We start from the raw sequence: 60,948 nt of genomic DNA on the forward strand, positions 1-60,948 counted from the left end.
CTGAAACCCTCTCTGGATCCTGCAGTGTGCACTGGGCTCTGGAATAACATTCAGGAGTCAGTGCTGCTGTGGGTTTGGGTTCAGAACCACAGAGAAGAGAGAGACAGGAGGCAGATCACTCACCTTTTCTCTGTGCTCTTGCAGTTCTGTGAAATTACAATGGAAGACATCATATATTCAAAACTTGCTCAACGGTTCTATTAAATTCATTTTAATGTGTTAATAAGTCAAATTTGCCCATTTTAAGCAGCAGCAAGTTTCTTTTTCATCATGGAAGACAGCTCAATTGATTTCAATACACAGCTCGATATAATCCCAACACATAACATCAAAAAGAAACCCTCAATAGAAGACTAACACATAACATCAAAAAGAAACCCTCAATAGAAGACTAATACATGATCCTCAATATCACTCTGACCCATCCCTTCTTTTTTCCGCATTTTCTTACGAACAGGATTCCGACATTTCACAAAAACAAAGGAATGTGACTGTAAATGCCCATCTGCTCTTTAACATAATATTTACTGGCACTTCTTTATTGCCATCTTTTCCCTCAAACATGCAGTATGTCTGCTCATGTGTTCTCATTTATGTATCTTAACAGCCAGAGATTTGATCAGACCTTGAGATGCATGATGGACAGTGGATGGTTCCTACCTGCAGGAATGTGATGTCATCAGCTCTCAGCTCCTTTTCTAATGCTGTGATTGTGTCTGAAAGTGCTGAGATGTCCACCATCTGACTCTTCTGCTCCACTTCCTCCCTCAGTGCTGTTATCCTGGCTGCCTCCTCATCTCGTAGAAACTGATGAAGCTTCTCAAACTCCTCCTGAATCAGCCTCTCAGTGTTTAAGGCCTGTGTCTAAAGAAACACATATTATTACCATTTTATTATGTGACATAAAGTATGTCATTTTAGTATTTCCTCAATGTGAGTATTATCTTTACCTTAATGTGTTGTGCTGCTACATCAAAGGTGCGTTTAATTTCTTCATGTGTTTTCATGTTTTCTTTCAGCTTGCCCAGCTGTATCCTAAGTTCCTCCTGAAATATATAAGGATTATAATGACTTATATTCAAACAACACTATTATTATCATGTCTGAAGTACAGCATCTTGCTATTTGGAGTAATTCAGATATTCTTATTTTATATTTCAATTGAATTCTGGTTATGTCCTGCAGTTAGCCAGAGTTACCAGTTGGAGTCAGCTATGGCAACTCTGGTTGGGAAAATATGAATTCTGGTTATGTCCTGCAGTTAGCCAGAGTTACCAGTTTGAGTCAGCTATGGCAACTCTGGTTGGGGAGATATGAATTCTGTTTAACTCCTGCAGCAGTGGCGCCGCCAGGTGTAATCCTGTACGCACTGTGCGTATAATTTTTCAACCCTTTATTCATGAAAATCATTCAATATTACAACAATAAAAATAACTTGTGTACTGTCTTAATTGAAACATGCTTCACACACAAATGATAGCCTATGTTTCTGGCAAAGAGAATGGACATCTCAACATAAGGATACTTTAGAAGATGATGATTGGTGTAAACTTTGTCACGACATGATGAGCAGTCCTATGGCGTACTATGGAATACAACCCTAGCGGCGCCCTGTCCTGCAGTTAGAGTTACCAGTTGGAGTGAGCTATGTTCACTCTGGTGTGATGAAGTGTGACATACTGTGCTGTGGGCACAGAAAGAGGAAGAACAGCTGGGGCCTTATTTATAAAAATGTGTCTCTGTCTCTTTTATTATTATTTTCACTGTTCAAATAATGGCCATGATAATCTATGATATGACCTAATATGCTGAGGAAATAAATTCCTCAGGAAGAAGTTTTTTTTTTTTTTCACATACAAGGCATTTCAGGCCACCGATACTGTATAACCTAGGGGACACAATGAAAATAAATTAACACTCCCCTCAATGTCAACACTATTTCTTTGCATTGATGTGCGACTTTAGAGTGACAAACTCCGGTAATATGCAAATTCCTTGCTGCAGACATTGCAGAGGACTTTATTTTAATCAATACTTTATTGTTATCAACACTATCAGGCCATTTTTTAAAAAGTAAATGTTCCAATCAATGATCTAGGCAGCACAATTTCTTATCTCTCCTTCATTTTACAGTCTAATAGTTACTGACTAGAATTGATTAATCTGCACTATTTTTTTCTCAAATTAATTCATATTTTGACAGCCCTAGTAAAAACCATCCTTCATTTGATCTTAGATCATTTCTCAAATGACTGACATCTAAATCAGAGAAAACAAACATATTCTATGCTTCCTGAGATCATTACTCACAGCGGAAATATGAATTGTTTTTCCATACATCCATATGACGGAAAGTTCTTTGTACAGCATAATCCTGTATATTATGAGACAATAGGTTTCCAAAATGACACAGGGTGATAATTATGATGTACAAAATAGCTGACTCAATGTTAAGCATAATATTTCATGTAATGTTCCTTTTAGGATATGTTTATTGAAGTCTAGTCTAGCGGCTAGCCTCTAGTCTATAGTCTGTTTTTACACACTGTATGGTCCATCATGGAGTGCTTGTACCTAAATGGATAGAGGATGTGCAAGAGGAATAGAATTGAAAGACAGAAAATTTATTTTGTCTCTCAATAGAATTGTAAATTGCATGTGTAACGATCCTGTGTTCCCTGTCCCTCCTTTGTTTACCTCCTGTGCCATGTGCTCCTGTGTTTACTTCCTGTCCCTGTGTTTTAGTTCCTGTCAGCCATGTGCTCCTTTGTTTGTTCCCCATGTGCCTTGTGTTTACCTACCTGTCACCAGTCTTTGTCTCCGCCCCATCTCCTTATTTGGTCTGTGCTTCCTGTCTTGTTAGTTTTCCCTCCGTTTCCACACCTGTTCCCCGTTATTGTCTTCTTGGTCTCGTCCAGTCCTCTGTCTTTCTGTTAATTAGTCTGTTAGTTTAATATTGGTTTCCACCTGTCTCTTGTTTTACCTTGATCATTGTCCACCTGTTCCCTGTTACCCATTGTGTATGTAAACCCTCTGTCTCCTCTCCGTCCTTGTCGGTTATTAGTCTATGTGGGTTGTGTTCCAGAATAAAGATTCTTGTATTTCAAAGATTCCCTTGCCTTGCCATACTTTGCCCGTGCAGCCGTGACCGCATGCAAGAGGACATAGCAGTGATTCCACCTAACACATTCTCAAGATCCTGGTTGTCCATGGTGCTGATGCTGTATCCATCCTTCTTGAAGGCAAAGAGATGTTACAAGGATACAGCAGCACTGCTTAAGCTTGCACAATGCTTATGGGACTGATTTATGCCCTCAACCTTGCATATTCCCAAACACTGTGTACACTTTTGAGGTGTTTCAGAAACTATTCCTAGAAATGGATGGGTTTAAGCTGTCCCCAAAAGACACTCCGGACCCTCAGCTCATCTACTTAATGTATCTCTATATGGACTGAAGAACCTTCCAAATGCAAACTTGCAGCAACATTCAGTTTTGACTCTCCAAAAGAATGCTGAATGTTATTAAATATCAGGACCTGTTGAATTTGAAAACTGTATTTCATGTGTAAGATGATTGTGGCTTAGAGTACTTGTTCCCAGACTTTGAGGTGATTACTGTTTAAGGTTGACAATAAACAGTTTAATTGCATTATATTTTAATTGTGTGATATGTGGTAGAAGTATATAAAATGTAAATGGTAACATTTATCAAAAGAAACACTTACATAATTATGAGTAAAACAACTTAATATAACTATGTAATTGACATTTTAAAACAAAAAATAGAGTAAAATCTAATTATTCACTTCATAACAGTTAATAATAAAGACATGTAAGATTTTGATGACCGTGGTCCTGCATGGAAATAATTAAGTAACATTTACTTAATATTTTCACAAATGTTAATAAGTACATTTAACTTGATACTGGCGAGTGAGTTGTACTTGATATTACAGCAGTAAAATTTACTTTTGAGTGCAAATATTTTTTTTTATTAAGTAAATTCTACAGGTTATTTTTTTCAGTGTAGTCATTCCCAGTCATCAAGCAAACAGGTGTTTGCTCTGCAACTCCATGTGTGACTGCTGCAACTCTAAATATGAAGATGTACAGTAAGGGCTGCAACTCTAAATATGAAGATGTAAGGGCCGCAACTCTAAATATGAAGATGCAAGGGCCTGCTTTCGGAGGATAAACTCTGTCTCTTGATGGTGTGTAATGCAAATGTTATTTTCCTCGGTAACACTTTATTTTAATGTGTCGCTGTTACAGTGTACCTACCTAATTAGGTACAGTGGTACAACCTGTGTAACAACATGTACTATCAGGTACTATCATTGTACTTGCATTATGTATTTGTGGGTACCTACATATAGTTGTTACACTGTAATACTGAGTGCTTTTACAAAACTTTGCCAATTTGCCTACATTTTCATCAGAGGCAAAGAGCTGACCTGAGACCTGCTGGATGGGGTAAATCTGGTCATGATAGATTTGATATACAAAGCATTCTTGGCTCCAGTCAAGGCCTCATTGTTCAGTACATGTAACAGCTGTGCTGCTACAACCTTGTTACTCTTTGATACAGTGGAATAAACCTATTACGTGTACCAGTTAATTACTTACATGTACATATGACATGTATGTTATGTCTTCGATGTCTTGGAACAGGTCTACTAATTCACTACGTAGTACATATATTAACTGTGTTGGTACACACTTATTGCTCTTTGATACAGTGGCATAAACCCATTAAAATGAAGTGTACCAGTTAAGTACTTACAATTACATATTACATGTATGTTGTGTCATTGGTGTCTTGGAACATGTCTGCCATTACCCTACATACTGTAGTACATGTATCAACTGTGTTGGTACACATTTATTACTCTTTGATACAGTGGAATAAACCCATTAAAATAAAGTGTACCAGTTAAGTACTTACATCTACATATATACATCCTGTAATTGATGTGTTAAAATGTGTCTGCTGTTACACCACACAGTACATGTGAATTAGTAGACCTGTTCCAAGACAAGACCTGTTCCAGTTTATTCCACTGTATCAAAGAGTAACAAGTTTGTAGCAGCACAGCTGTTACATGTACACTGAAGACAATGAGGCCTTGACTGAGCTAAGCATGCTTTGTATATCAAATCTATCATGACCGATTTACCCCATCCAGCAGGTCTCAGGTCAGCTCTTTGCCTCTGATGAAAATTTAGGCAAATTGGCAAAGTTTTGTAAAAGCACTCAGTATTACAATGTAACAACTATATGTAGGTACTCACAAATACATTATGCAAGTACAATGATAGTACCTGATAGTACATGTTGTTACACAGGTTGTACCACTGTACCTAATTAGGTAAGTACACTGTAACAGCGACACATTAAAATAAAGTGTTACCTTTTCCTCTTCTAGAAAGGCACAATTGGACAATTTGTTTTGTAATTATGGGAACACAACATAATCACTTGATTACCAGTAAGGAATTGTTCAATTCACTCAGTGATAGGCCTCAGTGTTTTTAAGATATCATAGAAATAGGAAAACTATAAGCCTATGTGTTTTTTAACTTCATAGGCTCCCATTGCCAGTTTCATGGCAGACCGTAAAATGTTAAACTGTGTGTAGTCTTAAACTGTAAAGAAAGACTTGAGATTGTGGGTCTTTGATTCCTGAAAGTTCAACGCTCTTGTGTCTTTTAACTGTTTAATTGAATCAACTTAGAATTACTCAACAACTTACATTGTTTCACAATCACATGGGCTATAGCCTATAAGGCTGTACACAGAGCCAAACACACGCGATAAGAGCAGCCAGCGGCACCGAGCTCGTGTGAGTGGTTAGTGGGTGGAGCTGCAGGCAGCGCTTCCATGTTTCGCGCCTCTAATCATGAACTCAAAATACAATTTTATTTCTCTTATTTTACACATTTTAGGGAAAACCATGGCCAAAATATAATTTATTTGGCAATCATATCAATATTTTAGAGCGCCCCAGCAATTTCACATACCATTCATTGGTGGTTGGGGTCCGTGGATTATTTACTATCAAGTTCATTGAAGTTTGCGTAGCCCATTGATGATCCATCGGGGTGTTTCATGTAAATATTGTAAACATATTATGTATTATGTTTCATGTAAGCAAACATAGACCTATGGCTCCACCTGTGTGCAACGGATTTTCTCTTTATAATAGGCATATGTCTATGCTGTTGCTATTAATGACAGGATCAGCATTTAAACTTTTCCCCCCTCCAAAAAAAATAACAAATCGACCGTACCCGCCCCGCCTCCCGGCTCCCCCGTGGTATAACTCGCACACTGGGCACAGGGAGCAATTTGGAGATGTTCATCATTATCATCATCATCCTCATCATCATCACCTTTATTGAGAGGTCTCACTGATTCACGCCTTAAGGTTTCATAAATGATACTCAATGTCATGAGGTGAAATAACATAGTGAAATAAAAACACAGATGTGCTTTAAATTTTACCTTGAATTGCTTTGATACCTCAGCAACAGGTCTGAAGTTGTGATTCAGATGTTCCAATGAGTCTCGACACACCAGACACACAGGCTGTTTATCCTCCAGACAGAAGAGCTTGAGTTTCTCACTGTGCAGACTGCAGAGCTCCTCAGACCCTGCTGAAGCTCTCTGACTTCTCTCCTGTAAGTAGGTCTCACACAAGTTCCTTAAGGCCAAGTTAGGGGGTAGTTGAGTTTGTGTGAATCTTTTCCTGCAAATTGGACATTCTCTTGACCCTTTGGCTTCCCAGAACTTCTGCAGACAGACTTTACACACACTATGACTACAGGTCATTATGACAGGATCCTTGAAGATGTCACAGCACACAGGACAGGTGAAATCCACTTCAATGAGGGAAAGCTTGGAAGCCATTTTCTTAACTCACAGTAAAGACTAGTAAAATCAGAGAGAAGAGATGCCTCCTAACTATGACTTCCTGAAGGACAGCAGTCCTGAGTATTTCAGTTCTTCCGTCAGTCTTTCAGATCTTCAGTCTCAGGGATGGATTGGTCGTCTCTGGTGGCACAAATACAAGCAATTAAGCCTAAGTGTTCACCTGTGCTCTAATTCCAGCTTTACGAAAAGAAGTCAAACTAGAACAGCTTAACTCTCATTTTCAGTGAAACGAGATCAGCTAACTTTCATTTCCTGCTTCAGCAAGAGGCCGGACTACAGACACACAAAAGCCAGAGGGAGAAGCCGTGAAGTGGCATAACGATTGTGATTGGTTAGTGTAGTCGCACGCATGGGTGTGTGTAAAGCAAAGTTACTCTGAGAACTATACACCCAGACCAATGAATTCTGAGTACGCTTACTTTCAGGACAGTTATATTTGGCCTAGAAATGAGGAGTCACACCACAGATTCTCCACCTGAACTGTTTGCATTCAGAATAGAATACAGTAGGTTAGTCTCACACAAGGCTGTGGGTTCATTTGACCGATTTCATGCGAGCTGAACTCACCCCCACACACACACACCCTCCAGGTATGCAGAGAGATGAGACATCTCAGGTGAATGTCCCAGTTGTGGGTGTGAACTGTACATGTCAGTACCTGGAATACACACTGACTCTCTCCATGCTGTGCTTCTGACGTTCAGGTTTAAAATAGACACAAATAACTTGCACGTGTTATGGAACAAATAAGCTACAATGGAGTAGCCTATGAGTAACATTAGCATATTATTATGATGATATTGCAAGTGTGCAGTATGATAAAGACCATTTTGAGGTTTGTTTTACTTTCCTGTAATGGCCTTTCCTGTTGAGCTACTATGAGTCAGAATACAGGAGTTCCATGATTTATTCAAATGTGTTTGACATCATTAACCCTCCTCTCACTCACACCCACCAACACTCAAATCAGATGAATTCCTCCCACACAGAATTGGCACACACACACACACACACACACACACACACACACACACACACACACACACACACACACACACACACACACACACAATAAAATGATAGATATAATTGAATACTTTGGATTACAGGAAACATTTTGAGTAATGGAAAACGGGTTATTTTTTATTCATACATTTGATATGTAAATATGTGGATACAGACAATAAAATAACACAGAGGTATTTTATTGGGAAATTACTTTTGTCACTTCAGCTATCAGCATATGTGTCTGTAGGTTTGTGTTTCCCGATGTCATTCCTGCAGGCACTACTCCATACTTGTCAGCAGGGGGCACTGTTGACTTTCTGTGGTAAATATGATGTGTTGCATGACATTGCAGATTGAGACAGCTGTGCTATTGTATATGAACATGTCAACATACTACTTTTGTCTGCTCCATGTTGGGTGACTTACTGTTTCAGTTGTGTTTGCTCCATGTTTTCAGTGGTCCTGTTGGGAGTGTGTCTTGCTGGGATGATCTTTGAGGTCCAAAACAGTGATATAATACCCTGGAAGTCCAGAGTCCTCGCGAAAGCACAATTTGAATTGTCTCTGCAAGAGACTCTGGCAATGAGCAATGATACACGTTACTTTTACCGTTTGCATCGCGGGGAACCAAGGCAGGATACACTTGTCTGTTTAGTTTTCTTTTTTCTCTCTGCAGGTCAGTCATGCTTCATACAGACACGATCAGCTCTAAGTGCTCTTACAGAAGCCTTCACTGAGAGATTCACAGAGGAGAGAGATTACAGCCCAGAGTATGGGAACTGTCTCTCAGCGAACATGTCTCTGAGAGGGTGTAGATAGACACAGGGTTTAAATCAGGGTCAGAGAATGACAGGTGAGATGAACAGGTAAAGTAGAATGAGACAGTTGTAAGACTACTGCACCCAAACCCATACATGCTATTCTGAGTACTATTCAAAGTACCATCAAGCAATTTGCGGTGAGGGGTTCCATCCCCTATTCTAGGCGTATCAGGTGCTGCATCAGGCAGAAGGTATAGGGTGCTGTCCTTTTAAACCAACCAGGCTCGCAAATCATTCGTTCCTACCAGTATTAGCTGTTGAATAAGTTATAGGGAAAATAATTAGATCCTTTCTGTGTGATAATGCTGCACTTTGGTATAATATTACAATGTCACTGGTGATATTGCACTTTACTATTGATACTGGTACTATACTGTAGATACTGCACTTTGCTATTTTATACAATACAGATGCGTGGTGTGTGTATTGTTGTTGTGTGGGGTTGTTGGAGGATTTAGTTGTCCTGTTGTTGTCTGTAGCCTGTGGTCTGCTTTTATGTTGATATTAGTATTGATCTGCCCCCCTGGTGGTGTCACAAAGTTCAACACTCAATGGTTACTTGCATTATGTGTCTGTGGTGGCGCTGCTGGAGAATTTGGGCCGTATGACCGACAGTAATTGTGGGCCCCCCAATAGTATAGTATTATTGGGGAGGGGGCTCTCCCGGGGCCCCTGTCATTGCTGGGCCCTTAGAATTGTACTAAACCAGCAGGATGGATTTGATCTTCGCCTAATAAAGTGAAGGTTCTTGGACCTTATATTATAAAAAGGAAGTTTATACTCTCATTATCACTGCACAACTAAGCTGTGCACAAGTTGTGTTCCTGCCACCAGCACAAGTAATTCTATAAGCCCTATGCACAGGATTAAGTTGGTGTGGATGATCATCTACTTGATGGTTTGTGGCACCAATAAACAATTAGCCTACATGACAATATGACAACAGTAGAACAGTATAGCCTTTAGTGTCACTTAGTTGTGTTTTATTTCAAGATTACATTTCAGTAAGGCTTTATATATATCTTTAAGAATATGTTGACTGGAGCTATGGCATTCTGGGAACAACATCTATATCTCAAACTCATAAAACTCATAAAACTAAGTTGGTAGAACTCAGAAATTAAAGGTGAAACTGAAAAACCTGTGTTGGTAGAACTCAAAATTTCTATGTAACACTCCAAAAACTTGAGTGGGCAGAACTCAATTTTTTTTGTAAACTCAACCAGGAGCTGGTAGGGGGACAGTTGGTAAGTCTTCTGTAATAAACTCCGGGTGCGCTAACTACGTTGTTGGAGATTTGTTTTATGTAGAGACCCTGAGCAAGCTACTGACAAGTTTTGGTGCTTTTGTGAACTATATCACTGGTTAACAATGCTATTTAGGAAGCGTTTCGCTCATGGCCCTATCCACTGTTTGCGATTTGGGGCTATAGCGTATACCGGAGCAAGCTCTGTAGTGGTTGATCAACGAAAAATATTGTCTCCACGGCTTATTTGATGTGCTTTAATGCAGTAAAAGTCCCTGGGGTCAATTTTCGTTGGAGTTACACTTTAAGTAAGGAAAAGTCAAAAAACCAAATGCAACACGTTGCTTAGAAAATCGGAGTTCTGTCAACCTCTATTTTTTTAAAGTGTTGGTTAGATTTACATGCATAGTTATCAACTGGCTCAAATCATATCTACAAGAAAGGAGCTTCTTTGTTGCCATCGGAAACTGTACCTCAACACCAACGTCCTTGACCTGTGGTGTTCCCCAGTGGTCGATCTTGGGGCCACTATTATTCAACCTATGCTCCCACTTGGACAAATCATCCAAAATAATTTGATTTCATATCATAGCAGATGACACACAAACTTACTTAGCTCTGTCGCCAAACGACTATGGTCCCCTTGAATCTCTGTCAGTGTACAGAACAAATCAACACCTGGATGTCTCAAAATGTTCTTCAGCTGAACAAAGAAAAAACTGAAGTAATTATATTTGATAAAAAAGGAGGAAAGACTTAGGATTGCCACTCTCCTTGACACAAAAGTGTTGCCTTAGAGGACTACTGCAATGGGCTTTTCACAGGTCTTCCTAAAGACTTGTAGTAGACGTGTGACCGAGCACATCCCTTTTCACCATTTCGGATGGGTGCTGGATCAGAGGAAAGACTCCAAAAGTAAAAGAGAGTGATCTGCACACCTTAAAGCTCCCATGAAAGGTTTTTTATTATGCGTGCAACGTTTCGAGCCCCTGGCTCTTCCTCAGGCAACTAACAAGTGTTTCACAATGTACCATCAATATATCTCCATTTGTCCTTAAAAGACTATCAAACAGCTCCAGAAGATACAAAATGCATCGTCTAGGGTTCTCAGGAAAACTAAAAGAATTGACCACATTACTCCAATATTTAAGTCCCTGCATTGGCTTCCAGTAAGTCACAGAATTGACTTTAAAGCGCTTCTGCTTGTTTATAAATCACTAAATGGAATGGGACCAAATTACCTAGCAGACATGCTTCAGCAGTACACACCTTCCAGACCTCTCAGGTCTCAGGAGAAATACTTGTTAGTAAAACCTACTGTTTGAACTAAACATGGTGAAGCAGCGTTTAGTTGTTATGCAGTTCAGCTCTGGAACCAACTTACAGATGAGATCAAAGTTGCCCCAACTGGAGCCAGACCAAACTTTTCTCAGATGCTTTCAGCTAACTGATCAAATGTCCATTGCCCAATTCACAGCACTCTTCGGGTGAGTACTATTGTTCCTTGTAGATCTATTGCTGTCCTTAGTTGGGCAAGAGGGAATATGTGAAGTAGTTGCCCTGTCATTCTAACAGATTGGGCATAGTCAAACTACCAACTATCGAGCCTTGTGGTCGGGCATTTTGGGCATCTATGTATTATGTTATTCTGAGTAATACATAGTCCGTCTTTTATATTGCATCTTTATTTATGTGTGTGTACACTTGTGTTTCATATGTGTGTGTGTGTGTGTGTGTGTGTGTGTGTGTGTGTGTGTGTGTGTGTGTGTGTGTGCGTGTGTGTGCGTGCATGCATGCGTGTGTGTGTGTGTATCAGTTACAGAGGGTCCAGGTTTTGCATTTGTATGTGTTTCTTGACATACTTACTTTTGGGTCCTGACATAATTGTGCTGTACAGTTACTGAAGTGTTCACTGGTAAGATCCTCAGAGGAGAGAAACCACAGCCAATATTCAAATAGGGAAACACGATCTCAGTGAAAATGTGTGTAAGAGTGTGTAGGTGTGTGTTATTATCAGGGTCAAAGAATGACAGGAATCCTCTGTCCCAATCCAGCTGCACTCTGATCTTCTGGAGTTTCTGCTTCACTGTGAGGAGAGTGGAGGGCTGTGGTGGAGACCGTCCTCCATCCTCATACTCCACGTACCAACTTTCAATCTCAGAGAAATAGTAACCCTTCCTCTGGAGGGACTCTTCCATCACACCCACATGCCACCATGTGTTCTCCCCAACCTCCACATCCCAGCATTGAGTCCCTGAGTTAAAGCCTTCAGAGCACAGCACACTGTACCAGTCATCAAATCTCTCTAGGTTATCAGGAAGCTGCTGTTTTTCATCACTAAGTCTCACACTGACCAGCTCCTCAGACAGGATGAGACGAGAACTTGCAGTGTTGGGAACCAGAACCACAGGAGCTGCAGAGAGAAATACACCATACAGATACATTACAGACTCAGCCAAATTGATCAGAGCTCCTGAAACCCTCTCTGGATCCTGCAGTGTGCACTGGGCTCTGGAATAACATTCAGGAGTCAGTGCTGCTGTGGGTTTGTGCTCAGAACCACAGATAAGAGAGACAGGAGGCAGATCACTCACCTTTCCACTGTGCTCTTGTAGTTCTGGAAATTAACAATGGAAGACAAGAGAGAGAATGTGTTAACATTTCTTTGGCATGATAATTTGTCGTTATATAAACTGCACTCACGCATGTAAGAACACACACACAAGCACACATGATGCCTGCATGCACACGCACACACACACACACACACACACACACACACACACACACACATGCATGCACACACACTCACACATGTGGCACCATGGAAGGTAGTGGCTATTGTTATGTGCTTTGTTTCTTGTTTTTCTTTAACCCTTCCTTCTTAGTTTTGGTCTTTGAGCATGGGATTCACTATTGGCAATAGCAGAAAGGGATGTGGAGTGGCACTGTGTGATGTTGGTATAATACTACACTGTGTGATGTGTCTAGTTAGTTAGTTTAGTTAGTTAGTTAGTTAAGAAGGCACTAATACGCATGTGCATTGCAAAAATCACAACTTGGGCTTGCTGTGCAAGCGAGATATTTAAGGTGTCTCAACTGTACACATCTCAACTGTACTCAGTCTATTAAGACACTATGAACGCTAAAGTTATTGGTTTCTCTTACACATTCGCTAAAACAAGGTTACAAGTGATTAAATCATACTTATAAAAGATCATGACATTGTTTTCAGGTGATTTCTATTCAAGAACAACACTTTTAAATAAATAATTAATGCCGTTTCTATCGGAGGAAAATAATAGCGGCTTACCCCTTACAGTATCCACTAGTATTATTTTATTTAATTTTTGTGGTGAATTTCATCAAATCAATGCATTGATTTGATGAAATTCACCACAAAAATTAAATAAAATAATAGACAAAGTATTTCACTGCTACATCACTCTTATGTGTTACCAGAATCGGTAAATGTAGGCCTACACACCTGTATTGAATAAAACTACTGCATCTTTATTCTTTATCTTTAAGTTATGATCTCAATCCTGATGTGTTTTTCATCTCCAGCACATTCTCTGCGGAGCTAGATTTATCTTTGAGGCCAGTCATTTCTACACAGGATCAATATTCTCAATCAATCTATCAATCAATCAATGACATTCTTTGGTCACCACTAGTCTGAAATTTACGGCCATTGACACTCAATTAGGTGAAGAAAGTTCTGCAGAGAGCTGGCGTTAAAAGAGTTGGCTCTGTGTTTGGAACTTGAGCCCAGAGATGGTTGTTGAATTGAATGATGCAAAAAATCTAGCATTAACACCTCCCATCCACTGCATGAGGTACTGGTCAACACAGTGTTTTCAGATGGATGTTGCTTCAACTTTGCTGTGATGAGGACCGTCATTTCTGAACAATTTTCAATAACTCCCCTTTGTGCTGTGAGAGGAGAATCATATTCTGAGAGACAATGCACAGTTTACAGTTTACAATAAATTGCAGAGATCGGGTGAAATATCTTTGATAGATTAAAGGCACAGAGGCCACATCTACCTGCAACATAAATACAGGAACATGGGAAAAAGGAGTGCAATTGATTGGCTGTTAAGCTCAAATTTGAATAATCATTTTCCAAAATCAAGGACTATCCTTGTAGCCTAGAAATCTAGACGCACCCTATATAGCAACAGCAAATTACATTTGCTGCCAGGGCTAGTCTAGCAACTCTCCGTTGGCTTGTGAGCTCGAAAAATTAAACTTCTATCAGGCCAATCAAATCGTGTAGTCGTTAGGCGGGCTTAACATAATGATTCATGGCAGAGTTGCAACGGTTTGGCTTGAATTCCCTGCTACCTTAAAAAAACAAAGAAGATGGATGTTGCTGTTGGCGAACAGACGTCTGACACGAGTTAAGTTTTTTTTAAGTGGGCAAAAGTTTGAACTAGTCAACTAGCTCCGCTGGTGGGAAAACGCATGGGACTCATAGCGCTGTCCTATTGCGTGCAGAGAGAATTTGAAAGACAACCGATTATCCCGCCCCTCGGACTGAGCACTGCGAACGATGAGTGCCCAGACCCTACATTTTAATGTGGGTCTGGCTCGTCAGGCTACTATCCTTGGGAAGAGAAGGGGAAGTTAGGTTTTACCAGTAGAGGGAGCTGTTGGTCTACAAAGATCAGCCGATTAGGCCTCCATCAAGCTGGAAACCAAGTCTCCCAAGAAATTAAAAGAATACATATATATATATATATATATATATATATATATATATATATATATATATATGTATATCACCAGCTGATTCCTTTTAGTATCCTTTTCCTATATCCTTTTAATATATAGTGCATTGACTTGTGCACTCATATTAGGTATGTAAGTAGTATGTGAATTGGAACGACACAGCGCGGTGGTGACCATAGATATATATAGTGTTCTATATATATCTATGGTGGTGACAGCAGGTCTGAGATTGGAGCAGTGTCTGAGATGTGGACAGAGGGCTTGTGTGGTGCAGATCCTCCCTTCTTCCAAAGGAATGCTAGTTGCATTTTAATCTTTTAAACATGTCACTGAAACATCATAACCCCACACGAAATCGGCAAAACCGTACACTATTTCTCAGCCTTTGACTTAGTTTTCAATTTCATGAAACACTTTTGCAAAAGATCACACACAATATTCTACCTAACACACAAAATTCTAACAGGAAGTAACTTGATTTTGTTTTTCAAACACAACCTATCAAAATGCAACACTTATTCGCCATTTATTCACACTCAGTCCTCAAGGTATGAACACTCATTAGCTTACTGAACATCATCTGATCATTGCCTTAGTATAGGCCTATACATAGAAATATTCAATCCATTCCTAAAGGATTTACAAACATAAAACTTGTCTTTTGTCCCCAAGTTACCATTAGCTCAATGTTCTCTATACCTCCGGAAATGCCTAAGGAACGCACATGTTTGTTTTTGCAGTTGACAGGGTCTATGAATACACATGACCAACTGCCCCAAACACACACACACATACAGTATACAATATAACAATCAAATATACAATATATTTTCTTTGGAAAAAGCAAAGAAATTTGATAACTTGTGTGTGTGTTTGTGTGTGTGTGTGTGTGTATGTGTGTGTGTGTGTGTGTGCACTATGCCTGTGTGTGTGTGCGCGAATGTGTATGTGTGTGTGAAAGAGAGCGAGAGATAGAGATAGATACAGAGAGAGAGAGAGACATACACAGATCTGAACACCAGCACAAACAGTTCTGAGACAGAACACACATCATCACATCTCGTTACAGTGTCTCATATTCCCAAAGTCAGTGACGCATCATCACATCTCGTTACAGTGTCTCATATTCCCAAAGTCAGTGAGCCACTTCTGGAGCTCATGCCCCTCAGGACGTTTGTGAAGGAAAGCGTGGTTACACTTTACTTGAAGGTATCTACATAAGAGTGACATGACACTGTCACAAACGTATCATAAACATTATAAACAAGATAACAACATAACACTTCTGTCACTCGCTTGTCGAGTGTCATTCGGTTTTTGTCATGTCGCTCTTATGTAGATACTTTTAAGTAAAATGTTACCGAAAGTGTGTGTGTGCGGCATGTGTGGTGTGTGCGGCGTGTGTGCGTGTGCGGAGTGTGTGGTGTGTGCATGCGTGTTTGTGTGTGTGTGTGTGTGTGTGTATTTGTGCAGAGGTCCTTGATGCTAAATAAACATGTGATTTCTCTATAATGCTTGTAGTACTGAGGAACTCCTCAGAAACTGTTGGCACGATGCTTTGCCCAGAACCAATTGAACTGCAGCATGTAAATGTAAATCAGGTTTATAGGCCAATTATACTTATATACAAGGAATTTGGTCTTTGCATTTATCCCATCTGTGAATTAGTGAAACACACAGAGCACACAGTGAGGTGAAGCACACAGCCTTGCTACAGTGGTGCTTGGGGTAGCAGTGAGGGGTTAGGTGCCTTGCTCAAGGCCACTTCAGCGGTGGATGAGAGACACTTCCCCCACCCATGTTTTTCGGGGATCGAACCGGCAACCCTTCAGTTTCAAGCCTGAAGCCCTAACCAGTAGGCCATGGCTGCCCAGCAGGGCAGCGGAGCATGCTCATTTAGTAGCTCTGAGAAAAGCTATGAAAGAGGGATGCGAATGGCGGGAGAGAGAGAGAGATGAATAGATGGAGGAGAAAAGAAAGAGACAACAAACAGGTTTCTCTCTCCCTGCCCTGTTCTCTACATTCCACCCAATCAGTGTCATTATAGTGTTTGCCTATTGCTTGAGCCCTGTAGACACATGCTTAGACCAAAGTACCAAAACTTCAAGCTTTTGTTACTATACCTTAAACACAGTGTAACCATACCTTAACCAAAAGCTCTGCTTTGCACTTTAGTTCCAATTCTGCAACACACTTGCTCCTGCACACTACACACTATATCATACAAAAGACTCTTTGTTCAGAAATGTAATGTCATGGGTACCTTTGGGACAAAATACAAAACACATTGGGTGATTGAAAACACTTAGACACACCCTTGAAAATACTTACTTACAGAACTGAACACCAGTCAGCCAGCCACAAATAGGCCTCAGCCATTTTGAGAACTTTGCGAGCATGGAGGCAGGGAGAGCAACAGGAAGACAAATGGAGAGAGGAGTAGGAGGTGGTGGAAGAGGCTATGCACAGAACAATATTTCAGATGATATTAGAGCAACTTTGGTGGATCATGTAATAAATCATGGCCTGACAATAACAGAAGCTGGGCAGAGTCCACCACATCTAAGCCTGCTTTTATGTGTTTTTGTTTTTACGGTATATTTTTGTTTTATTTGTGTGTTACTGCATTTACTCGACTGTACTGTAAAGTATAGTGTGTGATGTACAGCAATGGGCAAAAACTGTAAGATGAACTGTGCTCTCATTGTGTCAAAGTGTGTGTGTGTGTGTGTGTGTGTGTGTGTGTGTGTGTGTGTGTGTGTGTGTGTGTGTGTGTGTGTTTTGTGCAGAGGTCCTTGATGCTAAATAAACATGTGATTTCTCTATATAATAATGCTTGTAGTACTGAGGAACTCCTCAGAAACTGTTGGCACGATTCTTTGCCCAGAACCAATTGGACCGCAGCATGTCCATTTAGTAGTTCTGAGAAAAGGTATGAAAGGGAAGTGCAAATGAAGAGAGAGAGAGAGAGAGAGAGATGAACAGATAGAGAAGAAAAGAAAGAGAAGACAAACAGGTTTCTCCCTCCCTGCCCCATTCTTTACTTACATTCCACCCAATCAATGTCATTAAGATAAACTGTGCTCTCAGTGTGTCAAAGTGTGTGTGTGTGTGTGTGTCTGTGTGTGTGTGTGTGTCTGTCCGTGTGTGTTGCTCCTTGCTGTGTTCTTTGCTATTCATAAAGATATTCGGAAATCCAAATATGGTGATAGCAGTTTTGATGACTGGGTATGAAGAATGTTTTTGGTCTGCGTGTATAGGCCTACCTTGTGTGCATGTGTGTGTTTGTGTGTGTGTGCTTGTGTGCATGTCTGTGTTGTGTTTGTTGGTGTGTATGTGTATGTGTGTGTGTGCATGTCTGTGTTGTGTTTGTTGGTGTGTGTGTGTGTGTGTGTGTGTGTGTGTGTGTGTGTGTGTGTGTGTGTGTGTGTGTGTGTGTGTGTGTCTGTGTCTCTCTGTGTGTGTATGTATGTGTGTGTGTGTGTGTGTGTGTGTGTGTGTGTGTGTGTGTGTGACAGGGAGAGAGAGAGAGAGAGAGAGAGAGAGAGAGAAAGAGCAAAAAAGAGAAAGGGAGGGGAAGAGGTATGTTGTGTGTCGGGTAGTCAGGGTTACCACAGAGGTGATATTAGCTCGGCTCTTTCCCACACTGGCTCACCCAAATTGTTTAGTTGTGGAAAAAAACGCCGAGGTCAGCACTGTGCTCAGCTCACTCTGTGACAGCCAGTGACCTACACCACCACCTCACACGAATCACCACAACAGCCTCTCTAACACAAGACATGGGCCATGTGACCTACACCACCACCTCACATGAATCACCACAACAGCCTCTCTAACACAAGACATGGGCCATGGAGCAAAGGAGTTGTGTAAACATCTCCTTTCTGCTTTCTTCATTTATTTATTTATTTATTTATTTATTTATTTATTTACTGTTTACTGTTGTGTGTTTGTAGAAAGCAGTGTAGATAAAACCGCATTCAGACTTTGACTTCCATGCACTTGGCTTGTGTCCATGCCTAATATCTTCATAGGATATGTAGCCTATGATATTAATCTTTACATGCATCAAAATATTTCAACTTTTAAATACAATTTGAACATCAACATTGTGTTTGCAAAACACACATATCTTCTTAACAAACGAGTAGGTATCATAATATAAACAGTGTCTCCACATTTAAAGGACTGTAGATACGCATCTTGCAAGAAACGTACAATGCCCTCCTCTGATTCCGAGGTTGAGGTTATGGCAAGTTGGCAGAACTAATACACTGATAGGTCAAAATCTCTTTAGTCCCGCCTAAATAAAGCCAGTAGAGCATCTGATTGGATGTTCGCCTCACTGTGCTGTGGGCCGATGGCATATACATTAATATTCATCGCCACACCCAAGTATCGCTCATAACAGAACAGAATGTTAGATACTGACAGCAGGGTTTCCGTTGTCCGGTAATTACCGGACAATGGTCGGGAAAAAAATTAAATGTCCGACAAAATTAAATCTCTCCGATCAAATTGTCCGATTGAAATTGGCTAATAATCCCGTTCCCTTAACGCAATCTGAATTTGAGAATAAGCCTTAATATGTAAGCCTATATTATACGTCCTCTAGCTATGTTTTTTTAAATGAACAGGCTCTACCGTTTGAAAAGTAAGCTATTAAACAACACGCATAGCCTATGCTGCATTTCAAATAGTAAGCGCACGCGGCTTAAAACGTCCATGTTAAACAACGAACAAATGAGTGAGGCGGTTCAAACATGGCCAGGCCCAGGCAGACTAGCCTTAAAAGCTTTTTTCAGAGGCCAGACGCGATGGATGATGATAAATTGGTAACGTCTGAAGCCTCAGATGTCCGGTCAACTCCACCACCACCAGATAAAAAGCAGAAGTGTCGGGCGTATCCGTCGGAATCAGTGACATTGGAAGTGGAGTTGCGGGGGGTGCGGCCGTTCCAAGACACTGTCATTCTCCGTGTACACTGGACATGCAAAGTGTTCTTTACCCAAAGCATACAGTAGGCCTATACATTCTCTGTCTGATCTGCAGGGTTAGGGCCTCCTCGACGAGGAGATTGCTGGTCCGCGGATAATTTCTGGCACAATTAAATCATTGAAAGAAACGGCCGAAAGAAAAAGAAACTAAACATTTCCCAGAAAAGGAAACATTTCTTAATTTATTATTATCAAATAAAGAGGCATAGCATTAGGGGGTAGTGGTGTGAGCGCTCATTCTTGTATGTGCGCATCTGTGTAAGTTAAACCACTGGAGATAACGCAACAAACAACGAACGAAGCGGACTCTTGCTGTCCATGAAAAGATACTGGCTAGATCTTGTTAGGCATGTTTAAGTTAGGCTAATGAACATGTTGCATTCTATTCAGCCTGATTATGTTATTCTTTAAGCTACATAGCCTGTCTCCAGTTTTCCTCAATTTGACTAATTAAGAAGGAATAATAGGATATTTGACCGGCATATCATCAAAATGTCCGGAAAAATAAACTTCTGCCGGTTTCACCGGCACCATTTTTTTCTAGCGGAAACTCTGACTGACAGGAAGATTTTACCTCATATTTGTGGTTTACATATTTTGGTATGTACAAACACAAAGAAAAGACAGACGGACAGACAACTCACAGTACAAGCACAAAATTAATTTCACCATTAGAGGAGTGTACGTGCGTGAACTTGGTAAGCAGAAATAGGCTACTGCTGAACTGTAGGCTAATTATTTAATGCAATCATTAATAAGCGATAGGTTCCTTCCTCCCCATGACAACTTCAAGAGGCTCTTAGTTTATTGCTTACATATGTAGGTCTCCACATTATGTAATTGGACATTCTTTCTGTGTTTTGCTGGTTTGAGTCTAGTATTCAGCCGCTGGTCTACCCAAGATGGACGTGCTCAGAGTCTTGCCGTTTCTGTGTCATGCTTGGAATCCAGTTTTACCCGCAGGACAAATCAACCTGGGCCAACAGGTTGCAGACACGCCCTTGCGCACGAAACCGCCAAGGCTATATAAGAACCGCGTGGGACATAGATAGCCAGAACAAGCTTGAAAGTAAACCGGGAGAAAATAACGCAAGACCCCGAAGAAACTAAAACTTGAACCTGACAGGACCAATAACTATACGCATCGATTTTTTTCCTGTTTGCTGAACTTGAAGACTTCTACATTCCTTTTATTTAATCTTTCCTGAGTTTGTTAACAACGCATAGTCTGTCAAAATGATGCGCATCACGGACACCTACACCCAGAAGAACTCTCTGCTGAACGCCATGAACCGCTTCATCGGCGCCGTGAACAACATGGACCAGACGGTGATGGTGCCCAGCTTGCTGCGTGACGTGCCGCTGGAGCACGAGAAGGAGCCGGAGGTGAGCGCGCCCGGGAGCTACCTGCGGGACGCTGAGGCCGACATGTTCAGCTACTACACGCAGCTCAAGTCAATCCGCAACGACATCGAGTGGGGAGTTCTGGGGCGCGCGGATGAGCTGCGACGCAAGGAGAAAGAGAGCTTCGCACAAGAAGCCCCCCGCGCCAACAACAACGAAACGAGCGAAGAGGTGGACCTGGAGCAGCTGTTCCGGTTCCATCTGAAGGGCTTGCACGGGGTGCTGTCAAAACTCACACACCAGGCCAACGATTTGACCCACCGCTACAAGCAGGAGATTGGCATCGCGGGCTGGGGCCAGTGAGAAGCCATTCTCGCACGCGCACTTCCACCTGCTGCTTGAACGTTCGACCATGACCACCTTCGCACAGCACAACGCGGAGAAGAGTTGAACCTTTTTAAAAACATGAGATGTTCCGCAAAGAGTTCTCAAAGAAAGAAGAGAACGAGAGAAGAATAAGAGACTGTTTTCCACTTCTACTCCGCCCCCGCGTCAAGAGACAATAACTTTTGTCCATGGCCGAGGTAGCGGGAACTCAGTGACACCTCAAATACTTTCAAAATTTGCACTGATTCCGTTTATTTCCGTTTGACAAATGACAAGCCATGGCTTTGTGATGATATTTATTCTTAATAATAATATATGATGTATGTCTGAGGACTATGTTTTGTTGTTAAACTATTACTTTTGGACTAAGTGGTGCTGAAGACTGATGTCATATGAAGCCCTAACACTGATTTAATTGGCAGGCATTATTTTGTGCAAGTGTGTGTATGTGATTAGTGTACCCTGCAAGAGTATGTGAGTGAGTGGGTGCACTAAGGAGAACTGCAGTAGGCCTAACTGCTGCCTACTGCTCATCCAGGAAAAACTTCACCTGCCATGTCATGTCTCCACTGTTCCTCCTCTAACCATGGAAGGCAGTGTAACTGAAATCTGTGAATGATCCACATGTGAATGTAAAAGTGTGTGTCTAAGTGATGTGTGTTAAAGAGATGGCTGGTGTGTTTACAGTACGCTGGCCTGTGATCTGAACCACTTGAGAATCTATGATCTGGAGCCCTCTGAGAATTCCACAGAACTATGATGAGGCCCATGAGATTCTGGCATCACCTAGAAAATGTGTGCTAAAATATAATTGTTGTATAAATATTTGTTTCATGTTGTCTGTGTGTTATAGGCCTATAAATATTTGTTTCATGTTGTCTGTGTGTCCATAAGGATTTTTCCATATGTTGTTTTTCACTGAAAATAAAAGTTTTTGAAAACTGATAACAGCTTTGCTGGCTATTTTATTGTGTGCAGTATTGTGGTTGTGTTCTGAAATAGTCTTCAGTCATAGACTAAAATAGTCAAATGTGATGATTTTAATCAAACAGGTAGTAATCTAATAATCAAACAGGTAGTCTAAAACTAAAGTGAAATTAAAGTGTTTTAAAGAAGCATCCTGTAGAAATGAGACCGGTATGGCGAACTGTGCACACACACACACACACACACACACACACACACACACACACACACACTCACACACTCACAGTATGGCGAACTGCGCGACAACACACACACACACACACACACACACACACACACACACACACACACACACACACACACACACACACACACACACACACACACACACAGACACACACACACACACACACCTGTATGGCGCACACTCACACACACCTGTATGGCGAACTAGGGCAGCCGTGGCCTGGTTAGCGCTTTGGACTTGTAACCGGAGGGTTGCCGGTTCGAACCCCGACCAGTAGGAACGGCTGAAGTGCCCTTGAGCAAGGCACCTAACCCCTCACTGCTCCCCGAGCGCCGCTGTAGCAAGGCTCTCACTGCTCCAGGTTAGTGTGTGCTTCAACTCTCTGTGTTCACTGTGTGCTTTAGGCTAATGAACATGTTGCATTCTATTCAGCCTGATTATGTTATTCTTTATGCTACATAGCCTGTCTCCAGTTTTCCTCAATTTGACTAATTAAGAAGGAATAATAGGATATTTGACCGGCATATCATCAAAATGTCCGGAAAAAGAAACTTGTGTGTTTCAATAGCCTGAGCGTGTACAAATCCCAGTTGTCTGAGTGTGTACAAATCCCAGTTGTCTGAGTGTGTACAAATGGCAAATAAGTTCTCTAATCTAATCTAATTGAGTTGTGGGCAGCACAGATGACTGTTGCAGGGTGGTGATGAGCGCTGTTTTCCTGACGAGGAGACTTCCACATGCCACAGTGTGACAAGGCACAGCGGGCACTTCCTGCAGAGTGACCAAGCTGTTAATTACACTTCCTTTGTACATCTGCCCTTACAGATGACTTCCTACAGATGGAAAATGGTTTGTTTCATAGGACAATATGTTTCATGTATATTTCATATGTTTCATGGGTTGTCATTGGCCGGGAAAAAATGAAATGTCCGACAAAATTAAATCTCTCCGGTCAAATTGTCCGATTGAAATTGGCTAATAATCACGTCCCCCTAACGCAATCTGAATTTGAGAATAAGCCTTAAAATGTAAGCCTAAGCAATCCGTCATCTGGCTATGTTTTTAAATGTACAGGCTCTACCGTTTGAAAGCTATTAAACAACACGCATAGCCTATGCTGCATTTCAAATAGGAAACATTTCAAATAGGAGGCGCACGGTTAAAACGTCCATGTTAAACAACGAACAAATGAGTGAGGCGATTCAAACATGGCCAGGCCAGGAAGACTAGCCTTAAAAGTTTTTTCAGAGGCCAGACGCGATGGATGATGATAAATTGGTAACGCCTGAAGCCTCAGATGTCCGGTCAACTCCACCACCACCAGATAAAAAGCAGAAGTGTCGGGCGTATCTGTCGGAATCATGACGTTGGAAGTGGAGTTGCGGGGTTGCAGCCTCTCCAAAACACTGTCATTCTCTGTGTACACTGGACATGCAACATGTGTTCTGTACCCAAAGCATACAGTAGACCTATGCTTTCTATGTCTATAATCTGCAGAGTTAGGGCCTCCTCGACGAGGAGATTGCTGGTCCGCGCACAATTAAACGGTATCATTGAACCGCGGACCGAAAGAAAAAGAAACTAAACATTTCCCAGAATAGGAAACATTTCTTAATTTATTGTTATCAAATAAATTATAGCCTTAGTGGTGTGAGCGCTCATTCTTGTGTTTGCGCATCTGTGCAAGTTAATCAGTTCCCACTGGAGATAACGTGGGTAGCAGCAACAAACAACGTAGCCTTTTTAAAACAATGAACAAAGCGGACTCTTGCTGTTAATGAAAACATAGATACTGGCTAGATCTTGTTAGGCATGTTTACGTAAGTTAGGCTAATGAACATGTTGCATTCTATTCAGACTGATTATGTCGTTCTTTAAGCTACATAGCCTGTCTCCAGTTTTCCTCAACTTGACTAATTAAGAAGCGATAATAAGATATTTGACCGGCATATCATCAAAATGTCCGGAAAACGAAACCTCTGCCGGTCACTTTGATCACCATTTTTTTCTATCGGAAACTCTGATTTGTATGTGTGTTTATTTGTGTGTGTGTGTGTGTGTGTGTGTGTGTATGTGTGTGAGTGTGTGTCTGAGTGTGTGTGTGTGTGTGTGTGTGTGTGTGTGTGTGTGTGTGTGTTTGTATATGTGTTTATTTGTGTGTGAGTGTGTGTGTGTGTGTGTGTATGTGTGTGAGTGTGTGTCTGAGTGTGTGTGTGTGTGTATTTGTATGTGTGTTTATTTGTGTGTGTGTGTGTGTGTGTGTGTGTGTGTGTGTGTGTGTGTGTGTTCATTGTAAATCCTGTATGGTCTTAGATAGGAAGGGATGTTGTTGGATAAAGGCAACAAGCATATCAGTGTTGTCCCATAATGCACAGACACAGTCAACAGCTCAACACACAGAGTGTGGCCATGTCTGAATTACCCTGCATGGGTTGTGCAACTCGCTAAGGTCCGCAGGCACAGGCCTAAACCTCGGTCACATTTTACTGTTACGGTTACATTGATGCCGTGACAAGGATCAGGAGTGAGGTTTAGGGGGGTGAGTGTAACGGATGCCAGCTAGCTTAGCTGTGTGCGTGTGAAATGTTGGTAAACCTCACTCTCCGACGCCTCAAGAGTCCTGCTGGCATGAAAGCTAGAAGCCTGGGGTTTTAGCTCGATTGTCTGCACGCTCAACTCCCGATTGGAGGTGCTGCTGTTTCGCGGATTCGAGTCCGTGTGTGTGTGCAGGGATGAACAACGCAAACATACATTAATTCACAAGAAAGATAAAAAATAAATCACTACAAGAAACTTGCTAAAGTGTTGTAATGTGGGACACTGCCTAATGCAGGACACCTGGCTCCAGTGGTTGCGGCTCTTCCCCAAACTAATGAATGTCAGTGGGACTATGGGAAAACCAAAGCTGTAGGGCCCTTTGATCAAAATTGGATGTGGATTTAATGTGTTGCCTTCGCATTGTAGCTTAATATAGCCTACTACATAAAATCGAAAAGCAAAAAATGTCCCACATTTATCCAACCTACAGAAACCAAAATAAGAAATCACTACAAGAAACATAAACACCAACCAAAGATTATTTCATTTTCATTCTCACCATCAACATCTGTGTCACCATACTTTGACTTCCTCTTTGTAATCCTGTCATGTACGAAATTATGAACAAGAACATAATGTAGGCCTAATGCAATCATTAATATGCGAGGTTCCTGCCTCCACATGACAACTTCAAGAGGCTGTAAGTTTATTGTTGACATATGTAGGTCTCCACATTATGGAATCGAACATTCTTTCTGTGTTTTGCTTGTTTGAGTCTAGTATTGAGTCTACACAAGAGAGGGACGTGCTCAGAGTTTCGCCGTTTCTGTGTCATCCCTAGAATCCGGCTTTACCCGCAGGACAAATCAACCCGGACCAACAGGTTGCAGACACGCCCTTGCGCACGAAACCGCCAAGGCTATAAGAACGGCGTGGGACATAGATCAAGCCAGAACAAGCTTGAAAGTAAACCGGGAGAAAATAACGCAAGACTCCTCGAACGAAACTAAAACTTGAACCTGACAGGACCAATAACTATACGCATCGATTTTTTTCCTGTTTGCTGAACTTGAAGACTACTACATTCCTTTTATTTTATCTTTCCTGAGTTTGTTAACAACGCATAGTCTGTCAAAATGATGCGCATCACGGACACCTACACCCAGAAGAACTCTCTGCTGAACGCCATGAACCGCTTCATCGGCGCCGTGAACAACATGGACCAGACGGTGATGGTGCCCAGCTTGCTGCGTGACGTGCCGCTGGAGCACGAGAAGGAGCCGGAGGTGAGCGCGCCAGGAGCTACCTGCGGGACGCTGAGGCCGACATGTTCAGCTACTACACGCAGCTCAAGTCAATCCGCAACGACATCGAGTGGGGAGTTCTGGGGCGCGCGGATGAGCTGCGACGCAAGGAGAAAGAGAGCTTCGCACAAGAAGCCCCCCGCGCCAACGACAACGAAACGAGCGAAGAGGTTGACCTGGAGCAGCTGTTCCGGTTCCATCTGAAGGGCTTGCACGGGGTGCTGTCAAAACTCACACACCAGGCCAACGATTTGACCCACCGCTACAAGCAGGAGATTGGCATCGCGGGCTGGGGCCAGTGAGAAGCCATTATCGCACGCGCACTTCCACCTGCTGCTTGAACGTTCGACCATGACCACCTTCGCACAGCACAATGCGGAGAAGAGTTGAACCTTTTTAAAAACATGAGATGTTCCGCAAAGAGTTCTCAAAGAAAGAAGAGAACGAGAGAAGAATAAGAGACTGTTTTCCACTTCTACTCCGCCCCCGCGTCAAGAGACAATAACTTTTGTCCATGGCCGAGGTAGCGGGAACTCAGTGACACCTCAAATACTTTCAAGATTTGCACTGATTCCGTTTATTTCCGTTTGACAAATGACAAGCCATGGCTTTGTGATGATATTTATTCTTAATAATAATATATGATGTATGTTTGAGGACTATGTTTTGTTGTTAAACTATTACTTTTGGACTAAGTGGTGCTGAAGACTGATGTCATATGAAGCCCTAACACTGATTTAATTGGCAGGCATTATTTTGTGCAAGTGTGTGTATGTGATTAGTGTACCCTGCAAGAGTGTGTGAGTGAATGGGTGCACTAAGGAGAACTGCAGTAGGCCTAACTGCTGCCTACTGCTCATCCAGGAAAAACTTCACCTGCCATGTCATGTCTCCACTGTTCCTCCTCTAACCATGGAAGGCAGTGTAACTGAAATCTGTTAATGATCCACATGTGAATGTAAGAGTGTGTGTCTAAGTGATGTGTGTTAAAGAGATGGCTGGTGTGTTTACAGTACGCCGGCCTGTGATCTGACCCACTTGAGAATCTATGATCTGGAGCCCTCTGAGAATCCCACAGAACTATGATGAGACCCATGAGATTCTGGCATTACCTAGAAAATGTGTGCTAAAATATAATTGTTGTATAAATATTTGTTTCATGTTGTCTGTGTGTTGTATAAATATTTGTTTCATGTTGTCTGTGTGTCCATAAGGATTTTCCATAATGTTGTTTTTCACTGAAAATAAAAGTGTTTGAAAACTGATAACAGCTTTGCTGACTATTTTATTGTGTACAGTATTGTGGTTGTGTTCTAAAATAGTCTTCAGTCAGAGACTAAAATAGTCAAATCTTATGATTTTACAGTTTTTTCTGAATGCTTAAACACAACTGTGATTCTTATAGCACAATTTCTAAAACTATTAATACTTATAGCAAAACCACTCACTGAGTTCGCAAAACTAAAAGCACAAACACTGCTTAGCACTCAGTTTGCAATTTTGTAACACACACTTTGCACAACTGTAGGCACAATTCACTGCACAGCACTCTTTTTGCGGAACTGTAAACACAACTTGTGCTTTACACTCAATTTCCAAATGATCAACACACTCCTAGCAAATCTATACACATGTATGGCTATTATTTACACTATTTTGCTGTCTGGCACACTTTCTCATGTGAAAACTGTTTTAGATAATTAGTTCACTTTGCAATCAGCCTAAGCACTATAAATAAGCCACAGGTAATGTACAATGGGTACAATGGAGGGAGCAGGAAGAGTGAAAGAGTAAGAATTAGAGGAGGCCGAAGAATAGGACGTGGAGGTGAAGAAGTAGGAGGAAGAAGAGGAGGAAGAGGACGCAGAGGTGAAGAAGTGAGAGGGAGAGAATGACAAGGACAAGGAGGTGAAGTTAGAGGATAAAGACAAGGAGGAGCAAGAGGAGGATGGGGAGGGGGAAGAGGAAGTGTAAGAAGAGAAAGAAACAGCCCTTTTACAGGCAAAAAGATCAGTCTACATGTGGGGATATTGTCATGTCAGGCCTGGATACGGCATTCCAGAAGATATTTTCCCCGGTACCTTGGACTAAAGGACATTGCATGTGATGTAGATTACAGTTTTTTCTGAATGCCTAAACACATTTTTTGTAACTATGGCTTTTTTTGCAAAACTCTACACACAAATGGCAAAACCACTCACTGAGTTCCTAAAACTAAAAGCACAAACACTGCTTTGCACTCAGTTTGCAATTTTGTAACACACACTTTGCACAACTGTAGGCACAATGGCTATTATTTACACTATTTTGCCAACTCTCTGGCACACTTTCTCATGTGAAAACTGTTTTAGATAATTAGTTCACTTTGCAATCAGCCTAAGCACTATAAATAAGCCACAGGTAATGTACAATGGGTAATGATGGAGTGAGCAGGAAGAGTGAGAAGAGAAAAACAGACAAAAAAACAGTCTACATGTGGGGATATTGTCATGTCAGGCCTGGATACGGCATTCCAGAATATATTTTCCCGGTGCCTTGGACTAGGACATTGCATGTGATGTAGACAGAATTTTGAGAGAGACGACCCGATGTAGACTGATTTGTTTTGTCTCAGTGAAATGCTATTTTGTGTTTTGACTTGGAAAAACACACTTGTGTTTGTTTTGATGTGTGTAAATAAACACTAATACTTGAAGTTGGGATCCCTGTATGTTTACAGAACTATGACAAAAGTATGACCTCAAACTGACTTAGTCTACCTTGTGCACAGAGAAAGCAAAAGCCAGATGTGTTTTTTATTCATACCATCAGTGTGTTGTTGGCACATTGTGTGCTTACTATTGTGATGGCTTGTGTTTACTGTTAGATATTTTGAAAACACCATTTTTGATTGGGTGAGAGGTTTTGCCATTTTGTTGTGAAGAGTTAAAAAAATGTGCAAGGTGTGTTAGCTTTTGTGCAAGAGAACTACAATGTTTTTTTGCTGATTGGGTGAGAGGTTTTGCCATTTGTGTGTAGAGTTTTGCAAAAAAAGCCATAGTTACAAAAAATGTGCTTAAGCATTCAGAAAAAACTGTAATCAAACAGGTAGTAATCTAATAATCAAACAGGTAGTCTAAAACTAAAGTGAAAATAAAGTGTTTAAGAGAAGCATCCTGTAGAAATGAGACCGGTATGGCGCACTGTGCACACACACACACACGCACACACACGCACACACACACACACAGTATGGCGAACTGTACACACACACACACACACGCACACACACACACACACAAACACACACCCACACACATACACACACACACACACAGTATGGCGAACTGTACACACACACACACACACACACAGGGCCGGTTCTCCCTATACACAAAACTGTAACAAACTAGATCCTAATAGAAAGCTGTTAGCTTCCCTAAGCTACAGGTAGGCTTATAAGGTAGGCCTATTTACAACATAAATTGTCAATAGGCTATGCTGGCGACACAAATAAAATCTCCTTTGGAAACCAATGGCTTACGCCTTACAGTATCAAGCGGACTTAAACTGCCATATCGTGGTGAAAAGTTGTAATAAAATTCACTATTTTACACCTACAGTTGTGCAAAGTGTGTGTTACAAAATTGCAAACTGAGTGCAAAGCAGTGTTTGTGCTTTTAGTTTTGCGAACTCAGTGAGTGGTTTTGCTGTAAGTATTAATAGTTTTAGAAATTGCTATAAGAATCACGGTTGTGTTTAAGCATTCAGAAAAAAAAATATTATTCTGTTTACCTGCACGTTATACATGCACATATAACAGCAGTTCATGTGATCTGATGCAGAGACTGAGGGCCAGTGCTTGTGGTGCCCTTCAGATGAATCCCTTCAGCCACACAGCTGGTGTGGTTTGATAAACAGCACTAATTCCTACAGATGAAACATGATTTGCCTCATAGAAGTGTATTTCATGTATATTTCAGTGTGTGTGTGTGTGTGTGTGTGTGTGTGTGTGTGTGTTCTTTTTAAACCCTGTTCGGTCTTAAATAAGTAGTGTGTGTGTGAAGTCTTCTTTTTACTGTAAAACCTGTTCAGTCTTAGATAGGAAGTGAGATTATTAGATAATGGCAACATGCATATCAGTCTTATCACATACTGATGACACAGTCCAACATCAAAACACTGGGATTGCTCTGTTTTTCTCTCTCTCCTTTGTGTGTGTGTGTGTGTGTGTGTGTGTGTGTGTGTGTGTGTGTGAGTGTGTGTGCGTGCAAATGTGCTTGTTTGCAAAACAAGATATGAAATGGAAATCTGACTCACCAGAGGCAGAAACCAAAAGCCATAATAGTCAGATTAGGCACGTCTGATGGCAGTTGGTAATCGAGAGCTCTGAGTGCAATATAAGCAGGTTGTTTGGGTGGTGTGTGTGTGTGTGTGTAAGGGGTGTACATTGGCACACCCTTAGAATGACCATCGGTTTTGAAGAGAGGGATTAATGCAAGGCCCTCCAGTTCAATATACAACTCAAAATCAGAAAAAGTTTGGACATTGTATAAAATGCAAATGAAAACAGCATGTAATCTGCAAAAAGGACAGACAACATATCAAATATTGAAAAGTAAGAATTTAAGTATTTTGTGGAAAATATACAGTATATTCATTTTTAATTTGATACCAGCAATACGTTTAAGAGGAAAGAGGAATATTTCACAACGAATTAGGTAACTGGCAACATGGTTGAGTATGGAAGAATATCATCCCAGAGGTATTCATTACTCTGTGTAAACCTGTGTGGACAAATGATGAAACAATTTTATGCTTCTTAACATTAAATTGTGAGGTAAGGATTTCATAATCTACAGTACAATATCATTAAAATATTCAGAGAAACCAGAAAAATACAAACAAGGGATAGAGTTGAAAAACAATACTGGATGGCCGTGGTCTTTTGGACCTAGACGGCACCTCATCAGACCTGCTTCTGTAAATAAAATCATTGTTTCTGTAAATAAAATCATTGTTCTGATAATCATTGTCTATGAGCACAGTTTGATACTCAGTTCAGAAATGTTAGAGTAAACTTTACCATGCAACGGCCAACATTGTATTTAAACATGATACAGAAATACCACTGTCTTATCTGGGCCTGAGCTTGTGGAAATCATTGTTGGAAATCATGGATTCATCTGGGCTAAAGAGGAGAGGGCCTCCCAACTATGCAACCTATCCAACTTGTTTTAGTGCTCAGTTCGAAACCCAACATTATAGAGGTGCATTAGTGCCTACAGCTTTTGGGCATTTTGCACATCTAGGCACAATCAATTCTACATGTACAGGTTTTGATCAACATATTGCAATCCAGACAATGTCTTTTCCAGGGAGGACCTTAAATATTTCAGGACAACAATGGCAAAATGAGTTCTGCACATATTTATTTCTCCATAGAGTCCAGATGCTAAATGGCCTGTCTGCAGTCCAGACCTGTCAAATTAGGTGCATCATGGAATGAAATTTCACTCCTGACAGGAGTGAATTTTACCATTTATTTCTAGCTGGTAGATGAAACAGTAAATTTCCTCCCCTGGTGTGTGTGTGTCTGTGTGTGTGTGTGTGTGTGTGTGTGTGTGTGTGTGTGTGTGTGTGTGTGTGCATTTGTTTATGAATGCAGGACCATAGGTGAACCCGGATACCGAAAACTATTTGGTAAAGGTGTGAATCTCTGTCTAGTTGCATGCTTGTGTAGCCTACACATTAATGCATGACAGTTCATGTCAATGTGAACCTGATAGGCATACTGAAGGTAAAAAGTTCAGGTAAAAAGTAACCACCACCCCGCCAGAGACACACACACACACACACTCCCCCCCTTCAGTCCCTCCCAACACACTCACACTGAGATAACACCCTCACAACAATGCTGTCATAGAAAAGTGGAATGCAGGTTTTCGAAAAACTTCCGGTCTGATAAGAACATTTTGTCCTATCAGATAGAAGGCGTAGCAAAATTACCCACACGTAAACATAAATTGAGAATTATATCAACTTCAGTTTTCCCCCCTATAGGCTAGAGCCCACCATGCATTATGCGTTTCAGTACTTTTTGTTCCTTTTCAGACACTGTAGTTGCGAGTCAGCCTAGCATGTGATTCCGCATGATGAAAGAATGGTGTAAACACAAAGACACCAGTTGTAGCAAAGTTAGAAGTAAATATGGAACATGAAAGCTCCACTTTGCCCAGTAATGTTAGCACTCGCTGCACTTTCTTCACCACAGACCCTGACGACTACCACTGTGTAAGTAGGTCATTATAAAAAGTGCTTGTGCCTCGCAGGCTGCGTGCTGTCAACCTAAGTTAACAGTTAGCTACAACATAGCTAACCAGCGAAGCTCCCCGATGATGGAGGTGCAGAGAAGTAATCTTGGTTTCAATGTTATGCTATCACCACATAGCTTTTACTGACGGAAAATCCAGGTCTCGGTTTTACTTTACAGGTGAATTGACTCGATAAGCAGTACGTCTTGGCCATGTTTTTGCGGTTTCAAGCGAGGATAGCCATGGAGTGAACCCAGGCGAACTTTAACACATTTGACAGACCTGAATTAAACCAAGGGGCCCCTTCATAATAATTAGTGAGCTTGCAAATCCGTGACATTAGAGGAAAGATCTATTTACATCACGTTAACCTTTTAGAGATTTATTGACAGCAAAGGAATGTGGCTGAGCGACATTTCTTAACCCGTGCCCTCACTCCCACCCATCATCCCGACCCGGGGCCCCGACAGGCAGGCAGGCACTTTGACGCGACAGATAGGCCTAGTGAGCCGAGCCTCTACGTTTTTGATAAAGCGACTTGTTTTGTTTGAAACACAAGGCTGTAGGTCAGGCCTACCCCAAACCGGTTGTCTATCTGTTGTTTGTGGTATTGTTGAATTGAAGCGTAGGATACCTATTTCAGTTTAGGAAGGGCGACCGGGACAGGGCAGCGTCTTGTCCCACTGTCCGCCCTTCTATTCCCTAGATACATCAAGGATGTCGGACTGGGCGTGAAACCACTAATGATTATAGGAGCCCAAGGGGAGAGGGGGCCCTTGCAAAGTCTGGAATATATTTTACCTGGGTTGAGGAACATGGGGGCCCATCAGGACTGCCTATGCAGGGGCCCAGGATCTTGTGCTATGCCCCTGAGAGACATCGTCCCTGAAACACACACATGTCAGATAGCCTTTGGTGTAGGCTAGTATCTCCCCTTCCCCTGCCCTGCTGTGCACACTCTCACATGTGCAGATTCTTATTTGGGTGGACTGCGTTGTGTCGGCACATTCAGGTTAGTTCTTTGCGGAAATAACATATTGCACCATCTCCTGTAAGAGGAAGTAGCTGAACATTTTTCCTGAAGCACTCATAATTACAGTCTTAGTCGGATGCCTGAGAATTGTTCCTGAAGCACTCATTACAGTCGAATGCATGAGTTTAAGATGACCACACATTACACGCACAGCCTGACATTATGGTTCCTCAATGGAATATCAGATCAAGTGATGTGTACAATTAGCAAGCAGATCTATTCCTCCTATATGTCTATATACAGAACTACAGAAAGTGTGTCTGTGTGTGTGCTGGCATCTTGTCTATGTGACCTAAGCCGTCCAGCTACACACGCACGCGCGCCCACAAGTTTACGCAAGCACTTGCAGCTATACCTTTTACACACACACACACACACACACACTTTTCTTCTAATTATGGTTGTGTTTGCAGGATGTAATCCTGACAGTTAAGAGAGCCACAGGGACCTTCTCACTGATTGGCTGGTAAGTACCCTGTTGCTCTATGCAGGCTAGTGCTTAGTTAAGAGGTCATGACCTTGGTCTTCTGTAGAGGTTTTCTGACATATGACTGGTATGTTAAGAGGTCATGACCTTGGTCTGCTGGTCTTCTTTCTCTTGTAGTTATTTATGAGGAAGGAGGGCAAATATGAAGGGTGGTACCTGGTAACATGCTTGTGTGTGTGTCTGTGTCTGTGTAGGCTGCTCAGGGCCACAAATGGGTCTTTTCCACCAACAGAAAACCGGCTCCGTTTCCCCTCGCGAACCAATATTTGAACCGGTCGAAGCATTTTGACCAAACAAAACACGGTTTGGAACGTGGCACTTTGGTTCGGAGCTTGAAGCAAAAAATAGTTGTTTTTTCCATAGACTGTATATATAGTTCTATATATACAGTCTATGTTTTTTCCTGCAAACCGGAGTGGGCGTGTCACTTTACCGTTCAGAGGGGAGAAGGCTAAAAGCACGAGTTTTCCGTCCATATCAACTGTTGCCATGAGTAAACAAAACTAGTAAACTAGCATTCAGTGTTTCCCACATAATTGGATTCAATTTGTGGCGGTAGCTGACTGCTGATGTGTGGATGCAATTCATAACGTTTTCTACATAGTTAAAATAAAGGTTCGTACTTCTCCTTGGGACAAGCACTTTTGAATTTTGGAAAACACTTTTCCATTTACATCGGGATTTTGCAAACATTCAGTGTCAGAGTCAATAAAATGAGCCATTCAACGAAATTGACAAGCAGCTGTAAGTAGGCTAAGCATGCTAAATTCGACATCCAAACAGTATTCTAACGTTAGCTTTGAGATACTGCTTGATTGCATCAGACTTAACTTAGTTTAGTCTCTTCAATGTAGCCTACTATGTTGTTATAAGATCTTAACAGAGTTAACTTCAATGCAGCAGTTTTGAACAAATTTGCGCAGCATGGTCACGATGCTAAGCGGATTTAATAGCAATTTAGCCAGACGTCTTCTATGCAATGCTTCTATGTGGCAACAACAATCGTGAATATTTTGACTTACTGCTGCAGGGTGTCTTGCTGATTGGGGTAGGGGTGGGGTTTGGGGGTGGGTCTTCCCTAACCTAACTAACCGCCCCCCCCTACTGACACACAGTAATTTCTTAATGCATACTCAGGGCCCACCAACACTACCTTCACAGACCATTAGTATGCCATGGACCACTGGCTGCACTGTAGTTCAACTGTTTTTCTATTGCTGTCGCTTTGGATAAAAGTGATAAATGTAGCTGAAACCACTGCTGTAGAATATGAGTCAACTGGACCACTAGCTGAAAACCACTGCTGTAGAATATGAGTGAACTGGATCAGCACAAGGGGCCCCATTAGTTAGAAGCAGAAAGGATTTGGGCTGAATGTCAAGTCAGATATCTCTGCCTGTCAGTGTTAATAGTGCACTGTGGGAATTGTAGTGCGTTGTGGGAAATTATTAATATAATTTCTCTGCTTGGTTTGTCTCTGCAGCCTATTCATGCTGTTTGTCATATGGCTGCTACGCAGATACAACTCCTTGGCGCAGGTAAGGTGTGTGTGTGCGCATGTGATTGTGTGTGCACATTTATTTGTGTGTTTGTGGTTTCTTGGTGTCTTAAGCCCCAAACATTGTCTTCAAGACAGCGCTGCCTGGAAGGCGCTACGGTTAGGGTTAGGATTAGGTGCCTTTAAGGTGAAGGTGCCGGCGCTGCCTGGAAGACGATGTTGGGGGCTTAAAACACCATCGAGCGTGTTTGTGTGTATTTTCAGTTTGTGTGTCTGTGTATGTGTGTGTACACGTTGGTGTATGTGCATGTGGGCATTTGTGTTTATCAACAGCTAAATCTCATTCTCCTGACATCCGTTGATAAGTGAGTTTGAGACCCTTATATATACAGTTAATTGTCACAATGCTATGAATTGTTGGGAAATCCCTTGAGTAAAGTCTGCATAAATGTCCACTTACGAAAAGTGCTCAGAAAGTCAATGAGGAAGCCCTCATGCACTTCACCATGTTACAGAGGGGCAGCCCTAAGCCCTCACAAAGTTAGTGGGAACACACATCAAGGTGTGTGCGTCCTTGAGTGAGCCAACGTGTGTGTGGCGTCTGATCTCAGTATGGCGTCTGATCTCAGTATGGGTGTGTGTGGCGTCTGATCTCAGTATGGTTGTGTGTATGGCGTCTGATCTCAGTATGGTTGTGTGTGTGGCGTCTGATCTCAGTATGGTTGGGTGGGCTGTTGTGCTCACTCCCTCTGTGTTTGTGTCTCTGCAGAAGATGGTGGTGAGCCTGACGGTGGCGGCCTTCTTTGATAGTGTTGCTTACGTCATGGTGAGTTTCACACAGCACATACACACGCATGAATATGCACACACATACAATATTCCACCCCCCCACCACCACCACACACACACACACACACAGACACACACCAGCAGGGCAGAAACACTTCCGCATTTGCACTGTATTGGCCTGGGTTGTATTGCCCCCCAGACACAGACACACACTGCCATGTGCTCCCAACCTGTACACACCGATAACCAATTTCGTTCTGGAATTATCTGGTGTTTTGTTTTTTCCTCCTTTCCTCACTCTCTCTCTCTCTCTCCATAGGGCGAGTCTCATCCTGTAGGTTCCCTTTGTAACTTTCAAGCCTGGTGGCTCACATACTTTGGTAAGTCACCATCACTGATGCACGCACGCACGCACGCACGCACACACACACACACACATACACACACACACACACACACACACACACACACACACACACACAAAAAACATCTTCTGCAGAACAGTGTGTTTGTTTGTGTGTGAGGAGGGTGTTGTGATTGTGGTTGCTAAGTGTGTGCATGCATGCATAGGTATGGGTCTCTATGTGTGTGATTGATGGCAGGTGGACAGACCAGCACTCTGTTCCCATGACATAAGGCGACTGCTATATCCCTTATGCAACATTTCCTTATGCAACATTTCACCTGAAAGGGTGTGTGTGTGCCTGTGTGTGTGTGTGTGAGACTGAGTAGATGATGTTGCGTTATCATCTGCACTGGAATGAAAGCTCAGCTGCTGACAGACAAAAGGTCACTAATAGTAATGTATGCAATTGTGATGCAATTATTTGTTAATTGCACACCTATGAAGTAGCTTCAGTTAGTTTCACACTATTATATTAATTTGCCGAACTTGTTGTGAAGTTTGAATGAACTGTCACGTTGCATTAGAGCTATACAATAGCGTTCTGACAGACATTCAGAATGTAGCAACATTGTAGCATAAAACTGTGGTGACTTTTAGCTTAGTTAAATGGCAGTAGGCAAAGTTAAATGCCTACTGCGCTTGTCGCTTGACAATGAGAGAGATGGAACTAACAACTGGATGGAACTGATGGAACTAACAACCATCCATAAAGAACTAGAAACGGTAGTTTGCTCTGCAAGTTAAGAAATGAGTTGATAAGTGTCGGAAAGAAGTAGTTCTACAAACAAGACAGTTTTAGCATCTAAAACCTTGAAATTATAACAGCAAATGAACACAACGCAAGTGGCAACAGTGGTATAAGCAGGATAATGGACTTCAACGTGCCTTCATTTCTGATAACCGAACGCTGTGAAGTCCATTATCCTACTTATACCACTGTTTCCACCCATTACCATTACCCCTTACATAACCTGTATGTAACCCAGGCCTGTTTGCACTCCCATTCAAACGTTTACACCACCTACACAGTACGCTGGTTCTGAGCCTTTACTGTAGAATACCTGCTGTGCTTGCATAGTTCTAACTCTGAGCACAGAACCCTACTAGCATAGAGAGAGATGTTACTGTTGTCTACAGTGGGGAGAGTTCAGCTCAGAGGAGACCAGTGTAGAGTCAGTCTGTTATATGTCCTGTTTAGTTTGATGAGCAGCTCAGCTCTGTTAGGCTTTTCTGCTTAAATTGATTGGAGGAGTTTACACACACACACACACACACACACACACACACACACACACACACACACACACACTTTAGCGACACTGTTTTGGGAGCACTCTGTTCCCAGGTTGTAGTGTGAAACCCAGAGTGTGTGTGTTTGACACACCTTCCTGCTACATCAGTAAGCCTCACCCAAACACACCTGTCAAGACTGGCATTCCAGCCAGCCAGCCAGCCTTACCTGGGCACACCTGTTGAGTCTACAGTTTCCCAATCTTACCTGTGTACACCTGTCTAGCCCATAGCTCTCTAATCTTACCTGTGTACAACTGTCTAGCCCATAGCTCTCTAATCTTACCTGTGTACACCTGTCTAGCCCATAGCTCTCTAATCTTACCTGTGTACAACTGTTTAGCCCATGGTTCCCCAGTCGTACCTGCGCCCACTATATGTGTGCTAGCGCATAGCTGTGCTACACTGTATGTGTGCTACACTGTATGTGTGCTAGCGCATAGCTATGCCCACTGTATGTGTGCTACACTGTGTGTGTGTTAGCGCATAGCTATGCCCTCTGTGTGTGTGCTACACTGTGTGTGTGTTAGCGCATAGCTATACCCACTGTGTGTGTGCTAGCGCATAGCTGTGCCCACTGTAGCCTTTCTCAAACTTTTTTGCTCTGGGGCCCAGTTATGTCTGGGTTTGGGGTTGCAAGGCCCTGCGGCCTACGCCACCCCTCCCAAAACTCACACACACACACACACATATATATATCATGTGTGTATAGATAGATAGATAGATAGATAGATAGATAGATAGGTAGGCCTATATAAAGAAATACATTATAGTGTTATTAGTTATTATTATTTATAATAATAATTATTATTTATAAGCCTATGTATAGTGTTATCATTACTACTATTATTATTATTGTTATTATTATTAATAAGAATACGTCTATAAAGAAACTTGATAGGTATAGATATACATATAGTGTTATTAGTCATTATTATTTATAAGCTGATGTATAGTGTTATCATCATTAATATTATTATTATTATTATCATTATTATTATTATTGTTAGGCCTACTATTATTTTTACTAGTATTACTATTATCATTATTAATGTTAATATTATTATTGTTATTATTATCATCATGCCTATATAAGAATAATTATATAAAGAAACTTGTAACAGGGAAATATTGGCTGAATTTGAAATCATGGCCAAATAGGCCAACCTATGAACTTATTTCCCACAGATTTTTTTTTTTTTTTTTAAATGTTATGCTTTTTTTTTATTGCCTTTTAAAATTATTTTATTTTGACTAAAACAACTACAACACAAAGGGTTTAGCGGCAAAAATCTAAAAGAAAAATTCTAATGAGCCGGATGTGCCTGCTTTCGCGCCACTAGCAGGTCGAAGCGAGGGAGACATGATGACAAGACCACTCTAAGGGTGTTTTCGGAGTTCAGCCTGTTTCTGTATTTGGTCTTTGTTGCCGTCAAGTGAGAAAAGCTGTCTCACACAGATATGTTGAATGGAAAGGCAATCTCAACAAGACGGGGATATTCATTGGAGCATGACCGCCACAATTCGGACAGTGAAAGCCAGCCAAATCGGGACTGTAAACCAGCATCGCAGGAGAACTCCAAAAGTTCATCCTGGATCACTGGTGGCAGATCGCTCATCTCTGGATTGGCAAATGGATCTAGTATCCATTGCTTTTCCGAGAGATGGGATTTTGCGGGGAAGTATTGCTCAAAGTGATCCAGTGTTTTGGTAAGGTGCTGAACGATAACTGCTGACTCCTGCCCCAGACACACACCCACATCAACAAGAGATGACACACAGCTGAACATGTCATAAACCCCCCTATTTACCCTATCGGCCCAGACAGCGAGCTTCTTTTTGAAGGCCATGATTTTGTCATTGGCCTGAAAGATGTCACACACTCTGCCATGATTCGACAGGTTCAATAAGTTAAAATGGTCCAGAATGTCAGTGAGGTACGCTAATTTTATGACCCAGGACTGATTTCGCAGGTGTTCGGCAAGAGTGGACTTTTTATTGGTCAAGAACACCTCGATTTCGTTTTTCAGCGAGCTCATACACTCTGCTCACCACTTTACCCCGTTTGCAGCACAAGACATCCTCATAAAACCGGCCTTCATGAGCATACCTGATGTAGACCAGAAACATGGCCGAGTTGGATACGTCAGTGCTCCCGTCTAACTGAATAGCAAACCAGTCAGATGTCTTTGCCCTCTCAAGGATTTGGGCTTCAATGTCTGCTGCCATTTCAGCAACACGACGACAGACTGTGTCATTTGACAACGGGATCTCCCTTACCTTTGCTGCAGCAGCTGGACCCAACACCTCGGAACAAGCACTGACTACGGAAGGCATAGCCTTTCCCCCATTGTGAACGGTGCCTGACATTTTGAGATGTGGTGTGAAAGTATGTATGATGCCTTTGCTAATTTTTCGTTGTCTGTGAAATTCTTTTTCAGTACTTTAGTTTGGTTGGCCAATTCATCTCTTTGTCTTTTAAAGAAATCCTCTGATTTGTCTTTCTAAGTTTCTAAGTGTCGGCGAAATTTGGATGGTTTCATAGCCTCGTTACATAGCATTGTTTGGCAAATGAAACAGAATGGCTTTGGAGGGGAATTGTCGCTGGAAATAAAATTGAATTTACAGTTTTTTTCAATCGCTAACAAGCGCTTACCCATATTTCAGATACTTTTTCTAAACTCTTAACACAGACTCACACCTACAAAACAAAGATTTGGTCAAATGGATAATTTTCTTCTCAAAAACACATTTTGTTAAATATATACTAACTCTTCATTTCAAAACAGAACACATCTTTCTCTGCACACACAAACTTTACCAAAACACTAGAAATCTGACTCAAAATGAAATTATTCTGTCAAAGAATAACACTTGTTTTCACTTCACAAGGTACATGCAGTCAATCAAAGTACACCAGGTTTCAAAATACTGGCGATTGTTGACATTACAAAAACTGCATAGACTTTTATGTTTTAGTTTTATAGGTATTTGCATGCAAAACATGCTCTATCCACAGTTTTTACACTAAATTTCTTGGTTGGGAACTGTATGGGCCCTATCATGACATTCTAAAGTGCATCGTCACTCGTCAAAAGTCTATTAAAATTTAGTAGGATGTCCAGTTCACATTGGGAGGGGTTTCGTTATCAAACGTGGAGCGCATGGCGCAACAAGGTGTTCCTAGGTTTTTTAATCAGTCATATGGGTGTGTTTGGGGCGTAACATCATTTTAAACCAATAAGAATGACATCTGACACCTTCACGCATTTGCACTCGTCTATTATTTAAACTCATTGGCAAAGTGAAACTAACTTCACCAAGGAGTCAGTCAACGACAAGACAGTTATATGCAGTTACTTTCACTATTGACTGACAATGGGTTACCACCGAAAACATAGGTTGGAAAAAGCAACACTTACCCTAATATTGCTCAAATGACTGAATAAAACAACATTTATCCTGCAGAGGAGTTGCTTATATCTCGTGACAGTGCGTCTTCAGCTGTGCTCCATACGTGTCTCTTCCTCTCCCCTAATCACTTTTAACCATCATTACCAATTTGCAAATGATGGTGAATAACTACTCATCATGAGATGTACAGTATTTCGTAATATCTTTATTCTAATTATGCTCCCCATTGTAATCGTGCAATTTGTAATGCTTTGCATGGACGTGCGCTGGTGTGCGTTCATGAATGATAGAAGGATGGTACGTGCACCTGCCAATATGACTGTTGACATGCGCTCTTAAAATAGCATATGAACAACTCGCCAGTGACTTCTGTCCAGGTTTAAGTGGTGTATGATAGGGATTTTTAGACAACGCGCCAGGCCCCTCCCTAGGTTGTTAATTGCCACACCCCTGGGCGCAATGTTTAAAAAATAAACGTGCAAAATACCAAATTAAACTTTCCGCGGGTGAAAAAGAGTTTTACGCCATGTGCTGGTGCCCAAAATACAGTTCTATGTCCACATGTAATGTTCACATTTAAAAGCATTCCAGTAAAAAGCAAATCAGTTTTTTTCCCTTTACTGTTTACTACAGGAGGTACAGTAGAAATACTGTTTACAGTATGATAGAACAGAAAAAGTTCTACAGTTTTGCTTACAGTGAACAAAATATCCATGGAACACACAAGAGCATTCTGAACAAAAAACAACAGCAAAAAGCCCAGATAAAAAGGGGGGGAACTAAAAAAAAACACAAAATTACTGTATCTAATCTCTGCGATCTTCAGGGTTAGGCCACATGTTTTCATCAACATCGCATCTGATATTATCCAAGGTAGCAGAAGCAGAGGTTTTTATAGTGTATCTAAGGAATACAGTGTTAATATTGTGTTTGCTATTGTGGGATGTTGTGTGTTAACATTCGTAAATACTACAAAAACAATCTATAGTTTTGTTGGGAGGTATAGCTTGTCTGTTGAGAAAATGTAAGCATTGTGGAAATGTGTTCACTGACTGCATATTGTGTGAAAACGACATGAAATGTGTGAATGGTATGGCCACAAAAGACTGATGCTGTGCTAATTGTGTTTAGAGTTTTGAAAATGTGACAACTGGTTAGACAAACGCTTGTTAGCGACTGAAAAAAACTATAATGTATGTGGGGTCGTAATTTCGTGTGAATGTGCAATGTTTTTTTGCCTCTGACACATTGGTTGAATCTGCATCGTTAGATGCTGGCCTCTTCCCAAAAAAAAGAGTCAAGACTTGCTTGCTTTGAGCATGCCATGCTTATTAGGCTAACTGGCAGACTGTAAAAAACACTGGACCACTCTCGTCTCGTACGTGCGAATGAACTGAACGACAGAGAACAATGCTCATGCGGGCGGGAATGCTTAAAATTCTAGAATGTTGACACAAGTTAAGGCAAGGGGTCGGGGACGTGTGACAGAGGCACAGACTTTGACTGCTGCAGGAGCAGAGCAGGGCTCCGCGGACCGGCAGTAACCTCGGTCCGCGGCCCTTAGTTTGAGTGGGAGGACACTCCACACATATTCTTCAGGGCATGATTATGCATATTCATTTCTCAAAATGGCTATGATATTCCCATATAATAATAAGTAATATTTTGCTCAAAGTTTGTTGAATGGGCCAGTGTGTACAGTTCTAGTCGTCTGTGACAAATAAAGCAAAGTGGTGGGTTTAAAAGAGTGTGGGTGGTCTTGTCTGTGCACAAAAGCTGCCTTTTTTCCGCTAGATTCTTGTTATTCACTGAAATGAAGGGAGGAGTCAGAGGCATTGACACCTCACACAGAGTAGGTACCCTGTCCACTGCCACGTGTTACCCTTTCACCTGGGCCAGCCCCCCACACCTGGGCCAGCCCACCACACCCGGTCTCCCCAAGCCGTGTGTGTGTGTGTGTGTGTGTGTGTGTGTGTCTTCATTGTTTAACCACAACAGTGTGGGAGGTCTGTTTTGTTTGGGATGTGAGTTATGCAGTGATTAGGCAACATGGTATTTGTCCTGCATTCTCATTCTCTTCCGGTCCGATTAGAAATCTACACACACACACCCACACACACAATAATCCAAAGTGTGTGATTCAACTCTGTGATGAGAACTGTAAATGCCAAAGTATGATTCAGCAGTAAAGCTCTGTCTGTGTGTGATTTCTACATATCTTTCTGTGTGATGTGTGTGTGATTCCTACATATCTCTGTGTGATGTGTGGTGTGTGATTCCTATATCTCTCTGTGTGATTCCTACATATCTCTCTGTGTGTGTGTGTGTGTGTGATGTGTGTTGTGTGTGTGATTCCTACATATCTCTCTGTGTGTGTGTGTGTGTGTTAGATTCCTACATATCTCTCTGTGTGATGTGTGTGTGATTCCTACTGTACATATCTCTCTGTGTGGTGTGTGTGTGTGATTCCTATATCTCTCTGTGTGTGTGTGTGTGTGTGTGTGTGTGTTGTGTGTGTGTGTGTGTGTGTTAGATTCCTACATATCTCTCTGTGTGATGTGTGTTGTGTGTGTGTGATTCCTACTGTACATATCTCTCTGTGTGATGTGTGTGTGATTCCTACATATCTCTCTGTGTGATGTGTGTGATTCCTACATATCCGTTGATGGGTGATTGGGTGGTGCTGTCACTCACTCACACACACACACACACACACACACACACATACACACACACACCTCCCTCCGTTTCATATCAGTTGATGGATTGGGTGTTGCTGTCAGGCTATGTGATGTAGTGTTTATTTTGTCCAGTACATTTCTGCATGGTGGTGGATGGGAAGGTGAGTTATGGTTATGTCACAGTGATTTGACTGAGGTGGATGTTGTTGTAAGGCTGCTTTGTGTGTAGTTGTGTGTTTGACTATTATGACTTACATAAAGAAAGGAATTGTGTAGTTGTTGTGTGACCTCAAAGATAGGTGTGATGACATTTGGTGTACATTTGTTGTATAACTGCTGTGTGAATATGAAGTCTTTAATGTTTCTATGAGGTTGCTGTAAGGTTTCTGAAATGTTACTGTTTGGTTGGTGGGTATATGAAACTGGTGTGTGTGTGTGTGTGAGTGTCTCATTTCTTTAATATTGCTGTTTGTGTGTGTGTTTCAGACTGGTGTGCCTTGGCCTGGGTTTGTCTCATCACATTCAATCTCTATCTCAACCTGGTTCAGGAGATCAGGACCGAACACTATGAGATGTAAGAGCACACACACACACACACACACACACACACACACACACACACACACACACACGACACACGACACAGTATTCCGGTCACACTCAAAGCAGATCTCTCTCACACACACACACACACAATAACACGTTAGCAGGAAAGACCACTTAGTTGTTAATTTACAAAACAACAAGCGCACACCCATAGAAACCTCTCTATGAACCATTCACACCATCTGTACCCCCCTGTGATGTGGTTTCTCCTCTGTGGCTGGTCTAGACCGTACCACCTGCTGGCCTGGGGGGTGCCCATGGTCATGGCCAGCCTCCCTCTCTTTCTAGGCTACTATGGACCAGCCGGAGCCTGGTGGTGAGTCACTGCTATGTTTCTTCATCTCCGTCATCATCATCATCATCTTCATCATGGTCATTGTGTTGATTATTATATCTGTATCATCATCGTCATCATTATCTTCATCATGGTCATTGTGTTGATTATTATATTTGTATCATCATCGTCATCATCATCATCATCATCATCATCTTCATCTTCATCATGGTCATTGTGTTGATTATTATATTTGTTTTTGGCCCTGTTGTCATAACCAACCTCATCATGGTCACCATCACAGCTTTGTTATCTCATAACTCTTCTCTCCTCTGGCTCTCTGTCTGTCATTTAACTTCTCTCTGTGTCTTCATCTCTCTCTCTCTCTCTCTCTCTCTCTCTCTCTCTCTCTCTCTCTCTCTCTCTCTCTCTCTCTCTCTACTCTCTCTCTCTCTCTCTCTCTAGCTGGATCACAGATAGCCATGTGGCGTGGAGGTTTGGCATGTGAGTATGTCCGTCTCTAATGTAGCTGGTCATCCGGGTTGCCCGTATCTCACATCCAGGAGTGTCTCTCTCTACACTGGAGTGTCCAGATGCATAGTGTAGTCATGTTAGTGAGAGTGTCCAGATGCATAGTGTAGTCATGTTAGTGAGAGTGTCCAGATGCATAGTGTAGTCATGTTAGTGAGAGTGTCCAGATGCATAGTGTAGTCATGTTAGTGAGAGTGGAGTGTGCTGTATATGTTTGGATGTTTGAAACAGATGGAAGAGGGGGGGGGTGTTTCTAGACAGGTTGAGAGAGAGAGAACATCTCACACAGAGAGAGAGAGAGAGAGAGAGATAGATAGATAGAGAGAGAGAGAGAGAGGGGACAGGAAGAGGGAGCTGAGTGAAACTGGTCTCTGTGTGTGTTGCATCATCTGTCATAGTTTACAGAGACACGGCAGCCCTCTAGAATCTTAGCTATCTTTGGAATGCCCTGTGTGTGTGTGTTCCCTCCTTCTCTATCTATCAGAGAGGTTACCTGGAGTCAGGTGTACATGTTGTTTGTTGTTTTCAATCCTAAAGTGCAGAAGCCCATGGTGTTATGTAGTGAGCCCTATCTGCCTTTTTCTCCCCTGAGAGTGTGTGTGTGTGTGTGTGTGTGTAGTGAGCCCTATCTGCCCTGTTCTCCTGTTGTTGTGCTTATATATTACTGCACTAGATGTGTACAGGGTCCTAACTGATTACATTTTATGATCTAAGATAGGAAGTGTTTTTGTATACATCTTCTTTTGTGTGTGTGTGGTTGTACTCGTAGGGTAGTAGCAGCTGTATAGTATTAATTATTACCTCTCTGTGGACAGAACATGAGGCATATACGTCATGTGTCTGTGTTTTTGGTTTAGATAGATAGATAGATAGATAGATAGATAGATAGATACTTTATTGATTCCCAGGGTTTGTGTTTGTATGTGTGTGTGTGTGTGTGTGTGTGTGTGTGTGTGTAAAGTATGGGATAAGAGTGATACACACAGATAACAGCAGAACACTCTGTTTGTGTGAGTGTGCGCACCCTTGTTTGACACAGATAATGGATATGAATGCTTAGGGGTGTGTGTGTGTGTGTGTGAGAGAGAGAGTGTGTGTCATCAGAAGCTGTTTTAGTGATCATACTGTATAATGGTCATTTTCCCTTATGCTATTCTGTATGTGTGTGTGTGTGTGTGTGTGTTCTGCAGATGGTATGTGCCACTCTTCAGCCTCATCTTCCTCATGATCTGCTGCTACGCCCGCATCATCTGTGTGGCCAATCAGAGGGTGAGTTACACTCCACACTCTCCTAATCGATCCAATCAGAAGCCTACTTCATTCCTCTCCCCTTCAGCTCATCCAATAGGAGTCATTTAATCACCCAAAATAGTATAGTACACTGGTTCACTATGAGCAGCCATTCATCATAACATTTCACCGTCAAACAATCATTTCAGTCAATTTTCATGAAGCAACATAATTTGGTGGGCTTGTGTGTGTGTGTGTGAGTGAGTGCATGTGCGTGCACGTGTGTGTGTTTGTGTGTGTGGGTGTGTGTGCATGCATGTCTAATTTGTGTAAACATGATCCTCATCCTCTGACATTTCCGTGTAGCCTTCTTATTGTTAATACTGTCATACCAAAGTTACCGTAGTTACCAAAACACAGGCTCATAATGTGTTGTAGGTATAACTGAAAGAAAAGGAATGTCCCATCATTGTTTTCCCCACACACACACACACACACACACACACACACACACACAGGGACAGGAAATGTTCCACCTTGATTTTGTGACATTGCATAATATGTTTTTGACATATCGGCAGAGATGATGATCAGACATTCTGTGCTTACTGGGATATAGAATTCACAGATACATATGCACATGTGCAGTTAACAAGTTATACATAGTATTGTTCATAAAGTGCTTCATCTCTTTATTGTTGCAATGATGAATCCACCTTTTTTTTACACATAGACTCTTCCTCTTTTTTACACATAGACTCTTCCTCTTTCTTAGCTCTTCCTCTTTCTCTCTGCCACTCTGTCACTCTCTTCTTGCTGTCGTTCACTATTCTCCGACATGCAGGCTGTAGGCTGCCTTCTGGAACATTCTCATAACATGAACATCATTCTCTCAGCATGTATGCACGCACACATGCATATAAGTATATAAGTATATATATGTACTCTTTTGATCACGTGAGGGAAATTTGGTCTCTGCATTTATCCCAATCTGTGAATTAGTGAAACACACTCAGCACAAAGTGAACACACAGTGAGGTGAAGCACACACTAATCCCGGCGCAGTGAGCTGCCTGCTACAACAGCGGCGCTCGGGGAGCATTGAGGGGTTAGGTGCCTTGCTCAAGGGCACTTCAGTCGTTCCTACTGGTCAGGGTTCGAACGGACAACCCTCCGGTTACAAGTCCGAAGCACTAACCAGTAGGCCACGGCTGCCCCAATGCACACACTCTACTAACAGTTTCATGAAGACAAAGTGATGACAACATATGATGCATAATACAGCTGATTAAGACTGCAGTGATTGATTACTGATGTTTCATCCTAGCATAAACAAAATGTGTTTGTTTGTTTGTGTGTTTGTGTGCATGCGTGCGTGTGTTTCAGATGCAGTCCTGGATTGGCACTTTCAACCCTGAGCGTGAGCGCAGGAAGGTAGGGGATGTGTGTGTGTGTGCATGCGTGCGTGCGTTATGTAGTGAGCCCTATCTCCCCTGTTCTCTTGTTGTTGTGCATTATATTACTGCACTAGTCATGTACAGGAGTCTAGCTGATTACCTTTTATGACCTAAGATAGGAAGTGAATTGTTTTTCTTTTGTATACATCTTCCTGTGTTTGTGTTAGTTTGTGTGTATGTATGTAGATTGAGAGCAAAGATTATCCTTCTTTGTTTACACAAACCTGGCTAATAAAGCTTATTCTGATTCTGATTCTGATTCTGTTGCATGTGTGCATGAGTTGGTTATGAGGTGCTGTGTTTTGTGTGAGAGAAAGAGAGAGTTGAGGTTGAGCTGTCTATTTGTGTGGTCCTGCTGCCTCCCATAGGCCATCCTAAGCATGACATGTTAGATGAGGGACCAAAACCTAGGTTTGAAGCTACATATCTCTCTGTCTCCTTCTCTCACTATCTCTCCCTCTCCCCCCCTCTTTCTTTCCCTCTCTCTCACTATCTCTCCCTCTCCCCCCCTCTTTCTCTCCCTCTCTTGCTCCCCCCCTCTCTTTCTCTTTCTCTCTCCCCCTGTTCTAGATGGCTCTAGCTGAGGAGATTGGTCCTCTGAAGTGGTATCCCTTTGTGTATCTCTTAGTGTCTCTGTTTCCACTTATCAACAGGTGAGAAATACTGACCCCCACAGATAAGCAAACACACGGCAACGCCTTTGCGCCGACTCTGTTTATGTTTACATGTCCGTGTTAATATCTAAGACTGAATTCCTAGCATTTAGAATGTAGGATACATATACAGTATGGTTGTATTGTATCCTCTACATGTCTTTAGGTGTGAGTGTGCATCCGTATGTATGAGTCTGACTGAATAACATGTTGTCTCTGCCACTGATTTATGCTTCCCAGAGCTAGTTTTGTCCTGGTTTTGACATGCCAGCGTGACTAGACCATAGACACAGGTCCACTCAACATTTAACAACTCAGAAGTTTATCACTGAGGCTTCACTCATTTACAATGAACAATTTGCCCTGTTTGGAAGTCAGAAAGATCACACATTTTGACATGTACATACATGCACAGATCAGTAACAAATTCTAATGTAATTCATCACCATTTTCACATTTTAAAAAAGATACTGAAACATAATTGCTCAATCAGTATTATTATTGTGACCATTTATATTTTTTATGATTTCAAAAATATTTCTGTTGTTTTTTCTGTTAAGATTAAAAATATGTATATTGATATGCTATTTACTTAAGTATTCAAACCCCAGTGATTTTGAGTTCCAGATGACCAATTATTCACAGATAGTACAGAGGTGCCGCTTATTTGATCATTACTGATTATAACTAGATGTACCGCATAGCGTACAAAATATGACCGCCGCCAGTCCTGTACATCCGTTCATGAAAATAAATCACACTTCAATTTGTCTCCATATTTTACTCCATCCCCCACTCTTGAAACTTTTTTGTGTATGCTTGTTTGGCATGCCTGAGTGTGTGTAAAAGGGCTGCACAGAAAGTACCCTACTGGTGCTGAAAAAGGTGAATAGATTGTAGAATAGCCAAAGAAGATGTAGAATTGTTATAAAACCTTTAAAATCTCTAAACAATCACAAGTAGGGCAGTTCATCACAGTTCATCCATTGCAACTGGATTGATGAAAGGTCACTTACACCTGTAGGCTACATTGTATTTGGGAAAAGCAAAAGGTATCAGCATAATGTTATTTATTTATTTATTTTTTTATGTATTTATAAACAAAAACATCTCTGTCAGTTCCATGCCGTTTTCAAATAGCTATCAAAACAAAGGTCATTTTGGATGGATGGATTTTTTGTGAATGTTTCTTCTTCTACATAAGATTTTAGTCATCTTTAGTTCATGTAATACTTTATTGTCAATGCACAAATTAAGTAACAGTAGTCTGAAACGTTATTGTTAATGCACAAATTAAGTAACAGTAGCCTAGTCTGAAACGAAATGCTGTTTTACATCTAACCAGTGGTGCAAATAACTGACATGTCCAAATGGGCCTTGATGAAATGCGTCGCTAGACTGTTCATACACATTTTAACGGGCCAAAGTTGAAAAGCTTTTTGTCCTGTTATTGTTAGTGCAAATATAGGCTGATTCATGTTCCCTTGCATTGTTTAACTGAGGTCCATGGCTAGTCTGGCTTTCATCAGACCAAGCTCAATCTTTTAAGAAATCAAAAAATAAATAGCGGGCAGATCAGGCTGGGTTCACCCAGCCTAGTCCATAGGCACCCGATATTGTTTAATTTTTCCGATTGAGATATACACGCCTGGCTATTCTAAATGCAAAATGCATCAGGGAGTTATGACAAAACGGTAACTAACAAACTAGATCCCAATAGAAAGTTGTTAGCTTCCCTAAGCTACAGGTAGGATTATAAGGTAGGCCTATCGACAACATAAATTGTCAATAGGCTATGCTGGCTACACAAATAAAATCTCCTTTGGAAACCAATGGCTTCGCCTACAGTATCAAGCGGACTTAAACTGTCATATCGTGGCGAAAAGTTGTAATAACATTCACGCAGCTCCATGAGTCAAGGAAAGCGCATGAATGAAGTAGCCACTTCTAAATGGGACCCACTACACAGTAGCTTAAGGTGTTTTGCTAAAGCAGCCATAATGAAATGAAGGTGTCATTGTTTGGATACTTCACACACACGTGCTTTTTAATTTCACAGACTACAACTACCAAGCTGTAATCAAAGCACATCGATTCCCCACACCCTGCACGCATTTTAAAACAAAATAAACAGGCGCCTCAGTCTCACGCATGTATAGGCAAAACTGTATCAGACTGGTGTAACGTTGGTAAATCTTCCATTGCACAGAATGATTTTTGTAGCACGTGCAATAAATGACAGTCGAAAAGATACAAACAGTGCTGCTATCAATTTGCTTGGTATAACCGCATTTATAGTTTTCTACAAATGCAATCAATCAAATGCCTCCATCCACTCAACCAACGCTTACTTGGTAACATTACCTAGGTCCTTATTGATATTACAAGATTAACGTATTCGCAGTAAAACCAAGCATGTCCGAGAAACATCCTTAGATTTATTTCGGCTTCAGAAGAAATGGGAATTACACTTCATGTGAACATCGCCCCTATCCTTATTAGATGTTAAGCTGCGGTAAATTACAGTCCTTGTATGAAGCGTCCCATTGTTTTTTCCAACCCACTTTTAACTTCCAACAAAATTACGTCTCACTGCAACGATCAAGCATCTAGTGGACAAACGACTACTTCCAATACTGAAAATGCAGCCATGATGATGATGATGAATATTTATTTTGGCTTTCTTTTAATCCTACTGATTTTCATTTTTTTACCGGGGCAAATCACAAATGAGTGATTATGAGCCAGGTTGATGTGGGCCCTTGAGACCAACATACCATAAAAAGATTCACAGAGAACTGTGTCTGCCCTACCCTCCTTTCGGGGGGTCCAGTCCAGCGGGGGGGCTGCAGATGAAAACGAAAAATGACGGTTCCATGCTATCCATGTGGGGGTACATGCTCACCAAGTTTTGTGTACCCCGGTCTTTCAGTGTCCCGAATCCTTGTTGGTGTATCGTCACTAAATGTACACATAAATTATTTTATTGTAAGGCCCCCCATGAACGAAAAGTACACAAAACTTGGCATGCATTCAGAGGGTGTCATAATGATCCTACTCTTTTAATTTCGTGCAGTTTTGACCTTGTCAGCCAGAGATATTGAGATGAAAACACCTCATTTTTTGCTTTTTAATTTTAACTAGGTGGCGCTATACATGAAATAAGTGGTAATGGGATGGGTTGACATGCCCCCCCTAAGACCAACATACAAAAAAAAGGTGGACCTCCCAGGGCCCTACGGTTCTCGAGATATTCACAGAAAACTGTCTCCGCCACCTACAGGCCAGTTGGTGTATAGTAACATAAATTAATTTATTGTGTGGCCCCCATGAACGGAATTCCACAAAACTTGGTGCATAAATAGGGTGTCATAATGATCCTACACTTCCAATTTTGTGCAGTTTTGACTATGTTAGGTCACAGATACCTTCAATTACACCACCTCATTTTTACTTTTTTTGTGTTTAACTAGGTGGCGCTATACATGAAATGAGTGGTTATGGAATGGGTTGACATGGCCCCTTGAGATCAACATACAAAAAAAAAATGGTCCTCCTAAACCCTACGGTTTTCGAGATATTCACAGAAAACTGTGTCTGCCCCTACCCTCCTTTCGGGGTCCAATTCAGCGGGGGGGCTACAGATCAAAACGAAAAATGATGGTTCCATGCTATCCATGTGGGGTTACATGTCCACCAAGTTTAGTGTACCCGGTCTTTCAGTGTCCCCGGAATCATTGACGGAAATTTGGGCATGCGAAAAAAAAAAAAAAAAAAAAAAAAAAAAATCTGACTAAACCTATATGACCGCCGCCAACATGCGGCGGTCATAATTAGGTTCTGCCAGTTAATAATCAGAGAAAACAAATTCTTGTTAGACATAAAAATCACTCAGGCCCAGGGTCATCTGCCAGGGTGTGAAAATAACAGAAGAAATGAATACTAAAGGGACAGATATCGAAATTATAATAATACAGGAATGTATTCCTGAAACTACAGGAAAATACAGGAATGTATTTCTGAAACTACAGGAAAATACAGGAATGTATTTCTGAAACTACAGGAAAATATTCCAAGTGAGCTGCACTGGGCCCACACAAAGCAAGGTGGAGTTGCATCACACCACTCAGATGCTTTATAGACAAGATGGAGTCTCAAACCCAGTGTCCGAGGAAGATTTTAACTAGGGGACCACAGTCCAGCCATTCCCCAAAAGATCTACATGGTTCAATGGCAGGAACTGAACTGAATTTAAAAGATCCATAGTAAAGCATTGATGGACGTTGCTTACAGTTTTTTACAACTGTTTACACACGTTTTCAAAACTCTGTGTCTATTTTTCAAAACTCCACACACAAAACCAACAATTGCTCACACAAAATGCAAAATGCCTCAAATCTCCAGCAAAATGACACACAACATTCAAAATGTCATAAACACATCTTTAAATCAAACATTCGCCTCACATTGCAAACACTTTTGTCATAATATGACATTTTGGATACATCATGTACACACTGTTGCTCAAAACCTAAAGCTCTTCTGTCTTAGGCTTTCTATATGTATTTCCATACAAGAGTGAAAGTTACGATATCAACAAAGAGAAGTTGAAATACACAGTGAAATACAGTATACAGAAATGCGAATACAGTATTTTACAGCTAACAAGGAAAAAAAGCAAAGCAGAATACAATGACCACCAGATGTACATGGAGTTCTGAAAACACTGATTTTGCCTACTGTAAGACGGAAATGACTGACTATACTATCAAATTGCTTTGCTTTTTCCAAAGACAAGTGTGTGTGTGTGTGTGTGTGTGGGGGGGGTGGTGTACAGTATGTATTCATAGGCCTATAGACACTTTCAACTGCAGAAACAAACAATCCTAAGCGTTCCTAAGGCATTTCTGGAGGCACAGAAAAATGTATTGAGCTAATTGTACTGGGCAAACAAAAATAGAGTAAAAAGACAAATTTTACATAAAGTCAACTTTTTGTGGAACATTACTGTAAGCTACTGTAAGTTACTGTAATTTTCCTTTCAAAGTATCTGCATTGGTTCTGAATAGTTCAACCGGAAATCCTCTGGGAGCAGATTGAAAGGGTCCATACCTATATAGACAGTATATCTATTCATAGACCTATACTAAGGCAATGATTGGATGGTGTTCAGTAAAGTAAAGAGTGTTTACACATGTGAAGAGAGAGAGTGAAGCACTGATGATGTAGTGTGGCATTTTGATGGGTTGTGTTTGAAAAACGAAATCAAGTTACTTCCTGTTAGATTTTTGTGTGTTAGGTAGAAAATTGTGTGTGGTGTTTTGCAAAATGTGTTTTAGTCAATTGAAAACTGAGTCAAACACTGAGAATTAGTGTATGGTTTTGCAGATTTGGTGTGGGGTTATGATGTTTAGAAAACATGTTTAGAAAATTGTGTGACAAGAAAAGATTTAGTGTGTAAGCAGTTAAAAAAAAATGTAAGATATGGGGACATGTTTTATGGTCATATAAAACTGAAATAGAGCCAATCCTCAAAGTACCTACACGTGCATATAAGTCTAACACTGACAAAGACTAAACAAACACCATCCCAATAGTGAAATGTGATGGTGACATCAAAGACTAAACAAACACCATCCCAACTGTGAAATGTGATGGTGACATCAACACCATCCCAATTGTGAAATGTGATGGTGACATCAAAGACTAAACAAACACCATCCCAATTGTGAAATATGATGGTGGCATCATCATTTGAGAATATTTCTCAACCGTGGGAACTGGGAAACCTTGCAGAATTGAAGGGACAATGAATAGAGATACATTTTACACAATATCAAAAGAAACCATGTTGCAGTCTTGGGAGAGGTTTTTCTCACCAGTAGGGGAATTACCCTGGGCATAAAGCTAAAGCAGCACGGAAGTCTCTCAAAACAGCAATGGGAATATTCTAGAATGACTCAGTCTTGAAAATCCAACTAAGAGCCTGTGGCACTACAATGGAGGAGTGTTAACCATCAACCATCAAGCACTTTAGAACAATATAATACAAAGTTGGTATTGTCGCACATAAAATTAAGTCATGAATTAAGTGTTTCTTTTCCAAGGATTAAGTTATATGAGTTGAATACTTATGCAAACATGATATTTTAGTTTCAAATGTATTTTACTGTTAGCACTTAGCAGACAAGCAACTTATTTAGCTTTCAGAAACAGACTAAATAAAACAACCTTTACAATGACATTACTGATTGGGGGATGTATGGGTATCTTTTGAAAACAAGAATATGGTGATGCTTTGGTGTGTGGGGGGAGGGGGGACTCTATGTCCAGAGTGGAAATTTTATAGTGGAAATATTGGGTTTCAAATGTTCTATCCAACCCCATATTTGTTTGTGTGTGTGTGTGTAAATGTGCTTCTCCCATCTCTCTCTTTGTGTGTGTGTGGTATGTGTGTGTGTGCGTACGTGTGTGCATGTGTGTGTGCGTGTGCGTGCGTGTGCCACAGATGTCGCGTCGCGTGCTCCTGCGTGTGTGTGTGCGCCTGTGTGTGTGTGTGTGTGTGTGTGCGTGCGTGTGTGTGTGTGTGCGTGTGTGTGCGTGCGTGTGTGCAGGATCCATAATGCCATATACCCAGCGTCTCCAGTGTTTTCTCTGACCCTACTGCACATGCTCAGTGCGCCGCTGCATGGTCTGGCCAACTCCTTTGTGTTCAGCCTGGATGCCTGGAGTCAGCTTAGCACTACAGGCCTGAAGGTAGCACACGCACGCACACACACACACACACACACACACTAAAGGCCAGGAGGTAACACACAAACACATGCACACACACATGGCTGACTGGACAAAATGTCTTAATATTTAGTTGCCCGGGGTTTCTCCCCTAATATGGGCATCGTCAAAATAAATAACTTGAAAATATGTTAAATAAATTAGCATTGCTGCAACGCAACTGCAACTGTTAACAATTCCTGATTACTTGCAGCACGACTTCATGGAATGAAAGTGCTCTGCTGATCGTGCAAACTACATGTGATACCGAACAATGTCCGACTCGAGACACTCACACACTAACACTTGTACATGTACCGACTCAACCCTAGGGTAACAAGTACACACACACTCTTTGTACTAACTTGTGTGTGTGTCTGTGTGTGTGTGGCATTTCACAGCTGGCAGTGACATCCCGTCTGTGTGACCAGACACGGATCGGCGAGTACCACCCTGCCTACGTACGCTACACACACGACCTGGACACAAACTCTGATTCGGATGACGAAGACAACAACATCCTCTTTTACAGCCCTGACATGGCCCTGAAGGACAGAGGGCCCTGAGAGAGAGAGAGACAGAGAGAGAGACTGAGTGGGAAACTGTAGAAAAAGAAAGGAAGGGAAGAGAGAGTTTGACATGCACATATTCATCTGATTATTTATCATGGTGTTCTTCTCCAGAAGCTTCATGGGAACAGCAGTATGTTAGGCCGAGATGGTCCCTGGCATCCATGGGTGGTTCTGGAGGGTAGTGGTGCTGCTGTGGGCCTCCAGGCCCTAGGAGAGTTTGGCCCTCTGTGCTCTCCATAGCTGCTCTCTATGCTGAAATGGAGGTGGAGAAGTGCTCCATTGTCTCAGATTGAGGCTCTTGTAGCTGTATTACCACCAGCAGATGGAGATGTGACCTTTTCTTCATCAATGTTCACTTGTAGCACTAATATTCTCTTTTCCCCTTACACACATGTGATATTAATGTTTTATACACTTTTCTACCACTCATTTGTTTATTTTGTAAAATTGCATTGTGTTCAGTGATGACACAGTTGTGTTTTCTGACTATTTGTATTTAAAGAGAACATATACAGAATGTTTGTTATATTTTTGTATGATTGTTTTAAAGGGAACATCTGGATTAATAAATTCATTTACCCTGTCCGACCGTGTTAATTGTGTGCGTTTGCATGTGTCTGTTTGGTTGGTAGAATGATACAGGCTATCTAATGCTCTTAATTCTTGTGATTGATTGTAAAAAGCCTCAAATGACTTACATTTTCTGTTACATTTGGTTGACTCTATTTAGAAATATCATTTATACATTTTAATTTTAGCATTTATGTTTATTGTTGTCATTGTAAGTAACTTTGAACTATGAACATAAATATAAGTTTAGGTAACACACTCGTTTGGATATTGGCTGATCATTGTTTACTACCTACATCGATACCCATCAGAATTGGCTAATGTACAATTTTGATAGTTGTTATATCTCAACTTTACTTATGAATTAAGGAGATATTGCAGACTTTAATATAAATAATATGGACCACACATAGACACGTCTGTTGCTTACTGAGCACAAATTGAATGAACTCCACCTCCCCCGTCCTACCCATAATACCCCTGAACATTCTGATAGGGTGTCTTACACATGGACATGACATCCCCCCTTTTCTTAGAATCAAACTCTTTCAGTTACAGAAAATAAAAATGATCAAGCATAGAATTGAACATAAATTGGCATAGAGGTATTTATTCTAACTCCAACATTTGGCTCCAAAACTAAGGGCCTGTCCACCTCATGACGGAGAAAGGACACCAGAATGCACTGGATCCTGATAGCTGTGCATAGACCTCGGCCAGCGCTTCAATATTGCGCCTTTGTGCTTGTTTGGAGCAAATAGCTGCGTTTTGTAGTGTGGTATAATATTTATTGTGACAGCGTTGTTTCATATCTGATACACAGGTTTTGCATTTGTGAAACTGGGTAAGATGAACGCAAAGTTTTCTTTCCATTCCTGTTTATAGGCCCAGCTATTTTTCTCCCAGCTCCAACATGCTAATAATTCTTGTAAGCAAACAACATTGTAATGTTGTCAGGAGATGGGTCAACCAAGTAGCTTATTTAAGAATAAAAGATAGACTTTATCCAGAGAAGTTTTTCATGTTTGGAACATTTGGAATTAAAAAAAAGGTTTTATTTAGTACATTTTCCGTTGGTATCAGATTATTTTAGCCTAATATAATGGTGATGAACACTGGTCGGTAGGGCCCCCTTGAAATTTTTGCTTGGGGCCCCCACAGACTCTAGAATCGCCTCTGCTTGTCCCTTCAGGCGTTTCAAGCATCTTGCCTTTCGCAGCTTTGTAAGCTGGTGCTGGGGTTACTTACAGTAGGTCCTTGTCGTCGGGTCGTGTGGTGCAGCGGATACGGCAGCAGTTCCCATCTGGTGATTACATAGGTTTCAGACCATCTATTGATTAAAGCGGGAGACGTGAATGGCAACCAGCTCAGCCTTTGGAGTTTTTACGAATTCTACTGAGCGGTCTAGAGGGTTGGGGATAATCTTCATTTCCTCTGCAAAATATGTGGGGTCCGAGTCCTCAAAAACTTCTTGCATGAACAGCCTCATGAGTTCACATTGACGTTATGGAGTGGCCAGCCCGATCCCCAGACCTCAATCCTATGGGCCGGGCCCCAGTTTCCCGATAACGACGGAGACACGCTCTTACGAGGGTTTTCTACGATTCATCTTACGATCGTTCGTTTGGTTTTTCCGACTGTTTCCCGAACATGCTCGTAGCGTGAACGCGCGTGCACTGCTCTTAAGATGCTCTTAAGGGGAGCTGTCCACGTTAATAGTTCCGAAATATCCTCTGATTTGACGGTGATGTCAGGTGACTGCACGTCACAGCTATAGGTCTACCATTTAAACTTCGGATCTACACATTAATTCACATCAATACGAAAATAGAAACACTTTGACATCTGCATGTAAGCATCCCAAGTAGGTTATATACCACACGGAGACATACATAATTGTAATTATTTTAAGATTAGATTGTTGCACCATGCAATATTTTTTCGCGGTGTCACTTAAGAACACGTTTGAAGATAAGAAAGAAGTCGAGTAAGAAAGAGAGGAAATGTGTAGGCTTAGATTTTGATGCAGTAGGCTACAGACTACACCACATGTTGCTTTCTCTGCTTTTTACCTCATAGGCCTAATAAAATATTCACTTAGCAAAGATAATGTCAAACTATTCTGGCAACGTCTCGTTTCATAACTTGATTGCATTGTTGTTCATCACATTATTATGACCATTAAATGTAGGCTATTTTGCACGCTAAAATCTGATTCATCACAGGTAAACACAATAAAGAATGGGAACGTAAGATGGATTATGTATTCTAAGTTGTAATTCCTCTGTATGTCCTGTTGGTGACCTCAGTGAGAAGTACTGTTAAGACGCTCTTAGCCGGTAACGAGTAGCCTACTCTGGAGCACTCGTAGATCTACGAGTGTTTTCACGACGCTCTTAAGCTACGATGGTTTCGGGAAACTGTCGGCAAATCTTAAGACGTTCGTAAGAGGGACTTTACGACGCTCTTAGGCTTAAGATGCTTTCGGGGAACGGCCCTGGACGGGCCTACGCCCGTCTATTGTCAGTCTTGCGCGTCTAATCGCAAGTCAACACTGTGCTGAGAGCAGGTGGCTGTTTACTCGGCCGCTTCTCCGGTCAAATTCGCGTCAGGTAAATTTAGCTCCCCGGTCCCAAAGAACTAAGAGCAACGGCAATAGGCTATAATTCACTCAGAACATTTATTTTAAAAGACTGCAACACTGATAGTGCAACAACAAACAAGCTTGGCAACGTTAACTAAAGGGATCAGTCGGGATTAATTGCCAAAAGAACGAAAATGACAAATCACGCAGTCGGCTAAATATTTTAAACTTGCGCCAAACGGATGAACCCAGCATCGGTGCGTCGCATAAATTAAAACACAAATTGAAGCAACAACTTGATCATTGGACAACCCTACCACTAAACCTTTCCATAGGCCTGCAACGTTTATGACATAAAAAGTGGAATATGAACGCATTTCATCACACCTGACAATTAAACGGAGCTGTGGCTGTTCGCGATTTGACTGATTCTTGAGAACGAGTAGCGAGATATTTGCACCGCTCAGCTCCGCTCACTAGCTCTGACTCGGAGGCATTTCACATTTGTAAATATTATAAAATCTGATTATTTTTCGATTCATGACACGTTTCTTCTTATTTTTTAATGCGTTCTGCGGAGAAGGGAGATTGGCGTTGGTCACGGTTAGAATGAAAGGGAGAAAACAGGACAAAGTAACACGTTTTTTTTTTTTTGTTTTTTTGACGACGTAGTTAAGGCGGCAGGCTTGTTTTGCCAAGGCGGCCGCCTTGACTGCAAAGTGCTGCGGGAAACCCTGCAGCATCTGTACAGGGTACAATCTGTGGGTGAAATGTTACATTCATTTGAATAATAAAGTTAACCTCCATGAAGCACTTCTTTGCATTTCTAATTATTATCATTATTTACATTTCATTTGTGCCTCTTGAAACACAGACATGGCATTGCATAAAATTAACAAAGCTTTGCACTGACACAATAATATCTAAACTGAAAACATAAAAAAAAAATGTTTTCATTATAAGACAGCTGTTGCTTAATTTTTCATTTCCTTAAGTGATTAAAAAAGTCCCATGGTTTCAGTGATGCTACTACTAAAAGGGAGTATTAATAAATTCACACAGTAAAACTTACAACTACCTGTAACACCACAACTTAAACCGCTGAGCCTCTGATGTGCTCGTTGTGGTGGTGTGGTCTCTAATCAAAGTAAACAATCCATGGAGATGCAGATAATCACCGTGTCTGTGTGACACAGACTCACTAGAGGACTGGCTGGAGTTACAGGTGTATAGGACTGGCTGGAGTTACAGGTGTATAGTACTGGCTGGAGTTACAGGTGTATGGGACTGGCTGGAGTTACAGGTGTATAGGACT

The 60,948-nt window shown here is 41.4% G+C and overlaps 3 protein-coding genes and 1 pseudogene across 3 annotated transcripts in view; 3 read left to right on the forward strand and 1 right to left on the reverse strand.

Moving 5' to 3' along the window:
• The window catches only part of LOC125292157 (E3 ubiquitin-protein ligase TRIM35-like), an 8,955-nt gene extending 1,771 nt beyond the window's left edge, over nucleotides 1–7,184 (reverse strand). Inside the window, exons 1-5 of the mRNA XM_048239344.1 lie at nucleotides 6,507–7,184; nucleotides 951–1,046; nucleotides 661–864; nucleotides 124–146; nucleotides 1–38 (exon numbers count right to left, since the gene is read on the reverse strand). The exon at nucleotides 1–38 is cut by the window's left edge and continues 81 nt beyond it. Of these exons, the coding sequence (XP_048095301.1) occupies nucleotides 1–38; nucleotides 124–146; nucleotides 661–864; nucleotides 951–1,046; nucleotides 6,507–6,911 (766 nt within the window). The 5' untranslated portion in view covers nucleotides 6,912–7,184. The remainder of the gene's footprint in view (nucleotides 39–123; nucleotides 147–660; nucleotides 865–950; nucleotides 1,047–6,506) is intronic.
• Nucleotides 7,185–20,801: 13,617 nt separating this feature from the next.
• On the forward strand, nucleotides 20,802–22,420 carry mid1ip1a (MID1 interacting protein 1a). The gene has a single exon (XM_048239359.1). The coding sequence runs from the start codon at nucleotides 20,981–20,983 to the stop codon at nucleotides 21,449–21,451; it is 471 nt and encodes a 156-aa protein (XP_048095316.1). The 5' UTR covers nucleotides 20,802–20,980; the 3' UTR covers nucleotides 21,452–22,420.
• A 3,724-nt stretch (nucleotides 22,421–26,144) lies between these two features.
• LOC125292170 lies at nucleotides 26,145–27,756 on the forward strand (annotated as a pseudogene).
• A 4,848-nt stretch (nucleotides 27,757–32,604) lies between these two features.
• Nucleotides 32,605–57,064, forward strand: si:dkey-100n23.5 (cyclic AMP receptor-like protein A). Its single transcript, XM_048239354.1, has 13 exons — nucleotides 32,605–32,764; nucleotides 34,231–34,283; nucleotides 35,788–35,842; nucleotides 36,572–36,628; nucleotides 36,911–36,971; nucleotides 44,869–44,956; nucleotides 45,215–45,304; nucleotides 45,728–45,766; nucleotides 46,984–47,062; nucleotides 48,410–48,457; nucleotides 49,051–49,133; nucleotides 55,748–55,889; nucleotides 56,309–57,064. The coding sequence occupies exons 1-13, from the start codon at nucleotides 32,681–32,683 to the stop codon at nucleotides 56,471–56,473; spliced, it is 1,044 nt and encodes a 347-aa protein (XP_048095311.1). The 5' UTR covers nucleotides 32,605–32,680; the 3' UTR covers nucleotides 56,474–57,064.
• The last annotated feature ends 3,884 nt before the right edge of the window (nucleotides 57,065–60,948 follow it).

The sequence above is a fragment of the Alosa alosa genome, chromosome 3, assembly GCF_017589495.1.
Source record: "Alosa alosa isolate M-15738 ecotype Scorff River chromosome 3, AALO_Geno_1.1, whole genome shotgun sequence".
NCBI classification, from domain to species: Eukaryota; Metazoa; Chordata; class Actinopteri; order Clupeiformes; family Clupeidae; genus Alosa; species Alosa alosa.

What these genes read in the sequence shown, in the direction of transcription:
- mid1ip1a (XM_048239359.1), top strand. Translation starts at nt 20,981, where the DNA reads ATGATGCGCATCACGGACACCTACACCCAGAAGAACTCTCTGCTGAAC.
- si:dkey-100n23.5 (XM_048239354.1), top strand. Translation starts at nt 32,681, where the DNA reads ATGGAACATGAAAGCTCCACTTTGCCCAGTAATGTTAGCACTCGCTGC. An exon ending in CTGGTGGCTCACATACTTTG is followed by an intron (nt 36,972 to 44,868) that starts GTAAGTCACCAT and finishes TGTGTGTTTCAG; the next exon opens with ACTGGTGTGCCTTGGCCTGG. An exon ending in GGACCAGCCGGAGCCTGGTG is followed by an intron (nt 45,305 to 45,727) that starts GTGAGTCACTGC and finishes CTCTCTCTCTAG; the next exon opens with CTGGATCACAGATAGCCATG.